The sequence below is a fragment of the Salmo salar genome, chromosome 11, assembly GCF_965601325.2.
Source record: "Salmo salar chromosome 11, fSalSal1, whole genome shotgun sequence".
Classification (NCBI taxonomy): domain Eukaryota; kingdom Metazoa; phylum Chordata; class Actinopteri; order Salmoniformes; family Salmonidae; genus Salmo; species Salmo salar.
Window position 1 is genome coordinate 105328928 of NC_138301.1, and position 69048 is coordinate 105397975.

The 69048-nt window shown below is 43.3% G+C and overlaps 5 protein-coding genes and 1 pseudogene across 8 annotated transcripts in view; 1 reads left to right on the forward strand and 5 right to left on the reverse strand.

Annotated features, from left to right (window-relative positions):
• Positions 1-475: 475 nt before the first annotated feature.
• LOC106563480 (mannose-P-dolichol utilization defect 1 protein) lies at positions 476-5804 on the reverse strand. The gene is made up of 7 exons (XM_014129097.3): positions 5573-5804; positions 5193-5258; positions 4885-5017; positions 4649-4734; positions 4267-4385; positions 1814-1924; positions 476-1362 (listed from the first exon to the last, which is right to left on the reverse strand). Exons 1-7 carry the CDS (start codon positions 5685-5687, stop codon positions 1240-1242), a joined length of 753 nt encoding a protein of 250 aa, XP_013984572.1. The 5' UTR covers positions 5688-5804; the 3' UTR covers positions 476-1239.
• A 704-nt stretch (positions 5805-6508) lies between these two features.
• On the reverse strand, positions 6509-18850 carry LOC106563479 (steroid hormone receptor ERR1). 2 transcript variants are annotated; one of them, XM_014129095.3, is made up of 8 exons: positions 18361-18850; positions 15866-15988; positions 12056-12439; positions 11732-11848; positions 11399-11512; positions 10994-11161; positions 10503-10772; positions 6509-9921 (listed from the first exon to the last, which is right to left on the reverse strand). In XM_014129095.3, exons 3-8 carry the CDS (start codon positions 12432-12434, stop codon positions 9668-9670), a joined length of 1302 nt encoding a protein of 433 aa, XP_013984570.1. In that variant the 5' UTR covers positions 12435-12439; positions 15866-15988; positions 18361-18850; the 3' UTR covers positions 6509-9667. The 2 variants fall into 2 exon arrangements, with proteins under 2 accessions (XP_013984570.1, XP_013984571.1); XM_014129096.3 differs by lacking the exons at positions 15866-15988; positions 18361-18850 and adding an exon at positions 15286-15527.
• Positions 18851-23937: 5087 nt separating this feature from the next.
• LOC106563542 (hatching enzyme 1.2-like) lies at positions 23938-25964 on the forward strand (annotated as a pseudogene).
• A 1528-nt stretch (positions 25965-27492) lies between these two features.
• LOC106563478 (potassium channel subfamily K member 4) lies at positions 27493-39717 on the reverse strand. Its single transcript, XM_014129091.3, has 8 exons — positions 39524-39717; positions 37657-37786; positions 36862-37126; positions 31342-31459; positions 31085-31245; positions 30782-30968; positions 29147-29289; positions 27493-28946 (listed from the first exon to the last, which is right to left on the reverse strand). Exons 3-8 carry the CDS (start codon positions 37048-37050, stop codon positions 28323-28325), a joined length of 1422 nt encoding a protein of 473 aa, XP_013984566.1. The 5' UTR covers positions 37051-37126; positions 37657-37786; positions 39524-39717; the 3' UTR covers positions 27493-28322.
• An 11714-nt stretch (positions 39718-51431) lies between these two features.
• stx5 (Syntaxin-5) lies at positions 51432-60608 on the reverse strand. 3 transcript variants are annotated; one of them, NM_001139770.1, is given in 11 exon segments: positions 51432-52924; positions 53123-53244; positions 53464-53564; positions 54210-54291; positions 54432-54488; positions 54602-54718; positions 54855-54925; positions 55005-55060; positions 55200-55270; positions 57087-57324; positions 60522-60574. In NM_001139770.1, coding segments are annotated over 10 exon segments (1053 nt in total). In that variant the 5' UTR covers positions 57303-57324; positions 60522-60574; the 3' UTR covers positions 51432-52764.
• Positions 60609-61306: 698 nt separating this feature from the next.
• Positions 61307-69048, reverse strand: part of LOC106563477 (adenylosuccinate synthetase isozyme 2) — a 7961-nt gene continuing 219 nt past the window's right edge. The window contains exons 1-13 of the mRNA XM_014129090.3: positions 69010-69048; positions 67892-67994; positions 67727-67795; positions 67572-67622; positions 67395-67461; positions 67031-67138; positions 66816-66897; positions 64073-64199; positions 63810-63964; positions 63523-63647; positions 63248-63345; positions 62972-63121; positions 61307-62865 (exon numbers count right to left, since the gene is read on the reverse strand). The exon at positions 69010-69048 is cut by the window's right edge and continues 219 nt beyond it. Coding sequence (XP_013984565.3) covers positions 62813-62865; positions 62972-63121; positions 63248-63345; positions 63523-63647; positions 63810-63964; positions 64073-64199; positions 66816-66897; positions 67031-67138; positions 67395-67461; positions 67572-67622; positions 67727-67795; positions 67892-67994; positions 69010-69048 — 1227 coding nt within the window. The 3' untranslated portion in view covers positions 61307-62812. The remainder of the gene's footprint in view (positions 62866-62971; positions 63122-63247; positions 63346-63522; positions 63648-63809; positions 63965-64072; positions 64200-66815; positions 66898-67030; positions 67139-67394; positions 67462-67571; positions 67623-67726; positions 67796-67891; positions 67995-69009) is intronic.

The following is a 69048-nucleotide window of genomic DNA, read 5'->3' on the forward strand; positions in this document are numbered from 1 at the left end:
CCTTTTTCTCTAAGGATGCACCAATTGTGCTTTTTGGGCAGTGTAATTTTGTAAAATATTGTTTACCTAATTTTAACATTGTTTAACTACATAAAAAAAACATGTTTTTCCCATCTCAAGAGGTGAATTAAAAAAAATACTAATGTAAAGTGCCAATGAAGTACAAGATAAAGTAAGAGTTGACTGTAACAGGGTTGATGTTTTCATCTTAAGTGATAAATCCCCCTTGTGACAGGAGGAATGAAAGCTTGTTGTGTACAACAGGGGAGGGGCAGTAGAATGCAAGTTTCACAAAAATGTTTTAATTGTTCAAACATTTCATGCCCATCTGAGTAACAGGGTTGATGTGTTGTGCTCAATTTTTTATACCATAAAACACAAAAGAATGGTCAAAGAGTAGAACCAGTTCACCTATATTTACACAGATTTCACTATTATATGTCCAATGTTACTTTTGAAACAATTTTAAAAGGAATAGTTTCAATAGTTTATTAAAACAAGATTTCAGTTCATGTTAACAGGGTTGACCTTAAAACGAGGAACAGACGTAAATGAATCACTAATCACATTAAATGAATAATAATCTTCAGACATTACTGTCAAAGCAACAAAATAACTACTGCTTTACAATGATCTTAAGAGAAATGTGGGTGTTGAGTAGGATAAAATCGTCCTTGAAGTCAGAAAAACATGCACTTTAGCAAGTCTTTATTCTTTAAACTGATTTCTTGAATTTTCTGTGGTTCATCTTCGGCACTTCATTTAATAAAAACAGGCGTATTCAAATGTAATATTGGTGCAGAATTTATACTTAAAATATCAAAGGGACTCAAAAGGCATTCTATTTGTGGAGCGACCCTGCTGTATGACAATATATTCAAAAGTTTTATTAATAACAAAATTGAACAAATTCAATAACACAATCCCTATATATGAGCCAATGGAGAAGCATAAATGTGTCTGCATAACAGACAATAAGAAGGGAAGGTATTACACTTCTGCAGCAGTTTTCCTCAAGATAGGCATGAGAATCACAGAGCAACAACGCAATTACTGGAAGTACAAACATATATACCATTTATATAGTAATATAGTTTATAGAGCATTACATTTTATTATGTGACCTGAAATTGAACTAACTTTGCCATACTACACACACAATAGAATGATTGAAATAACCTAGAAAATGTATCCCATTTACTGTAACAGCGGGTCCTTGGATTGAGTTGTGGTTGACCACTACTCTGTCTTGTCTTTAGTACGGCTATTCCTGTAACAAACCACCTGGGTCAGGAGCAGGCAGCTGAGACAGGCAGCCACTACATGGGTCACAGTAGAAACAGAGCTCCAGTCTCCAGTTTCCTACACAGAGGGATAAGGCCAGGGGAGGAGGGATGAGAGGGGGATAAGGCCAGGGGAGGAGGGATGAGAGGGGGATAAGGCCAGGGGAGGAGGGATGAGAGGGGGATAAGGCCAGGGGAGGAGAGATGACGGGGATAAGGCCAGGGGAGGAGGGATGAGAGGGGTATAAGGCCAGGGGAGGAGAGATGAGGGGGATAAGGCCAGGGGAGGAGGGGGATAAGGCCAGGGGAGGAGAGATGAGGGGGATAAGGCCAGGGGAGGAGGGGGATAAGGCCAGGGGAGGAGGGATGAGAGAGGGATAAGGGAGGAAAGGTATGAGAGGGGAATAATGTAGAAGGATGAGGAACAGAGGAGTGACAAGGGAAAAGAGATGGTAGAAGTCAAATGAGAAGGCAGGGTAGAATGCAAAGAGGCATTGAAAGGGAATGTAAAGGTACATAATTTTTTATACCTGTAGAGAGGTGAAGATAAGAGCCAGGGAGCCAGTGAAGACCAGGAACACAGACAGAGCTGACAGCTGGCCCGTGTTGCCATGGTAGTAGTTAGTCCCTCCCTGGATCACCTGGACAAACATCCAACATAAAACAATCAACATTCAGTCTGTACAAGTCAATAGAGGCAAATGTTTATTATGACCTAACATAAGCAGTTCTCTTTTCTCTCGATTGACAAAGACCTAAATGATAGCGGCAGACTAATCCAATGTTGTATTCTCCTGCTGAAGTTTAAGATAAGCATGCTTATCTCATCGGCCAGAGGGTACACAAAAAGCAAGATCAATGACTTAGCCAGCAAACTATTCTGAAATAATGTTTTTTCTGAAAGATGAGCATAAAATGGACACGGTCTAATTGACTCAACAACCAAAAACGCATATCTAAGCATTGCTTTCTTAAATGGACCAGAAAATCAAACTTTGTTTATCAAAGTTAGCTGGCTAACTCATGAATCCTGCTTTGTAGTGTACCCCTCTGCTCCTATAGACGGGTTGACTGACAGCGGCACGGAAATGAACGCCCAGGTAGCTAGCAACAATGACAAGAAGCTGCCTAGTGATCTCTGGCCGCCCAACAAGCTGCCCACTTGACCCCATCCCCTCCTCCATCTCTGAAGACCTTCTCCCGTTCCTCATCACTGACCGTGTTCCAACTGACTTCAAGATGGCCAGAGTCGCTCCTCTCCTTAAGAAACCAATACTCGACACCTCTGACGTCAAACTACAAACCTGTATCCCTTCTTTATTTTCAACTCTAAAACACTAGATCGTGCCGTCTCTGACCAACTCTCTCGTTATCTCTCTCAGAACAATCTTCTTGACTAACCAGTCAGGCTTCAAGACGAGTCACTTAACCGAGACTGCTCCTCTCTGTGTCACAGAGGCTCTGCCAAAGCTGACTCACTCTCCTCTGTTCTCATCCTCCTAGATCTATCCACTGCCTTCGACACCGTGAACCATCAGATCCTCCTCTCCACCCTCTCAGGCTCTGCCCACTCCTGGATTGCATTCCTACCTGGCAGATCACGCCTACCAGCTGTCTTGGAGAGGATCTGTGTCTGCTCTCACTACTGGTGTCCACCAGGGCTCAGTTCTAGGCCCTCCTTTACGTTTCCTTTTACACCAAGTCACTCAGCTCGGTCATATCCTCACATGGTCTCTCCTATAAATAACTGCTATGCGGATGACACTCAACTACTCTTCTCCTTCCCCCCTTCTGACACCCAGGTGGCGACACATATCTCTGTGTACCTGGCAGACATCTCAGCTTGGATGTCGGCTCACCACCTCAAGCTCGAAAAAACTGAGATGCTCTTCCTCCTGGGGAAGGCCTGCCCGCTCCAAGACCTCTCCATCACGGTTGACAACTCCACGGTGTCCCCCTCCCAGAGTGCAAAGAACCTTGGCGTGACGCTGGACAACACCCTATCGTTCTCTGCAAACATCAAAGCAGTGACTTGATCCTGCAGGTTCATGCTCTACAACATCTGTAGAGTCCAACCTTTCCTCACACAGGAAGCGCTGCAGGTCCTAATCCAGGCACTTCTTATCTCCCGTCTAGACTCCTGCAATCTGTTGGCTGGGCTTCCCACTTGTGCCATCAAACCCCTGTAACTTATCCTGAATGCTGCAGCGTGCCTGGTGTTCAACCTTCCTAAGTACTCCCATGTCACCCCGCTCCTCTGCACATTCCACCGGCTTCCAGACGAAGCCAACATTATCTTCAAGACCTGCCTACGGAGCAGCAAGGGGAACAGCATTACCTTCAAGCTATGCCAAAACCTACATCCCACCCGAGCACTCCGTTCCGCGACCTCTGGTCTCTTGGCCCTCCCACCCCTTCTGAAGGGCAGCTCCCACTCAAAGCTCTTCTCTGTCCTGGCACCCCAGTGGTGGAACAAGCTTCCCCCTAAAGTCAGGACAATGGAGTCCCTGCCCATCTTTCAAAAACATCTGAAACCCTACATCTTTGAAAAGTATCTTAAATAACTATCACGGCGCTCCCGACACTCCTTTAGATGAAATGTAAAAATAATCGTAGGTGGCTTTTTTCAGCTCTTTGTATCTTATTGAGACCATGTCTTGTTTTGAGGTGTTTTGACTGATGTCATGTCTATGCTAATATGGCTAGCTAACCAACAACTGTAACTATGTATTTGAGACCTGTGCTCATTGTGCAAATGTATTTGTTTTCAATAAACATTGAGACAAATGATAGTTTACGTGCGGTCAACAGTTTAACCAACCCAGTCTGTTTTGCTCCATAGTTTCACAAGCGTCGGTTTTGTTGCTAAACAACCAACCCGTCTACATCTGCTGACTGTACCTTAACTGCTATAAGCCTTGCAGTTGATTTCATTTCCATGCAAATTGAAAATTGAAAATAAAAGTATTGTATGGTATCATACCCGGCTAGCAACAACAGCCAGCATGCTGGAGGCCTGCATCGCAGGGATGACTTGTTCTGGGACCAGAGGAGAGGTCAGGAGCATCATAACACCACCGTAGGCAAAGAGGAATACTATACCTGCAGGAAACAAGGACAGTTATGACACAGCCCTGGTACAGAACATACACTCATATTCCTGTGAACTGTTGAACTACTTTGTCATAACATTGCCCAATTTGCTCCTTTTCCCAATGGGATGGTGACTTACCAAACAGCAGCTAATCAACGTGTTAAAAACATTTAATCTCGCCACTATTGTGAGTATTGATGTAAAAGGAATCTATAGGCAGGGACTCAGGCACATTGGAAGCACAAGTATACACAGAGAGGAGTGGTCAAACCTTTGAGGGTGTTACCACTGTAGTGTTGGATGAGGAAGCCCATGGCCAAACCCTGCATAAACATGAACAGTCTCTCTGACCAAGCTCTGTGCAAACAGACAGACACAAATGTTGTCAATAACAGATTGTGTCCAATTCACTGGTTTGCGCTCATCAGCGTCACACTGTTGGCTGGATTAGTGTAAATCACTTTTGTTAAAAAGGAGTGTGTAATAAAAAATATGAATTGATCATACTCAAGGGGGAAGTTGTTGGTGATGCAATAGACCACAGAACCTGTGATGGCATAGACCTGCAGTAGGACAGACCACCAGCTGATCCCTGATGCACTCCTGGCCCTCAGTACCTTCCACAGCTGAGGGAGCTGCGCTGTTTGGCAGACCGACAGGTGGAGGGACGGGCATATGAGAGAGAGGGAAAAGCAAAAAGGCATAGCAACAGACAGAGAGATATTTAGATATAGAACCTCTGAGTAACAGAGGTTTCCCGATTATTAATCCTTGCATAATGTGTGACAGCAGTCAAAGACAGAGGTTTTTCTCACCCATCACAGTCCCAAGAATGATCCACACTCCCACAGTTTTGCTCAGAACTATATTCCAGCATGGCACTATTATTACAAAAAAAAGTATTGTCAGACCACCTAAACCAGTATGAAGCTGTGACCCAAATTTCCATATGAAAATCTGGGGTGGAGGACTTGTTAAAATACTAGAAACTATCTACTGTAGGCTTTACAAGACCTTCGGCAAGGCTTATAAAAACAGTGTACAAAAGGTGCTGAAACATCGTAAAACTTTAACAATCATGCATGCAACAATTTCCTCAGCTTTGCTCTACGTAAGCATCTCTCAATAACAAATCTGAAATGAATATCACGTCAGCAGCACATCTTTTCCGGACCAACAGGACAGCGAACCTCACCGTGGAGAAAGTTTAAGTCGACAAAAAAGTAGTTGTAACATTTCTCTGGCAAAATATATGTGAGTAGAAACTCTTTAGTTGGAGACAGCAATTCCTCCACCTCCGACGTGTCCATCGTTCTACAACTGTGTGCCCTTGGAAAGTTTTCCCACTGATTTTAGGGAAACAGCGGCAAACATACAGTTCCCCAAAGCGCCTTCCCAAACATCCTTGCCAACTATAATGCGGAACTAAATGTCATTAAAGCGCTGCAAACGGGAAGCAAAAGCTGTTGCACTTTTTCCAGTGTCCAATGAGAGTACAGTTTTAGCAAGATCATCTCAGATCCAACCAATCAAAACCGAGAGACCAGAGCACATCTTTAGGTTCCATTGGTGTCAATGACAGAGGCAGAGTTTGGCAGATAATGTGCTGTTTTTATTTAATTTAAAAAATGCCTAGGTTTTTAGCTGAAGAGGGCTAATATAATCTTCCACAGATGACCCAGGTTCAAGTCCATTGACCATATAGATAATGTGCCTCCTGCTGTAAATGGTGATGGACTGAGCTATAGCCCTAGTTCATAGAGATCGCTGTGCATGAGGTTATGCAGGATACATGTCTAAAGTGTTGATGGTAAACTGTTGGTATGGGAGATAGTTCTAAATACAAAAAGTTCACAAACTGACTGTCTTTCAAATTGGGGTTCCTAATGAAATCTGATAATGTACCTCTGCAGAGGGTACATGTTTGCTGAGAATCTGCATTATGCAGTTATGTCCATAGACTTACATATTATAACTAATGTAATAGGATATCTTTGGTTATATCTGACCGATGACCTTTGGTGAGCAGAACAGGAAATATTGTTTAACATGATTGGGAAACAGGACAGCAGCAGACAGACAAACATTCTAACAAACAGATCATGACAGAAGACGTACGAGACCAATGATATGTGATGGTGTCTGCTAATTTATTACAAAACACAAAGCACCTACAATATTTAAATCGACCCCTTGTTTCCTGCAGTGTAGCATTTGTCTTCACAGTGATTTAATTATGAACATTTTGTTTAGACAGTCACATCAAATGAACCATTGTAGCTTACTGAAAAACAGTACAAACACAGACATCCACAGCCATTAGACTTAAACCCACACAAAAAAATTAAACGAGTATCAACAAACATCAGCAAATTGAGTGAAAAATAGAATTTAATATTTTAAATACAGTATTTTTTAAAATACAAATATTGATTAGAATTTTTCCATATTATACGCTTTAGTACTACTATTAATTATTTTTATTACTGTTGATGTTTAATTTACATTATGTGACTATACAAGGAAATGTGAAACTGAGTTTTGGTAATTTCTTGTATTGCTCATTTACGTCAATGTACACAAACATACTAACAACTAGCAATGACTTTACATCCTCTACATTGTGATAGTCTAAATCCCCCCCACCAACCGTAGCTATATATGACAGACAAAGTGGCATTACATATTGCGTATCCCTATGAAAACACTACCTTTGTATTATTATATTAGAGTTAATATTGACACAAACATTAACTTTATTAAACTGTACACATTTTTTTTTAAATTCAGTCTTTGAGAAACAAAATACAAAAATGATAGAACACATAACAAATCAGACAGCAAGATATAGTACAGAGTTGAAACAATTGTCGCCTGGTGTTACTTTTTAATTTAAAAACCTGAATTACAATAATGGAGCCACAAATGGTCATCAAACGCAAACATCCACTGCCACGAAGAACATAACTAAATCTCGAACATTTGTTTGGGAGTTTCCAGACTGCAAAATCTCCTCTCACAGCTAGGTGGGGTAATTGAGAACAGAGTATGTTAATTCAACACGGTTGAATTAATATACTAAAGAACATGGGTTTTCTTCAATGCATTATCAGAAGAAAAAATCTATTTCTGTAATAAATTTGAAACACATAACATTCACAACATTCACAATGGATTGCCTTATTCAGGTATTTCAGTACCAAACTTTCAGAGTTTAACAGTCTTATTTCAGTACCAAACTTCCCAAGTTTAACAATCTAAACTCAAGATTAAAATCCTGTAGAAAAAAAAACAGATACTCAAGTATGAATTTCAATTAACAGTGGCAATTAGATGAATCTATCCCATCATTCATGTCAGGGACTACCACATTTACTGGATTCAGCTCTCATGGGCTTTTTTGCCACACTCTAAAGTTTTCAACAGTGAAAATACACAGTCATAACTTATTTATAGTAATACAGCACCCAACATGTATGATTTAGAGTCTACATCATACATGTTGGGTGCTGTGCTGTATTACTAGAAATGTTATGACATTGTAGACTGAATTAGCATTTTGCTGCTCTGATTGATTTACAATCAAATTCTTCCTCAGCAAGTGGCCAAAGGACCAACAGTTCAGGCCCTTTACATTTTGCAATTTCTGGTAGCTTACAGACACTGTAAGAGCTCTGAATAGATACATGTATATCACCAATCAAGCCCATAAAACAGAGTAAACAGACAAATAGAAACTATGAGAAGGATTAAAAGGAGGGTCTCAGTCAGAGTGGCTGTAGATTCCCATATGAGGCTGAATGTGTTGCATTTCATGTTGCTCTAAACCCCATTTGGGCACTATTAGGCTTGCAGTTCAAAGGTCATACACAGTACGAAGACCTCCAGGTCAAAACAACAGAAGTCCCTTTCTTCAGTCTTTCAGCAGCTGCAAGAGGAGAAGCAAACTGTTCCGCTGAAACGACACCTCATTTTATATATATATATATATAAAAAAAAGTTTAAATTCCTAATTTTAGCCCCAAATCGATTTGATCACTAATAACGGCAGTCAGTTAATCAAACTAATGGTTTTAATCAGCACATTCCATCTGAATCGGAGGGGTTGGAGAGGACCAGTGGAGAGATCTGGAGAATCAAGAATCTAATGAAAACATGCTCAGGAGCCATTGTAGTTCCCCTCTGACCCAATCTTCTTTATTCACTCTGTTATGGCCAGGCTGACCAAGAAAGTAGAACAGTTGCTTTTTCCCCTGATCTTGCCGCTTCAGTGTGGTGTCAACACTGCAAAACGACAGCGAACCTTCTCTCTCTCACATACACTCACACAAAGGCTTGCACATAATTCATTTTTTGTATGCCTATTGGGACTACTTACAGTATAAATAAAATCAAACAACTTCCAAGTACAGCGACACTTCAACACTTTGTTGACAATCATCATATTCCCTTTTCTTGTACTAATAACCATTTGCACAGCCTTTAATAAGCTGTTTTTCCACACCCACCCTGCCACCTAGGCCTATATGTATAGCCAGTTGTTACCTAACCAGTTACCACTATTATTTTCTTTTGTATGTAAAGTATTGTATTGCTTTAAAAATATTGCAAGTAATTCCTATGAGTAAATTGTAAGACTGTGCGTCTGTGTATGTAGACTAACCTACTACTCTTATGGGTGCATGCTGGTCTGACCCTATACTGCAGTCTTTGTAAATGGTTGTTTCTTTGCCTGGTATTTTAGTATGGCTTTTGTGTGGAGGGAGATATTGCATTATTCACAATCAAGACTCAGCCACAAGGTTACAGTCTGGTCTTAGATATCTAACTGCAGTCCTTCATTAGTTTCTGATGTGAAGCTTACCCACTGGGCACACACACTGGTTGAAATTACGTTGAACCAACATGGAATAGACATTGAATTGACGTCTGTGCCCAGTGCTACAAATGAAAATCCTTAGGGATACTGGAAATCTAATATGATTCTGACATTCAAACTGACTATGTCTTGGACTCTTTCAATGAAGTTTGGCAGTCAGGTTTTAAGGAGTTAAACTCCACCATCATCCTCCACTGAGGGCATCTACAACATGTATACATGTTTTCTCTGTTTTTTTAACACCATTTTGAATCTCTGAAGAGGCCAGAGATTATCTCCACATTCTTCATGGTCAAAATCTAAGACAAACCTCTCCGTTCACAGCAGCCAGCCATTCACTCTGCAGATTGCCCGTCTCTCATCGTGCCCTTGCATTCGCTCTCCTTGGCTTCTCCTCATCCTCCCTTCTCTCTAGGGCGAGTCCATCATGGCTTCCAGCATCTCTAGGAAGAGTTTGTGCATGGGCACGCCGCCTCGGGTCTTGATGCTGTAGAAGGTGGTGAGGGCGCGGCCAGCTGTCTGGCGGAGGAGGGGGAGGGTGAGGAGGAGGCGCCCCACCCGCTGGGGGTCCTCGGGATGTCGCTGGCACTCCATCTCCAACAGGGTCTGGTGGAGGAGGTCCCTCAGCTTCTGCACCGCCTCCATGTCCTCTATGTACACAGAGTCTGGCAGAGGAGAGGAGGAGCATGGTCAGACTGTATATCAGTGGGGGAAGAGGGTGATTTTTTCTAAATGATTTATTTTATCTTTTGGAGAGATGGTTTTGTAAGATTGTGTTTGGCAGCAAATGTGGGTGATTAAGGAACAGGACACACCAGTCCAGACTAATGACCATCTTTGTATTTGCATAACAAATAGTGCCTTTGTGGGTTAAGCAGACAATGGGGGTGAATCTTCTGTTTACAGTAATTGTCTGTCAGTCCCTCAGGGCTGGAGTTATTTTCATCAACAATCTCTTCAGAAATTGAGACTATGACACAGATCTTTACTAATCTGTCTTCGCTGATTTCTTGAGTTGTATTTTCTTTTAAATAAACCATTGGACATAAACTGTTGCTTAATGAAACTGAAAGTGGAATAGTGCTTCAAATAAAGCATGTCGTCATATTAGCAACTAATTGTACATATGGAGGGTTCGGTATTTCAGTCTCACCTACTGCTTTCATCACATTTTCATGTTGTGACACTCCACATAATGCTGGTTGTAAAGCTATTCTAGGATTATACTTTTGTATAGCTAGTTTACCGGAGTTGGTGAGTGCGATGGCTTTGAGCATGACAAACTCCTCCCGGTCCAGCTGCAGGGAGCGGAAGCGTCGGGCCAGCTGGCTGATGGCTGCGTTGAGCTCTGTCAGTCCAGCCACGCGGGACATCTCCTCGTCAAGGACAAAGTCCTCAGCGAACACTACCTCATCCTCACAGCTCAGGGAGCGGAAGGCCACACCCAGCACCAGCACCTCCAACCACACGGACTGCAGCACCGACATCTGGTCTGCCAGAGACAGCGACAGGAAGCCTACAGGGGGGGACAGGGTAGACTGACTGATCAATCACTAGGCAAAAAGCTGATACAACGAGACAGCATTCTAGTCCCTGATCAAGGCACAGTGAACCACTGCAGGGCTACTGATGAGAGTTGAGGGCTAGTTCCCACTAACTTATTTCACCTTACTTTCCGCCATTCTCTTCCCATGCTGATCTCCCTCCCCACCAATCCCTCTTCACTGCCCCCCTTACCGGGGATGTGTTTGGCCCAGCCGATGATGACGACCAGTTCGCGGTCGGCGAGGTCACAGAGGGTGGTGAGTGTGCGCTGAGCCGTATCAGGCTGCAGGGGGTCAGGCATGGCAAACAGTTTCTCTGGCTCTGCCACCAGGAGGTGGGACACAATGATGTTGGAGGAGCCTGGGTCACGCACACAAACAGAAAGCAAAGGTCATGGCACAACTGATGTTACATTTACCATAAAACAAAGAACAAAGGCACTATGTTAATCTAAACTCATCCTTATGTGGAAATAGTTCCATGATGTTACTTGATGCTTCTGTTCAGAAATGAAGGGTTTCTGGAAAAACAGACTGCACAGTTAAGAGTGTTTTTTAACTGACAAACTCTGAAAATGTCTCCTGAACAATCTCCTACCCTTCTCCCCTTCCTTCCTAAGCGGTAGAGGGGCACTCTGGTAGGTCGCATTCTCCACCTCTGGACGCCTTTTATACTTCTGTCTCCCTCCTCTGACCCGGTCCAGACGGACTCCTGCAACACGCAACACCGCGTCAATGAATAGAAAGTGATAAGGAGAGTAGGAGATTGAGAGAGAAAAAGAGACAAACAATCTCCCTTTGTTTGGAGAAGTATGGAGATAAAAAAAAGTCAGATCTTAATCAAATAACTACTTTCCACACTGCATCAAACAGTGTCTCCAGACCAGACCAGTCCAGACCACTAGTTAAGGGCTCTGGGTCATACACTCACCCTCTTTCAGCATGCCTACTTTAAGGCACTTGGTGAAGCGGCACGCCTGGCAAGCCTTTCTGCGCCTCTTGGTGATCTCACATTCGTTTGACGCCGGACAGCTATATTCAATGTTACCTTTAGGTAAGGCAAGGAGGTGGAAAGAAGGACGGAGAGAAGGAGAATAAACAAACAATAGCGATATGAGACTTCTGTCAAAGCAATCAAGGTCTATCCCATTTCATTCATTATACTGGATTGCAGAAACGCACAAGACACACACTCAACTTCACCCACCCACACACACACACACACACACACACACACACACACACACACCCTTACCCTGGATGGTTCTCTTGAAGAAGGCCTTGCAGGCTTCACACGAGGCTACACCGTAGTGGTAGCCAGATCCTACGTCGCCACACACTAAACACAGTCTCTTGGGTAGTGTGCTCAGGGCATACTTGCACCGCCCTCCTCCACTACCTGTGGATCCCTCCTCCGCCCCATCACCACCCTCCTCCTTGAAGTGGCACCGCAGGGCCGGTGTGTACAGAGGGGGTGAGTAGCGCCCAACCCCGTCTCCTCTTGTCCCGCCTCCACCACTCTGGGAGGAGTCTGAGGAGGCTCCCCCTGGGCTGGCCCGGCCTCCTCCACCTCCCTCTGGACTGCTGGGCTCTGCCTTGATGTACAGGTCGGACCGACGCTCCCTGGAAGACATGATCACTGCAGACAGAGGGGAGAAAGATAGGGGGGGGTGAGACAGAGGTATCAGACTGTCACACATCCATTTCTGCATCACCTTTTCATTACATGTTAGTATCAATACACCCCCCCAGACAACCAGGACCATCATCAATCCTAAGGAGACAACATTAAAATAATCAAAGATGTTGCCTCAATGCTGAATTATATCATTCGCTTGACATCTGACAAGTCACGGCGAAGACACCTTTGGCTTGACTGTCAAGCATCAACAGAGATCTGCAAAGACTGAACATAATACACACTGCAATATGCCTCCTTTTCCCTTATTAAAAGCAAAAACAAACTGTAGGCTTTCACAGTGTTGGATTCGAGGTTAAACTTGGAACACTGTTATACTCAGAAGTATAGGAACATTAGTTACAGAAGAGACATAAAGCTTGGGAGGGGCTGAGCACAGGGAAAACAATCACGTGGCAGTACTGATAAGGGGAGAAAACGTTGAAGGCTCATATCACTTAGTTCCCTGCTTAGCAAGAATGATGCAATGTTTAGCGATAAGGAGACTCCACCCAAAGTGGGGTATGAATAACACCACGGGGGAAGCCATGTCTTTGTCTGAATTACAGCTGATCTGGACTCTTTGGTTTGATTAAAAATCCTGGTGAATCCTGCCGACAACGCCAACTGTTAGGTTCTAATTTTCAGAGTAAATATCTCACGGACACAAGAAAAGCTTAACCAAGTTGAATTCTTCCCAAAGGGTCGATTCAGCTGTAATTCAGACAAAGACATGGCTTCCCCCGTGGTGTTATTCATACCCCACTTTGGGTGGAGTCTCCTTATCGCTAAACATTGCATCATTCTTGCTAGGTGATGGGAGGAAAAACAACGACAGTTACATATCGGAATATTATTTTGGACAATATTACATTGGAGTCAAAATACGTTAGTTAGAGCTGGTCGGCTGCATCTGCGCCAAAACTCTGGTATTTTTCCTAATTTAACTTCTTCTCCATCTTCTTTTTAAATAGTGATCCAACATGTTTTCAGCACTTTTATTTCAATGACTGATCAAAACTAATTTTCTCTTGCTCTCATCTCTCAGCAGTAGACATATTTGGAACATGAAATCGCAATATTGAATCGCAATAAATATAGAATCATGGAAATCGCAAAACATATCGTATCGGCACCTAAGTATCGTGATATCGTGGGGTTCCTGGCGATTCCCAGCCCTACTGCAGTGTGGGTACCTATTGCCTCATAAATATGCAACAACCAGCAGAGAATAATTTGACAAAACAATAATGGGATATTTTGAATTACGAGAGAGAGAAATAGGCGAGCGAGATGCAGACAGAGAAGGGGGAGGGAGAGCGTGTGAGAGTACCGTATGTACCGTATTTGAGTGCTAAATTGCTAAGGGATGTGAGAGAGACCATAATCCCAGCTCCAACCTACTCTGACCTCTCCAGATTAGGGTCATTAATCCAGAGCAGAGTAGCAGCAATCCCTTAACCCCATAAGGAATCCCAGTAAGGAGATGGACGACACTCCCAACACTCTCCATTATGACGCACTGAACCTACAAACAGCATTAGAGACAGTTGTGCATGGCCGATTATCACTTAATCATCTGAACAATTGAAGAAAGAGAACACTTTCAAAATGCAATGCAAAAATGTTACTTAAAGAGATTCTGGGATTATGACAGCACACAGACAGGGATTGTGTAAAACGGGGATCCTGTCTCTGAACTCTACACTGTAGGCCACTGGGCCTACCCTCCTCCTTTCCACAGATCAGCAGGAGGTGTTGCAATGTGGGCCAATGTACTTTGGTTGGTCCAGTGGCCAAATGCTTCTCACTCGCCGTTCACTATGGCCTGTAATCTTTACGCCTTTACGTAACACGTCAGCTATGACATTACTACCCTGGCCCCAACCCCACCTCTCTACTATTTGTAACAGGAATTACAGTCCAACTGCAAAGGAGGGAGAGAAACACAGGCACAGATGCTTTCTAGTAAAATATATCCATGCCAAGAATTTCACACCCTGTTCTAGCTCCCATCTTTGGCATAGGTGACATTTATTATTTGTGAAGCTATTCAATAATTACAATGTTCTGATAATGATGATCCCAACAGGTAAATAATACTCTCCTGACTTTTAAGAAATTAACATATTCAAGAGTGATAAAATTAAGTGCTAAAACAGAGATTTCAATTATCTGACAATGATCTGACAAATGCTGAGGTCTTCACGCATATTTGTCAGAATGAGCCTTAATATAATCTGTCACCCTCGCTGAACTCAAACTCGAGAAACAACCGGAAGAAGCCCCCGCAAGATTCAATAAAATGTGCAGTGCATGTGAATTAGCTAGCTAGCTGTGTTAGCAGCTATGCATTTACTAGCTATCTTTTCGTGTACTTTAATTCGGGCAAAGCCATTCGTGGGACGGTGAGAGGCAGGTTGGTCAGGTAAAGGAAAAAGTGTAGATAATAAGAAAATGAATGCCACGTCCCTATTATTTTTCCTGACTTTATGAGGAATTTAGCTAGCTAGCTAGCTAACGTTAGACAGTATCACAGTTAGCCGTTATAGCAAGTGAAGTTCCATGTGTGGCGTTTGCACATTCTCAGATATAACGAGCTAGCCTTCCAGCTAATATCCCCTATCTAGATCTGTGTTGGATGATCAGTTATCTAGCTGAATGGAAAACGTACATTTAGATAACTAGCTAGGTAATCCCAAATTGCAGTTCTAAAGAAAATATACTAGTAACGTTACTATAGCTAGCTAACGTTAGCTAGCAATCAATGTATCGTTGGTTTTCCTCATCAGGTGACATCAACTTACCTCTAGCCAGCTAGCTATCTCCCTCAATGTAGCTTGAGTTCCCCAAGTGTGTGCTTTCCCTCGGCGATATTATCACGCAGGTTTGTGTTGTTGAGAGGCTACACACAACGTGGCTAACATGTTATAACGCGTCTAAAACGTGTTACGATCCTCAAACGTGTCGAAATCGAATGTTGGTTTTCAGACAGGAGGAGATGGGAAGTCTGATGCATAATAGGAAGTAGTCAACGTAATAGTCATTCAATGAAAGACTGAGACAAGGGTGACTGTCTATCCAAGCCTACTACAGTATGCCTTAGTTGCATAGCTAAAAGTCTTTATAAAAAGCAAACATCATAAATAACAACTTTAATTTGACAAATAATGGCAACTTTTTGATCTGTGAAATCATTAAACTCCTCAAACTTTTATCAAGCATATCCTCCAAGGCTGTCAGTGCTTCAAGACAATCAGTTTGACCATATCTTAAAATAGTTTCAGCAAACTTCACAACCGCATTAATAGATCAGATCACTATTGAACGTCCATAATTACTGGTGGTTCAGATTTGATTGAAAGATGTAGAAGACAAAGCAATTACCTGTGTTGCTGTGCTGCAGTAAAGCCGTATTCGTCTCCTCTCCTGGTAAACCCCTCACTTTTTATTTTGTTGGTTTAGAATTGTGGCTATGGTCTGGGTAGAACAGTCTGATTATGAGGAAACCTAAGAGGGAAGACAAAACATTTCTGATTTCTTCTCAGGTCATGTATTTTTATGTGCATGTTCAAGATTATGTCATAGGACAGGGACAAAACACATTTCATCTTGGTCTCCCAATTGTTACTTTATCTAAATCTTACCCCCCCCCCACACACACACACACACACACGTGTACATACTGTATGTACTGTACACTAAACATAATGGTTGCTTTAACAAACATAAGCCCAAAGATGTTGATATATTTTCTTGTTATAAGGCTCAATCATATTTTAAGCACTCTGTCTAGGGTTTTCAAGCTTATTAGGGTATGGAAATGTATAGCCAACAAAACACGTGTGTGTGTGTGTGTGTGTGTGTGTGTGTGTGTGTGTGAGTGAGAGAGAGAGAGAGATTTACAGAGATTGGTCAAAGCTTTGTAACACTACTAAACTACTCCCTATCTCTAAACCAAATTGTATCAAATGACTGAGTGACTGTCTATCATACACTGTGTCCTGTTATCTTCATCAACACCATTTGGTAGAAATTGCTGACAGAGGGAGAAACCATTTCTTTGTCTTTCTCACAGGCACAATTTAGATCATTGCAGTCACTTTTCTCATTCCCACACAAGCACACATACACAGGTTTCTGCACACTACACCCAACCACCCCTCCCCCCAACTCTCTCCCTCTGTGACACATTCCAAAGGTCAAAGTCACAGGAAAGCTTGAAGGACAGATAGAGTAACTGCAATTCGGCCTCCCTCAGACACAAGCACACAGAAAATGTTTAAGTTGGATGAATGTTTTAAGACCGGGGGACAAAAGAATATTGGAAGAAATGTTAGGGGACAAGATTACTAAATTGGTATGTTATAGGGGAAAAGTGAAAAGAATCTGATTTACATGCCTATGTATAAAATAGTGCATAATTATTCATATACATTTTCCTATTTTAGGTTGAAAATACAGCACCATAACTATTGTTCACATGCATCACAAATAGTTTAACCTGAAGTGAACCTCAAAAACTGACATACAAATGAGAGTCTAAAACTATTTCTAGATAGCGTCATCTTTTTACTAACACAAGTTCTGCACGATGATATGCACCATCTTCTACAACATCTAGCACATTATAAAAAAAGGCTTTGAATGACCATCATGATGAGCTCTGAGCCAAGAAAATCTATTATGACAATTGACACTTCAAACTCAACAGTAACAGCATCAACAAAAGACCCAATTCTGTCTCCTTCCTTTGTCTGATACCGGTATTTGTTTTTAGTTAACTATCTCTGTAAATGTTCCTTATCTCAGATTAAGAACTGTTAGAGCACAATTTGGTGTTTCTGTGTAAAGGACATCTAAAGTTCAATTTGAAAGCTTTGCATGCAGCACTGTGGAGAGACAGCGAGAGCAGCAGAGGTGACCTTGCCAACTGATCTCAGACCGGTGAAAGGTTAATTGCAAAACTGGATTATGGCTTCTTAAGATCAGGAATCTCAATCCTGGTCCTGGAGAGTCATAGTTTGCACAGGTTATTCCCTTGGGAGACTATTCACCTGCATTCTGATGATGAAATGTACGAACTGAACAGCAGTTGAGAAACTGGACTGTGTGAGTGTTTAAACTGAGTTCATAAAGCATAAAAGTCTCTTTAAATTATGGTTGTCACTCAGTATGCCATCAAATACTATTTATTGGTCAGGCCTTTACCTGGAGAGATAAGGGTGGCAGGTAGCCTAGCGGTTAAACACTTTGGGCTAGTAACCAGAAGGTTGCTAGTTTGAATCTCTGAGCTGACTACTCAAAAATCTGTCAATGTGCCCTTGAGCAATACACTTAACCCTAATTGCTCCTGTAAATCACTCTGGATAAGTGTATGTCTGCTAAATGGTACAATGTATGACTTAACTGTGGTAGCCAAACTCCAGAAACAAGAACTAGTCCACTGCAGACCAAATGCTACAGTAAGGATCATTTATTTGGTTCTACTTCATACCAATCTGTTTGGATTAATAAATGCCTGCAATCTGTTTGGGTTAATAAAAGCCTACATGAAAATGTGTAGGTAACCACATTGCGCTGATGGTTGAGGGTAAAGCTATAGCTTGATGTAGGTTAGAGGGGATTGACCTAACTCTTTGGGTCAGTCATGATGTCCCAGTGACACAACACACATGCCAAAGCATTCGGTATCTTATTATTACAGCAACTCACAATTACAATTATCGTTCGCGCGTCCCCCTTCAATAACGTGGTCATGCAAAGTTAATCAGCTGCAGAATAGAGAGGAACCGCGCGTGCAAATGATTCAGCCGGAATACAGACTACAGTAGGCCTATATTTTGACAGATTTACAACGTTGACCATTATCAAGCACTTACTTGTATTTGTGTGAACATCGCAGGAAAGAGGTCTCAAACCAGGCAGTACCGTAGCTACGGAAGCCACAGTGAACTCCACTACAAGCCACGGTTATACTCACCGGGTTTTCGACATTGCCACAAGAGTGGATGCAGCTCGTGGCCAAAATAATAGCCTATAACGTTTATTTATGTTTAAATTGTAGGATCTGAGCTGCGATCAGTCGTCGTAGCGCAAAATGTTTCTAAAATGATTGCTTGAAAATAGAAACTGCTGCGACAATGTATCAAGGGACACAGCGTCGAAAGACTGGTTGCAGCTGATAAAAAATAGTCAACCAAATGTGGTATTTAATCCAAAGGCTATTCTATTATCAGGCCTGGTCCTGCATATTGATGTTACTGGAGGTTGTAGATTATCCTCGCTGCTACAACTGAGGTTTTAGTTACGTATAGCCTATCCCTTGTCCATTCTCCTCCCTCTCTCAATTTGCGTCTGCGGTGTCTCCGTTACGTCCGTGCGCGCCCTCCAATCCAGCCTCCTTCCATCAGCGTCATCTGCATTTGCAACAATGAAAAAATGCCCTACTGTAGTCTAGCGTCTGCCTGTAGCCTCACTGTTTTAGGTTTTATACATCGCATATTGAAAAAAACCTGTCGTGATCATTACCTATGGTATTTAGATCGTGCTCACTACCAACATACAGAAAGCGCAGTAAGAGTGCCTGGTTTATTATTGCATCTAACAGGCTATGTGCTGCCTCTAAACTGCAAAGCCAACCAGTAATATGCCATAATTCGTTTTACAGGTTCATGGATTTCAATCATTTGCAGTAAGCCCAGTTTATTATAAATAGTTGGACCAATAATAGGTTATCTTTATTACATTTTTTTTACCAGGCCTACTAACTTCCATAAAGGCTGCTTTTTGGATTGCTTATGCAATTTGATAATTTGTAGGTCTAGGCCTTGCCTACTTCATTTCAGAAACAGCTATATGATTATGCAATCCAAATTTGATTATGCAATCCAAATAGCTTCACAATATAAATTCTGCACCATTTCCTAGTCCTGTCATACATGAGTTCCTAATTAACAATAACCAGTTAATTATTGGCCAATTTGCAAAATACATTCTATTCGTACATGTCTGTAATGCAGTGGAATTCATGTCCCCCAATGGATCAAACGACACCATAGTAAACATAGCTTTAGATGGCATGGAAAATGTTTGCAACCGAGCTCAGTCGACTCGGTCTTGTGACTCTGACCCGGCTCACTGCGCTACGTAGGCAACACTCGTCAGCTGGTACGCGGAGTTTTGGATCGATGCCAAGGAAGTGGGGGTCAGTGGACGACTGCAACGAGATGAGAAGAGGAAAAACCGAAGTCTAGAATCCGCTTGTTAACTTGACTATAACAGCTGGCATCGATAGAGGAAGGGAGAGGGGTGCGCATGCAGTGCTATGGAGAGGAGCTCGTGCAATGCTATCGCAGTCATGGAAAAGAGCCGACAACCCATTTCCCCTGTCCGCGGAAAATCCATTTTAAAACACAGAACAGTTGACAACTGGAATTATCTAAGTAGTATATTTGTTAAAATAGCTTAGCATGAGGAAGACCACATGCGGTCGTCTCCTATAATACAAATATGCTCCAGTAAATATTCTTTAATCAAACCCATCAATCATAAAATAATTAGCTTATAATAATGTATTGTATGTTCATGTGTTAGACCTATCATGTCTGAGAATATTTTCAGAGACACTGCAGAGAGATTGGAGACTGATGGCAGTGTTCCCGGTGTCATTGAGAAAAACATCGACCTTGAAATGAAGGTCATACACGGATTCCGCATGCGCTGCATTTCAAACGGTTTGCATGTTGCTGCAGTCAGCCTCCACACCAGCTCCACACGCATTATCCCCTATTGCAAAAACTGCGTTTCACATACACTATATTCTGGGCTTTTGGTAGGTTTAGGAGCTTGAAGTGAGTGTTTTTATGTATTATTGTTAATTAAGTTGTTAGAGCGTAAGATGCCTTGTCTAGTCCTTTAAACACTCCTCTTTAGAGTAGTCACGTGAAGCATTGTACGACTTTAGAATAGGTATGGACGAATGTGCTGTATGTGAAGGAGGCCATGGCCTGGGATGGTGGCATGCTGACAGGTCATATGACCAGAGACGGGTGTGAACAACAGACACACAGGCACTAAAACAAGCAACCACACAGATAATGCTTTGTATAGTGAAAAGTGTATGCCGACTATAGCTTCCACAAAGCTAGGCTACTCTCTTTGTGATCCAGTTGTTGTGCATAGGGCTATCTTACTACTGTAGCCCACTCATCTAATTGTTTTGCATACTTTTAATGAGATGGCTGCAGAGGCAGATATAAAGGGAGTTAATTATTTAGGGTGTCCTCAGCCTGTTCTTGTCCATCTAAGGTTAAGTAACCAAGAGTGAACTGAACAAATGGGGAAACGGGGCATGGTCGAAATGGGAGAAGGGGTGAAAGAGAGACCCTCAGTGATATAAAAAATAAAAAGTAAGCCTTGTCATGTCAGGAAATGTTCCACCAGACAGCCGAACATTACATTCTAGGACTCCCATTCTTCCGTGGCATTGCATCTCTGAAGACCGACACCCTCTATATATTAGACAACCCTATCCTGTCTGAATGGAGAAAGCATACTGGTATCTTCATTTTACTCATCCAATAGCCACACACACATAACTGTTAGGCCGCATGGCATGTCACATGACGTGTTAGTTATTGTGTTCGTTATTACTGGGTCGTTGTGGAATAGGACACCTGTCACCTGTCAGCATTGGTTTTGAGTGCCAATATTTTAGCATACATAAATGGTGTAGATTTAGAAAGAGGACAAACATATTTGATCAATATACATTTATTTTTAATTTTTTCAATGTCATGGGGAATCTGAATTGTCGCATTTTATTAGTTGTTGTATTGTAGCGCTCTCTAGTGGTGTCTTTATTACATTGCCAATTACAGTATGTGCCTGCCTGTCTGTGGTGACGTCTGCGTTCGTGTCCTCAAGCACAAGGTCACAGAATCAACTGCGCATGCAGGCTTGATGGTTTATCAGAGCCATAGGTGCAGGCGACAGCCGACTGACTGATCTATAAATCACCTTGCATCATAAATAACCACTCATTATTATTTGTAGATGAGTCAGTCAGTCACAATTTACCTATACAGTGCTTGACTTGGACTGAAATAGCTGCCCGTACTTATTTTGGGTGCCGGTAGGCCTACTGTTTATATTTAGGTGCAGGAGCACCACAATTCTTTTGAGCTAATATTCTATAAGAGGAACAGGAGCTCAAGCAGAAGAACATTTGAGGTGCCGGTACTCAGCTCTGGTGAGCTCCTGCCCAAGTCAAGCACTGGATATATCACAGTTTGATGCTCTCAAACTCGCCTGGACTGCAATGTAGAATAAGCTCATTGAAATCCTATTGAATTACTAGAAAGACTATGTCATGACCCTTCAAAGTTCCAGAAGGGTATGAAAATAGCAACCATCGACGCGGTAAAGGAGTGTAGACCGTTCCATTGACCAGACTGGAGCACATTCCACACATCTGATCTAAAAATATTGGATATTCATCAAATCTGTCATGATTGATGTATTGTAACAGGCCCACAATGTGGTTACTAAAGTCTGATTTGGATAGATTTGGCTGTACAAGTTGTCCCTTTTAAGGTTTAGAAGTGACTGCTAAATGTAAAGTCCTGTTCCTGTGAGATGGTTAGTATACAGAACTCAGTGGTGATAGTCAGTCGCTTTTTACTGTAATGCAGTTGATTGAGAAAGGTGATAGTCAGTTGGACAACTTAATGCATTCAACCTAAATGCTTCTTCCGCATTTAAGCTCTGAATCAGAGAGGTGTGGGGGGCTGCCTTAATCAACATCATTGGCACAGTTGTTGTTAACTGCCTTGCTCAAGGTCACAACGGCCAATTTTTCCACCTAGCCGGCTCAGGGATTCGAACGAGCAACCTTTCGGTTACTGGCCCAACGCTCTAACCACTAGGCTACCTGCCACCCCAGATGACAATGAACATGTGTTGGGGTTGACATCCATACAAGCATTATACTCAGCTTTTTACCGCAACATGTGAAATACACATTTGAACAATAGCCTAAATGTAGGCACATTTTTCTGGAGGGCAACGAGGAGACTCAGGAACTTTCCCCCACGGCCCTTTCTCCCACACGATTCCATGGCAATTCTGTTGTCTTGGTCGAGTTTGATTAACCTCTACCTTATCTAAATGGCTGACCTATGATACCGTCATCCGGTGCATAGGAACAGGTCTGTGAGACTGTCAGAGACCCACATAAGGAGGGGCTACCAGTCAGGCTTATGCTTTTTATCATCACTTTGGGTTAACATGCCTTTTAGATTACTGCAGCAACCTCACCCAGTATGTCAGATTACATGGTTATGGGATCAAAACTATTTTCTATATATGTTAAACAATGTAATACAATAAACTATAATTTAACTATAGTAAACTAACTATTATCTGTAGTTTATTATTTACTATTTATAAACAACTGTATACTCTTTATAAATGGTACCTTTGAGGAATCTACTTTGAAGAATCTAAAATATATTTTGATTTGTTTCACACTTTTTTGGTCACTACATGATTCCATATGTGTTATTTAATAGTTGTGATGTATTCATTATTAATCTTCAATGTAGAAAATAAAGAAAACCCTTGAATGAGTAGGTGTGTCCAAACTTTTGACGGGTACTGTATATATTTTTTGTACTTTTACCCCTTTTTTCTCCCCAATTTGGTGTTACAGCCTCGTCCCATTGCTGCAACTCCCGTATGGACTCGGGAGAGGCAAAGGGGTTGCCTCCAACGAAACACAACCCTGCCAAGCCGCACTGCTTCTTGCCACACTGCTCGCTTAACCAGCTGCACCAATGTGTCGGAGGAAACACCATACCATTGGCAATCGGCGTCAGCTTGCAGGCACCCCGCCCACCATAAGGAGTGGGTAGAGCATGATGGGACAAGGACATCCCGACCGGTCAAACCCTCCCCTAACCACGCTGTGCGCTGCCTCAAGGGTCTCCCAGTCATGGCTGGCTGTGACACAGCTTGGGATCAAACCTGGGTCTGTAGTGATGCCTGAAGCACTGCGATGCAGTGCCTTAGACCGCTGCGCCACTCGGGAGGCCCTAAATGGTACCTTAATGTAAAGTGTTAGCCTACTGTTAAAAGTAGGGGTTTATTTAGTGACAGAACATCCACAATGAACTCCCTCGCTTAAAACTGAAGCATTTGGACCATTAGGGCTCTTTTCAATCTGTATCGCTGAAGTGTTACAGAGAGCACAATAAAAATGTAAAGGTAATTTCCTATTGAGCCGACATCTGCAGCGTTTACCATGAATGCAGTCTCTACTAACACAGGAACATTGCCTTTAAATTTCAAACCTGCTTTAATGCTGAATTTTAGCAGTACGGAATGAATAGAGCCCTTAATCGGTCTGCTTTACAATACAGATTTATGTTAATATGTTAAATTCAAAGAATCCTTGTAATATATACAGCACTTAATTAATGTTCTAATGGATTCTATAAATTCACTCTTTGAGGGATATTTTAATGTCTTAGTATGGGAGCTTTGCCAACTCCGTACTCCCATATGTCCAGCTTGACTTATACATTGTAGATGCCTAGGCCTACTATCTGTAATCAGATGAAGATTAATTAGAGCTAAGATTATTCATGAAAACAGCTATCACAACTCTACCTGCCCTTGTCGATGTATCCTGAGTCAGTGACTGAATGGATGAGCGAGGTTACTGTACTAATCCCTCTTCTAAAATACTTGTTTTAGGCCCCTCGTGTTGACATATGGCCTAAACCCACTGGTGGTCCCGCACTGTATAAAAACTTTGCTCTGTCTCACTCACACACCTGCTTCCACCTTGAGCATCTCCACCCGCTAAAGGAACATGGACCAGAGTCTCAACTTCGCCATCTTGGCCTTGCTCCTGCTTGGCCTCTCCCAGGCCCACTCTCCCCTTGTAAAAGCTGGAGCCCTCGCCACGGCTGAGCTCCTATCTAAACTCTCACCTTACTGTAGTGTTCAGAATCACTCACGCAGTGATTGTGTCCTCTGCAAGAATGGCCCATTGAGGATGGCAAGTCTTCACTTTAAATGCACAATATTGTGCAGTGCTATATAATAGTCAAGTCTACTGAATATTGAAAAGGTACATATTATTTGTGCAATTTACAACACTAGCTAGAAACACAATGCTGAGCTAGCAAGAAATATTGAAATACTGCAGTATGGCAGCTGCCATGTAACTGTACACTCCTGTTCAGATGTCATTACCAAATCATCTAATACTTTAGACATCACTACAAGAATCCTTGAGGCAAACAAAGGTGCATATGATTTACTCATAAGCTCACAAGTCAGTATCTGATTAACATAACATCTACAATCCATATCTTCGTTATGTGATCCACTCGACTCTTTGCACTAAGGGATGAGCCATCCACTTGACTCTTTGCACTAGGGAATGAGCCATCCACTTGACTCTTTGCACTAGGGAATGAGCCATCCACTCGACTCTTTGCACTAGGGAATGAGCCATCCACTTGACTCTTTGCACTAAGGGATGAGCCATCCACTTGACTCTTTGCACTAAGGGATGAGCCAGATGCTGATGGAGGGAGATGTAGCTGTACTCAGGACCAGAAACGCCTTGAAGTGTTGGGGCAACAGCAACTACTGCAGATGGACCAAATCCTCCTCTGGACTGGTGGAGGTGTTATATCATAAGATGATTACTTCTGTAAGTGAAAATAATTATTTCATTTTATTTATAAATTGACATAGCACATTCCTTATTTATTCTTAAGCCATGAACACATATGACCTGATGTTATGATGTGATAACGCAAGTGAGACGGAAGTCTTATTGGTCTTCATCACAGATGACTCCGAAAAAGCTATGATTGAGACGTCCATGAAATCGTTTCACACAAGAACCTGCATTCGATTTGGTCGCTGGAGTGGCCAGTCAGACTACATTGATATTCAGAGTAAAACTGGATGAGTTTTACTCACATGTCCACACACTGGGCATCTACCATGAGCACAACAGGAGTGACAGAGACCAGTATGTCAAGATCTATTGGTCAATTGGGGAAAACTATCCTCTCACTCTCATGGTCAAGTGCCCATATATCAAATCAAATTCATCCACACCTTTTAAGAACTGCACTATCTTACCTCAACAACATCAATAAGTATCAGAAGCACTTTCACATATACTCATATCCATCTATACTTCCAGAAACAGGACACCAACAATCCAAATACGCCATATGACAATTCATCTGTTATGCATTACCCAATTTGGCTTTCAAGCTTTGTAAGACATGATGGCACACTTTTTAAGAGTCAATTGCCACGGCCTACTGTTTTGATACTGTTCTTTTCTCATAAAATGTGTCCCTCTTCCATTTTAGGACCTGCCTTCTCAATTGAGAATGGGAAGGACACCATCACTCCTATTCCTAACCCGTCTGTGAAAATAGGATGTTGATGTTCAGAGGATCAAATCACATTTAATTCATCACATGCTTCTTATACAACAGGTGTAGACTAACAGTAAAATGCTTACTTATAGGCCCTTCCCAACAATGCAGAGAGGAAGAAAATAGAGAAATAATAGAAAGTAAAACATGTAATAAAAGTAATAATAAATACACAATGAGTAATGATAACTTGGCTATATACACGGGGTATCAGTAACGAGTCGATGTGCAGGGATACGAGGTAATTGAGGTACATATGTACATATAACTAGGAATAAAGTGACAGATAAACAGTAGCGGCAGCCTATGTAATGAGTCAAAAAAAGTTAGTGCAAAAAGGGTCAGTGCAGATAGTCCGCGTAGCTATTTGGTTAACTATTTAATTAACTATTTAGCAGTCTTATGGCTTGGGGGTAGAAAGCTGTTCAGGGTCCTGTTGGTTACAGACTTGGTGCATCGGTGCCGCTTGCCGTGCGCTAGCAGAGAGAATAGTCTATGACTTGAGTGGCTGGAGTCTTTGAAAATGTTTAGGGCTTTTCTCTGACACCGATTGGAATCAAGGTCCTGGATGGCAAGGAGTTATGATGTACTGGGCTGTACGCACTACCCTCTGTAGCGCCAAGCGGTCTTATGCCGAGCAGTTGCCAAACAAAGCGGTGATGCAGCCAGTCAAGATGCTGTCAGTGGTGCAGCTGTAGAACTTTTTGAGGATCTGAGGGCCCATGCCAAATCCTTTCAGCATCCTGAGGGGGAAGAGGCATTGTAGTGCCCTCTTCATGACTGTTGGTGTGTGTGGACCAAGATAGATCCTTAGTGATGTGGACACCGAGGAACTGGAAGCTCTCGACCTGCTCCACTATAGCCCTGTCGATGTGAATGTGAGCGTGCTCAGCTTTTAGCTCAGTGAGGATGTTGCCTGTAATCCATGGCTTCTGGTTGTGATTTGTAAGTACGGTCACTGTGGGGATGATGTCATCGATGCACTTATTAATGAAACCATGACTGATGTGGTAAACTGTATGCAATCGGATGAATCCCGAAACATATTCCAGTCTGCGCTTGCGAAACAGTCTTGTAGCTTAGTATCTGCTTCATCTGACCACTTCCATATTGAGCGTGTCACTGGTACTTCCTGTTTGAGCTTTTGCTTGTAAGCAAGAATCATGAGTATAGAGCTATGGTCAGATTTGCCAAATGATCAACAACCTGTGTCAGTGCAGTGAGTATGAACTTTTGTTTACAATTTATTTCCCAATTTAAATTTCCTTAAGTGTTCTTAAGTGCAAATGGTTGCAAAATGTGTTGATAAGACATATGTTGTTTTTCTCATTTCAGGTATGTAGTTTGTTAATTGAAGAACTGAGAAAAGATGGTTGTATGCAATATAATTCTAAATGACTGTGTTATTCATTCTCAGTGTGCCACTGTATCTTCATTGTCCTTCATTTACTGAGAGTCATCTTTTCGTTCCGCAGGAAAACAATATAAATGCTGGAAAATCTCTCACACGCATGCACACACAAAATAGTATTCTGATTATTTAAAAAATGTGTTGTTTATTTTACAGGACAGTTGTGTGTAATACATTCAAAGAATAATACTCAAAAATATATACAATGCCATACGCTGTACACAGTGCACACAGTAATAATGTCACTAGTGTAATATGTAGGCTAAGGTCATGCAAGACCAGATATGGTTATTGGCAGAGACAGAATTTACTCATGCCTTGAATTAGAACTTTCCTATTATATACCAAAGCTTTGTTCTCTAAAGTTTGGGCTCCAGACATTCAGGGACAAATTCATTATGGGAGAGTTATTGTCATAAGGCTTTTTTCCCTAAAGGCAAAAAATATAAATTGATTCAGAGTAAAAAAAATGTTGGTGTGCTTCACTGCTTATTTTATCCAGAGAAAACAGGGCTGTGCAGTTTCATGATTGCCCAGTAGGGAGCGCTCACTCCGTAAGCGAACATGGATAAGTGGGGCACATAAGATTGTGTTCCTTATTAAAACGCTACCAAGGCAACATCAGGTTAAAGAAGTGACATGGTTAAGTTTTGTTAGGATTATTTGAATAAGTCACTCTATTATTACATCAAGGCTCACTCCATATTTGAATCAGGCATACACAACATACACACACTCAAACTATGTTTATGAAACATGAACAGTGTAGTGAATAAAACAATAAATCAGGTTCAGTTCATCCCACAACTTCTTCTTCCCTTCACCCCTAAAAAGAGCAGAGTCAGGGGTTTTCTAGCTTGACAGTTTCATCATTTGTATTTTTTTTTTCTTCATATGTTTATCCATTTTCAACATGCTCTGAAAAAACATACAAACTCACCCTTGAGCATTTGGTTCATCTATCCTTTGGTGGCGGTGGATTTTCTGGGGGTTTTATGTCTCCATTGGGCTCTTTCTTCTCAGGCTTGATAGGGCTAATTTTAGAGCTCTTCTCTGGGAGTGGCCTTCTGGGCCTTCTCCTCTTGGGCTTTTGTGAGCGTGTAGATACAGGCTGTGTTTGATCCAACAGGGGATCCAAATGTAATTTTCCACTAACTGCATCTGAGGACTCATCAATGTATGCCAGGTTCTCTCCAAAGTAGTCCAGAGGCTGGGAATACAGGGATTCTGGGAAGGCGTTCTCCTTATCGACATCCTTCTCTTTTCCCTGTACTACCTGCTCATGCTGTGTGACCTCTGACCCTGTCGCAGATCCAGACTCTGACTCGTTGGATGAGTAAGAGTATGAGGACGATCCAGTCTCTGATTGGCTGTTCAGCTGACCATTCTCCATCACTCTGCCCCCCTCCCCAGGGGCCCCAGTCCCAGACACATGGCCTGCCCCATTGCCTCGGCTGCGAGGGCCATGTCGACGCTTTCGTCGTTGTCGTTTGAAGGGGTCGTCTGGCATGCGGAAGTCCACGGACATGTTCTGAATGTTCTGACCCCAGTCAGTGGTACGGGCTCTGAGCTCCTCCATCTGGGAAGAGAGAGGAAAGAGATCAAATCACTATTTAAAGAGAATTTAATAAAGTCACAACACACTTGAGAGTTGATAAGAGAGGAAGGGAGGATCATTGAGAAATAGAACAGGTGGCTATAGGTGACAAAGTGTACAGTGCAGCCCATTTGCTTGTAGGTTGTACTCTCCCATTTTGGGCCCGATCAGTTTTTACACACCTCAGCCCTGGTCTTCTTGGACAGGACCCGAAGCCAGTTTGCAACCATGGACAGGATGGAAGCAAAGTAGGCCAGGCCCAGCAGGATCCAGAACCACACCAGGGGCTTGTACCAGTGGTCTTTACCACCATCTCCGCTATCACCTGACAGAGATAAGCAAGAGGATAGGGATAGATAGGGGTTTACAGGTGTAGACAATGGAGAATCAGCAACTTTACAGGTCTAAAGGTTAGTTTACACATGACAGACCTGCTGTTAAAACCCCCTAGAATCTAAGCCTGGGGGGAACCAAATAGGGGTTTTCAAAGGGTTCTCCTATGGGGACAGCCGAAGAACCATGTAAGGTTCTAGACAGCATCTTTTCTAAGAGTGTACTGTATACAGTCTAATAAGCATGAAGCAATCATGTCTCACTGGAGCAGACGAGCCTAGTGTTGTTTTTCAGTGGCATCATGTTTTAAAATGATCATACCAAGGATAATTTAGCTATTTGATTTTGAATTTTAGGACCCCTTTATGTATAAAAAACATATTTGATGAAACTTTGAATTTGGCCTTACTGTTGTTAGCCCATAGAAACACATTGAATAATAGATTTATACATGGAAAACTGTCTCATCTTTCCATAGCGGGGTCATAATAGTTTGTAGGCCAAAACCGCTACAGACTTTTTCGCTAGAAGACCGATTTTCGGGATGTCTCATGGTCTGACAAGCAGCGCTGTAGCTCTGCCACCTTTCACCACAGATGCGGAAGGCCTACATCGGCGGATGAGGTGAATTAAGACGTAGCCCATGCAAAGAGATATCTCTAGATTTAACAGTCCTCCCGAGTGGCGCAGCGGTCTAAGGCACTTCATTGCAGTGCTAGTTTGTTCCCAGGCTGTGTCACAACCAGCCGTGATCAGGAGTTCCATAGGACGGTGCACAATTGGCCCAGCGTTGTCTGGAGAATGGTTTGGCCGGGGGGTTAGCCGTCATTGTAAATAAGAATGTGTTATTAACTGACTTACCTGGTTAAATATCATTTTAAAAACAGACAGATTTTTATGGGGAGTTTTTTTATTACGCTAATTAGATTTCAGCGGGGGCGCGGACATCGACTCTAGGGGTTTATTACATTAATCTCACATTAGTGAACATTACAGACTGAGCTGCCGGAAAACTCTATGGGGTTAATAATTCAACTTTCATTCAAAGATTAAATTATTCACAAAGAGTAAATGAAATGTCCAGTTTAATGAGTGACTGTATTTTATCACTCAGGCCTCCTAAACTACATTAATCTGGAGTAGCAGGTGTTTGTGTCTGTTAATGTGTCACAACACTTAAAGAGAGAGTTTCAACACTGAAAGAGAGTTTCAACAGGGAGAGTTTCAACAGGGAAAAGAGAGTTTCAACTGGGAAAAGAGTTTAAACTGGGAAAAACTGGGAAAAGAGAGTTTCAACTGGGAAAAGAGAGTTTCAACTGGGAAAAGAGAGTTTCAACTGGGAAAAGAGAGTTTCAACTGGGAAAAGAGAGTTTCAACAATGTAAAGATTTTCAACAATGAAAGAGAGTTTCAACAATGAAATGTGTGTTTTGACCTTTTGAGACAGATTCCTTGACCCAATCCTAAATGCAGTGGCGGAAGTACCTGCAACATAGTCTCCAAAACCCACTGTAGTCAGGGTGATGACAACAAAGTAGGACGCCTCCAGGAGAGTCCACTTCTCCACCTCCTGAAACACCAGCGTTGGCACGGCAACGAAGAGTGCTACCCCCAACAGGATGGAGAGTATGGCTGAGATGACTCGAACAATAGTAGGACTCACCTTCCATTTCTGAGAGGGAGACAGCAAAACATGAAAAAGAGGAACGAAGGAAATGGAGGGACTGAAATACTGACAGGCCGAGAAAGACAGAGGAAACACATTAAACCAAATATTTAGCATCTCACCGCTAAGAGAAACTCTATTTTGAGGATCGCCTTCCTCAGCCCGGTCCCCAGATGGTCTCCAACTCCAGCCAGCAGGATACCAAACAGAGGAATCCCCACCAGGGCATAAAAGATACAGAACAGCTGCCCCCCTTCTGTCTTCGGGGAGATGTTCCCAAAACCTTAGGATGATGGTTTGTAGAGCTTTAGGATTGGGATAGGTAGTGTCAGTGTGTAACAATGGATTAAACATAGGGGAGATCAGCCTGCTGATTTACCGATGGTGGTGACAATGGTCCCAGAGAAGAAAAAGGCGCTGGCCAGGTCCCATTGGCTGGTGAAGGTGGAGGAATTGCTGCTAGGATCCACACCCGCACCCACAGCATCTGCCACCTCCTGGGATGGGACAGTCAGGAAGTTAAAGTGATAAGAGAGAGAAGTGGTAGTGTTTGTACCTGAATATTTCTGTATATGCATTGTACAACTTGTAGACTTGTTACGTGCTGCTGTGCGGTTTGTTGCCAACCTTACTTGCTACCTGCCAACTTTACGGTTTTTATTTTTTAAATACCGTTTATATTTTTTTTCCCCCCGTCGCTCGACTTTTTTCATTCCATTTTTGTCACCCTGGACGCTTTTCCTGGACGTGGTTCGTCAGGACCTCCACCAGCCGAAACTAAGTAGTAACATTAACATGACGCCTTCTAACTGCAGTAGCTGTACTCATAATATACAGGAGAACGATCGCCTTACCACGAGGATAGCTGTGCTGCAAGGCCAGCTTCAGACGCAATCGTTTGGCAAGAGTAATTTAAGTGTAGGAAGGATGAAACAGCGTCTGTGCCACCAGTAAGTACAGATACTAGTATACATCCCCTCGCACAGTCCCCGCAGCCGGACAATTTTCTCATGGCTTCTGGAAGGAAATGCTGTAGGAATGCTCAACCGGTGTCGCTCAACCAGCCGACGGAAACGTTCAACCGGTTCTCCCCATTAAGCAGCGAGTCAGAGTCAGAGGCCGAGCCTTCTCTGGTCTCTACACCTCCCGTTACGGGGTCTGAGACGCCGAAGCCTCCCACCATTAGCTCTGACAAATTGAAAGCCCTAGTCATTGGCAACTCCATGACCCGCAGTATTAGACTTAAAACGAATCATCCAGTGATCATACACTGTTTACCAGGGGGCAGGGCTACCGACGTTAAGGCTAATCTAAAGACGGTGCTGGCTAAAGCTAAAACTGGCGAGTGTAGAGAGTACAGAGATATTGTTATCCACGTCGGCACCAACGATGTTAGGATGAAACAGTCAGAGGTCACCAAGCCCAACATAGCTTCAGGGTGTAAATCAGCTAGAAAGACGTGTCGGCATCGAGTAATTGTCTCTGGTCCCCTCCCAGTTAGGGGGAGTGATGAGCTCTACAGCAGTCTCACAACTCAATCGCTGGTTGAAAACTGTTTTCTGCCCCTCCCAAAATATATAATTTGTAGATAATTGGCCCTCTTTCTGGGACTCACACACCAACAGGACCAAGACTGGCCTGTTGAGGAGTGATGGACTCCATCCTTGCTGGAGGGGTGCTCTCATTTTATCTACGAACATAGACAGGGCTCTAACTCCCCTAGCTCTACAATGAGATAGGGTGCAGGCCAGGCAGCATGCTGTTAGCCAGCCTGCCATTATCACAGTCAGTGTAGTCAGCTCAGCTATCTCCATTGAGACAGTGTCTGTGCCTCGACCTAGGTTGGGCAAAACTAAACATGGCGGTGTTCGCTTTAGCAATCTCACTGGAATAAAGACCTCCATTCCTGCCATTATTGAAAGAGATTGTGATATCTCACATCTCAAAATAGGGCTACTTAATGTTAGATCCCTCACTTCCAAGGCAGTTATAGTCAATCAACTAATCACTGATCATAATCTTGATATGATTGGCCTGACTGAAACATGGCTTAAGCCTGATGAATTTACTGTGTTAAATGAGGCCTCACCTCCTGGTTACACTAGTGACCATATCCCTCGCGCATCCCGCAAAGGTGGAGGTGTTGCTAACATTTACGATAGAACATTTCAATTTACAAAAATTAAAATGCGTTTTCGTCTTTTGAGCTTCTAGTCATGAAATCTATGCAGCCTACTCAATCACTTTTTATAACTACTGTTTACAGGCCAGCTGGGCCATATGCAGCGTTACTCACTGAGTTCCCTGAATTCCTATCGGACCTTGTAGTCATTGCAGATAATATTCACATTTTTGTTGACTTTAATATTCACATGGAAAAGTCCACAAATCCACTCAAAAAGGTTTTCGGAGCCATCATCGACTCAGTGGGTTTTGGACAACATGTCTCCGGACCTACTCACTGCCACAGTCAAACACTGGACCTAGTTTTTCCCCGTGGAATAAATGTTGTGGATCTACATGTTTTTCCTCATAATGCTGGACTAGCGGACCACCATTTTATTACGTTTGCTATCGCAACAAATAATCTGCTCAGACCCCAACCAAGGATCATCAAAAGTCGTGCTATAAATTCTCGGACAACCAAAAGATTCCTAGATGCCCTTCCAGACTCCCTCCACCTACCCAAGGACGTCAGAGTAAAAAAAATCAGTTAACCACCTAACTGAGGAACTCAATTTAACCTTGCGCAATACCCTAGATGCAGTCGCACCCCCAAAAAAATTTGTCTTAAGTAACTAGCTCCCTGGTATACAGAAAATATCCGAGCTCTGAAGCAAGCTTCCAGAAAATTGGAACGGAAATGGCGCTACACCAAAATGGAAGTCTTCTGACTAGCTTGGAAAGACAGTACCGTGCAGTATCGAAGAGCCCTCATTGCTGCTCGATCGTCCTATTTTTCCAACTTAATTGAGGAAAATAAGAACAATCCAAAATGTATTTTTGATAGTGTGGCAAAGCTAACTAAAAAGCAGCATTCCCCAAGAGAGGATGGATTTCACTTCAGCAGTGATAAATTCATTAACTTTTTTGAGGAAAAAAAAAGATCATTAGATAGAAAATTATGGACTCCTCTTTATATCTGCGCGTTCCTCCAAAGCTCAGTTGTCCTGAGTCTGCACAACTCTGCCAGGACATAGAATCAAGGGATACACTCAAGTTTTTTAGTACAATATCTCTTGACACATTGATGAAAATAATCATGACCTCTAAACCTTCAAGCTGCATACTGGACAATATTCCAACTAAACTACTGAAAGAGCTGCTTCTATGATGAACATAATAAACGGCTCTCTATCCACCGGATGTGTACCAAACTCACTAAAAGTGGCAGTAATAAAGCCTCTTTTGAAAAAGCCAAACCTTGACCCAGAAAATATAAAAAACTATCGGCCTATATCGAATCTCCCATTCCTCTCAAAAATGTTAGAAAAAACTGTTGCGCAGCAACTCACTACCTTCCTGAAGACAAACAATGTATACGAAACACTTCAGTCTGGTTTTAGACCCCATCATAGCACTGAGACTGCACTTGTGAAGGTGGTAAATGACCTTTTAATGACGTCAGACCGAGGTTCTGCGTCTGTCCTCGTGCTCCTAGACCTTCGTGCTGCTTTTGATACCATCGATTACCACATTCTTTGGAAAGATTGGAAACCCAAATTGGTCTACACGGACAAGTTCTGGCCTGGTTTAGATCTTATGTGTCGGAAAGATATCAGTTTCTCTCTGTGGATGGTTTGTCCTCTGACAAATCAACTGTACATTTTAGTGTTCCTCAAGGCTCTGTTTAGGACCCCTATTGTTTTCCCTATATATTTTACCTCTTGGTGATGACATTCGGAAACATAATGTTAACTTTCACTGCTATGCGGATGACACACAAGCTGTACATTTCGATCTTATGTTGAATCTGACAATTATTCTTGATGGTTGTACAGTCGTCTCAAATAAAACTGTGAAGGACCTCGGCGTTACTCTGGACCCTGATCTCTCTTTTGACGAATATATCAAGACTGTTTCAAGGACAGATTTTTTCCATCTACGTAACATTGCAAAAATCAGAAACTTTCTGTCCAAAAATGATGCAGAAAAATTCATCCATGCTTTTGTCACTTCTAGGTTAGACAACTGCAATGCTCTACTTTCCGTCTACCCGGATAAAGCACTAAATAAACTTCAGTTAGTGCTAAACACGGCTGCTAGAATCTTGATTAGAACCAAAAAAAATTATCATATTACTCCAGTGCTAGCCTCTCTACACTGGCTTCCTGTTAAGGCAAGGGCTGATTTCAAGGTTTTACTGCTAACCTACAAAGCATTACATGGGCTTGCTCCTACCCATCTTTCCGATTTGGTCCTGCTGTACATACCTACACGTACGCTACGGTCCCAAGATGCAGGCCTCCTTAAGGGAGCTGGAGGCAGGGCTTTCTCCTATAGAGCTCCATTTTTATGGAATGGTCTGCCTATCCATGTGAGAGACGCGGACTCGGTCTCAACCTTTAAGTGTTTTATTTAAGACTCATCTCTTCAGTAGGTCCTTTGATTGAGTGTAGTCTGGCCCAGGAGTGTGGTGAACGGAAAGGCACTGGAGTAACGAACCACCCTTGCTGTCTCTGCCTGGCCGGTTCCCCTCTCTCCACTGGGATTCTCTGCCTCTAACCCTATTACGGGAGATGAGTTACTGGCTTACTGGTGCTCTTCCATGCCGTCCCTAGGAGGTGTGCGTCACTTGAGTGGGTTGAGTCACTGACGTGATCTTCCTGTCTGGGTTGGCGCCCCCCCTTGCGTTGTGCCGTGGTGGAAATCTTTGTGGGCTATACTCGGCCTTGTCTCAGGATGGTAAGTTGGTGGTTGAAGATATCCCTCTAGTGGTGTGGGGGCTGTGCTTTGGCAAATTGGGTGGGGTTATATCCTGCCTGTTTGACCCTGTCCGGTCGGGGCCACAGTGTCTCCCGACCCCTCCTGTCTCAGCCTCCAGTGTTTATGCTGCAGTAGTTTATGTGTCGGGGGGCTAGGCTCAGTCTGTTATATCTGGAGTATTTCTCCTGTCTTACCCGGTGTCCTGTGTGAATTTAAGTGTGCTCTCTCTAATTCTCTCTCTTTCTTTCTCTCTTTCTCACCTTTCTTTCTTTCTCTCTCTCGGAGGACCTGAGCCCTAGGACCATGCCTACCTGGCCTGATGACTTCTTGCTGTCCCCAGTCCACCTGTCCGTGCTGCTGCTCCAGTTTCAACTGTTCTGCCTGGGGCTATGGAACTCTGACCTGTTCACCGGACGTGCTACCTGTCCCAGACCTGCTGTTTTCAACTCTCTAGAGACAGCAGGAGTGGTAGAGATACTCTGAATGATCGGCTATGAAAAGCCAACTGACATTTACTCCTGAGGTGCTGACCTGTTGCACCCTCGACAACCACTGTGATTATTATTTTGACCCTGCTGGTCATCTATGAACATTTGAACATGTTGGCCATGTTCTGTTATAATCGCCACCCGGCACATCCAGAAGAGGACTGGCCACCCCTCAGAGCCTGGTTCCTCTCTAGGTTTCTTCCTAGGTTCTGGCCTTTCTAGGGAGTTTTTCCTAGCCACTGTGCTTCTACACCTGCATTGTTTGGGGTTTTAGGCTGGGTTTCTGTACAGCACTTTGTGACATCAGCTGATGTAAGAAGGGCTTTATAAATACATTTGATTGATTGATTGTACTGCAACCCAACTATAGAGGTCTCATTGGATTACATGACCGATGCCTTGAACACCCCGAAAGTCTAATATCCCAGTCATTCAGTCATATTAACCTGTTTGTTCTGTAGGTGTGTGTAGCCTATGTAGTGTACCTCTATGAGGGCCTGCAGGATGTCTGGGCTAACGCAGGTGTAGTTCTCCAGGAATGCTCTGCGTGTGTCCTGCAGCTGTATGTGCTGGCCCTCCTCATGGGGAGCCTCCAGGGCCTGGAACACCACGGCCCCCAGCACTAGGTAGAGCAGCACCCCCGTGAGGATACACAGGAGGGTGGAGCAGCGCATGCTTGCACCTTCGTTAAGCCCCAAAGAAGCACGCTTCTTCCCCCCGCTGCCAGTGCTGGAGCGCTCTGGGGCCCAGCTGCAGAACAAACAGACCAAACACAGACAGCAAGCCCATGGAAACAGATGTCACCCACATTAGCTAAACTGCAAGGTAATCATTAACAGTCTGTATTAAACATAATACAGACTGTACCCCCACCATATTACTGACCGGAAACCTATAAACATGTTGCTTATTGTTACACTATATGTGTAGGCTGCACTCTTTAAAAAAAAGGGTTTCAAAGGGGTTCTTCAGCTGTCTCGATAGGAGAACCCTTTTTGCTACCTGGAACCAAAAAGGGGTTTTCAAAGGGTTCTCCTATGGGCACAGCCGAAGAACCATGTAAGGTTCTAGACAGCATATTTTCTAAGAGTGTACTGTATACAGTCTAATAAGCATGAAGCAATCATGTCTCACTGGAGCAGACGAGCCTAGTGTTGTTTTTCAGTGGCATCATGGATGCGGTATGAGTTGAAACCAGGAATGGACTTGAATTCTACCAGAGATATGTCTAAGTAAAGGATCATTACTATCTACCACACTACTCTTCATCACTTGGTTACCTCTCTCTCTTCTTCTCTTCCTCCCTCTTCCTCCTCTTCCAGCTGCTCTTCCCTCTGCGGCTGAGGATGGAGATTCTGGACCCGTAGCTGCGGGGGTGGCCGTCCTCCTCACAGCCCGAAGGTGGGGACACTGGGTGGGTTATACCAAGACGTTGTTGTTGAACAAAATAAACATTGTTATTGGACCACTAGTTACTGAAGAGATTACTCATTCATGTTTGACAATGTTACACAGATCATATTAAAGGTTAGTTATTATGTATGAGATCAATAAACTTTGAATTGTTTGTTGTTTGTTTTCCATTGATGAGAGGTTCCCTGTTTGACAATGAAACATGGGGTTCAGCACTGCTACATGATGCTTTTGATTGTAAGCATAACGTCACCAAAACGACAGAAAATGAGCTGTCAACCAAAACCCTGTGTGAGAGAGAGAACATACAACAGATGCATATCTCTAATGGATCTCATTGGGGAGAGAAAAAAATCATCAAGCTGATATAATGGTGGATGGAGCAAGATACACAAACATACAGAATGCAGAGTCAATAAACATAAAAAAATGCTGTGTTCAAGACAACTCGCAAACTCTGAATCGCTGAGGTTAAAGTTAGATATGTTTTTTTTGGCGTAGAGCTTCCTATTGGTTGATTCAAATACTTTCCAAGTGGGAAATTATGACCTTATCTTTCTACAATGAATTTCCAAGTTCCGAGTCGTCTTGAACGCGGCAATAGACAAATAGAGGTGTGGTTCAGCCAGCAGAGTGGGTTAGAGCCCGAAAAAGGTATGTGTGTGCACGTGCCTCCGGCCATGTCTGTCCATTACAGGGGAGAAACATTATTCTATACCAGACATGCCACACTAGCAGGCTCGGCTGTGTGAAGAATTTATACCCCATGATTCTCAGGTCCCGGATGTGATGTGACTGAGCTGAATTACACATTCAGTGTAATGTCCTTTCCAAGCTGCTGAGTGATTGGGTAATTTAGTCCTTGATACAGCTATAGATTTTTAGTCAGCCCAGGTTCAAGACCCCAGGGACACACTAATTCTGTATATTTACATGTAGGTGTAATATTGTCTTCTGTCTGATTTTCTGTATTGACGTTGTGCAGTAGGCCTACGCTGTATGTACTGTGAGTGTGTGACAGGTTTCATCTGTGCTTTCTCTCTCTCATCTAAGATATAACATTGCTTTTGCAGTCAGCAACTCCTCTGGGCCTGATTTAACCTGAGACCAATAACCTGTCACCCACACAGTGAAATTTACACTACCCAGCCAAACAACTTCAGCAGCTGCTCGGGATACACACAAAAAATGCATAGACAGACAAGCCTTTCATCCTAACGTGCAGCTATTTTGCACATGCTCTCAGATTAAAATAACTGCCCTTCAACCTCCCTTTTAGTCATGTGCATTAGCTGACGTCAATCACTAGTGACAGACAAGTTATGTTTTATAAAAATTCAAAAGCTGTCGAAAAGGCCTTTTCAGTGCCACCAAACAATAATTTGAAACCTTAACAAGGTTTTATTTGAATTGTTCTTAATTAAAATCTCTCCATTTTAACATAACTACACAATTATAGAAAAGCATGAACAGGTTTAATGCCTAACTGTCATATAAAGACATCATCCTTGAGATACCTATCACGCTCAAGTCATAGCCCTTCTAAGGTACAGATACTTCACACAACACAGTCAAAATGCCTGAGAATACATCCTTAGATTACACAGAATGAAGTTAATATGGGGTACTTTATCTGTAACAATGAAACAATTGCAATGTTCATTATCTCATCCAATGGAAGCAGGATTTGTGGTCTCTAACACACAGGGGGTGAAGCCTGTGGTCATCTCTTACCTCAAAATGAACGATCTTAAAAATCCAGGATATCAGCAGCTATAGGAAGGATCCCTTTCACACACTCACACTAGACGCTAGGAGAGTAAACGTGCACAAGCGTGCATGTGCATGAGCGCGTGGGAGAGGCTGTTGCTGAGTGTCCAAGAAATGAAAAGCTACTCCATCAAATTGACTCCAAGAAGAGAGAGAGCTAGGGAGAGAGGTGGAATCAGAGGGAGAGGTGGAATGAGTGAGAGAAAGGGAGTGGGAGAGATGGAGGGAGGGGTCAATGCAGATACACTGAGATAGAATAAGCTTATTGCTTTTTTTTTGTTTCCTCTACCCTGATTTGGATCACTCAGTTTCTCCAAGGCAATAAGTGGAGAGGAGGGTAGGGACTAACAGTGTCTCTTGTGGAAATCGGACACAGGCTGTTGGTGGCACCTTATTTGGGGAGGACGGGCACCTGGAATAGGTGGAAAGGTATCAACAACATAAAACACATGGTTTCCAGGTGTTTGATGCCATTCCATTTGCTCTGTTCCAGCCATTATTATGAGCCGTCCTCCCCTCAGCAGCCTCCACTGATATCGACATTGTGGTGTAGGCTACTACATCATGTATGTGTGGTAGTGAGCAATTCCACTATTCAGACATACAGTGTAACACTTTTTCATACTCCTACAATATACTGTAGTTGTGTAGCTTTCTCCATGGGTATGAGTAGCAGAGTATCAGTGTCTCAGTCTGACAGTGCCAGGATCAATTCCTCTAGTGGAGTTTACGAGGTCTGCTGGCGTTACACTGCCGACTCCGCAATGGGCAACAGGCTCCCCCTCCCTCTGCTACCCTCAGCAGCGTCCGTCAAAGAACCCAGCCGCACCCTGGAACTGCTGCTGCTGTGTGTGGTGTGTGTGCATTTGTGTGTGTTTGTGTGTGTGCAGCAGTAAGGTTGTGGTTATGCTTTCCAGGGCTATGCAGTTGATAGAAGTGAGCTCCCAGAATACCCCGATCAATGATCGGTTGTGGTGTGATGTGATGATGTGATGTGATGGGTGTGATGTGATGTGATGGGGTGGCAGGTATCCTAGTGGTTAGAGAGGTGAGCCTGTAACCCGGAAGATTGCCAGTTCAAATCCCAGGTCTGATGGTAAAAATCTGTCGAGAAGTGAGCTGGCAACTGAAGGGTTGCAAGGCACTTAACCCCACACAACAGCTCCCAATGTGGCAGCCCCCTGCACCTCTCCCAAAACCTGGATGTGTTTGGGTTAAAAGTGGAAGTTCAATTTCGGTTGGACCTTGTGTGCAATTGACCAATAAAGTGATCTTAATTCTTACCACGCTCCTATCTTTCCTGTGTATATATCTTCTTCCATACTTCCATCTTCTTCCATTTTCCTTCCTGTCTCTCTTCCTCTCCAAACCAACTTGAGAAGTGCCAGTTTATTTCTGCATCCACACAGCTAATGAAACATTTGAAATGTATGAGGTATGTATTTTGTACTACAGTTGGACTCTACACATACAGCTGCCAGGTAGCATATTCGGTATCTAGAATACCTTTAACTATTTTTCAGAACTGTGCTGTATCAAAGAGATGTTATTACCATCACAGTACCAAACAGAATGGGTGAAATTGTTTGGAATTTCACAACCACAAGGAGAGGGCATCAGGAATGGGACTGACACAATTTACCAAACCTACAGTGGCCTCATCAACTTTAAACACCAAATATGGACTACTACGCATGATCAATGCTGTTTTATTATTCATGATAATACCAGACTGTTTTGGTGTGACAGCAACAACAAGTTCACCATTGACATGCACTTTAATCACCATTAGCACTCTCTCTCTTTCTGTCTCTGTCTCACTGATGGGTCAAGTCAATGTCAATTAACTGATGATTGAATAAACTAAATGTATTTGGCTAATGGTGTGTTTAAGCTTTGAATTGGAATAAATGTTACTATATTTTGAGGGAATGAAAATTCTGTACTGTGTTCTCATACACTCTTCGAAAAAAAAGGTTTTATCTAGAACCTACATAGGTTATTCGGCTGTCCCCATAGGAGAACCCTTTGAAGAACCCTTTTTTGTTCCAGGTAGAACCCCTTTGGGGTCCATGTAGAACCCTTTTCACAGAGGGTTCTACATGGAACCAAAAATGGTTCTACCTGGAACCGAAAAGGGTTGTCTTATGGGGACAGCTAGATAACTCTTTTGGAATCCTTTTCTAAGAGTGTAGGATTCAAATCCTAAATTCCCTAATGGACTCTTAGCTCGGTATCACTAACCAAAAAGACCCCTCTGAGGAAATCTGGATGAAGCATGAGACACCTTCAGAGACTGTGTTCCTCAGAGTGACCCTGTTTGTCAGAGAAGGAGTCTCTAAGATTAAAAAGCCCAGTTTGCAATTAACTGATGTACCTATATGCTGTTAATTCTGGGCCTATTGCCATCATTGTCAGTGAGTATGAAATATATTAGTCACCTACTCAGTTTAACAAGGCTTTGACAGGAAAACATAAACTTTCTCCCTCTCTCACTGGCCAGATCAGCTTCCCGGGGCGGTCTCTTCCCTTGTCACTGCATATACTGGAGTCATTTAATCATTGTACACTATGTTAAATGAAACATAAAAATAAGCAAAATAAGCATAAATATAATACTTGCATGCAAATGGTAAGACGGTCTATCAAGAAAATTCTTGGAAGTTATACCAGTCTTTCTTCTATACTGTACTACTGGTGCACTGGCAGACAAGGATCATTTGATTAGCTATATACACCCACCAAAGGAACTTTGAGACACATTTAGCTTCGTCAATTCAATCTGTGAGAGAGCCTACAGATCCCCTTTGCTCACAAAAAAACTGAACGGAGTCCAACTGCTATGAAACAGGAGTCTTATTACTCAGAGAGCTGCGAGTCGGTAAATCAAGGCCAAGCACAGACAGAGGCATACAGGAGATATACTGCATATACTGACAATATTGAAGTAAACATAAAAGAGGAACTGATTACTCAGAGAAGGAAACAGACAGGAATATACAATAATGAATATAGTGCTGACAAGAATCAGAATATCTGGTCTGAGTGGAAACTGGACATTTGACGATGAAAGTACAGAAGAGGGAAGGGGTGAAACTAAAGTGTTAGAATTGTTACAATTGCCTTGAGCCAACCGGTGGCCAGAAGACCATCAACCAATATAGACTCCCTTCAATAAACTCTAGAGACTCAATGGTGTAGAAATAGTGACGTATTGCTGACAGAAGATTAAGAATCAAAGATTTTTGTTCAATCTGTTGGATTTGTCACAGCCCCTGATTAATTTCAAGAGATCAACATGGAAATAATAACTGAATTGGAAGAGAAAAACATTTTCAATTAATAAGAAATTATTCTCAAAATGTCAATACTGTCAAACACCATTGTTGTTGTCATCAACACCATTGCAACTTAGCTTGTAATTTCTAAGAGGAAAAGAGAAGAAAATGTAAGAGTCCTTACTTATGTTCCCTCAGAGATGACTGCAGGACTCAGATTCCCATTTGTTCTTCTCCTCCTTGGTTTCTTAGTATTCTCTGTCTTGGCAAGATGTTTACCTAAACAAAGACAAGTGAGAGAAAGCAGAAAGAATACAGAGAGAGCGATGAAGAGAGAGAGATGAAGAGAGAGGTGATCAGGGAGATAAGGGGCAGATTTACAAGGGATGGGCAACGGAGTGAAAAACAAGCTTCATTGGGATGAAATGTCTACATTGATTTAACTGATGGCAAATTGACCGGCAATTACATGCGAAAAGGAGAGAGTGGGTGGTGGTGAGGGGAGAAACAAGGAAAGGAGGGATATGAGAAGTAAAGAAGAGGTAGATGATGACTTGACTTCCATCATGAGCACTTTTTTCAATTAGGGCCTTTTTACATCTAAGCCCCCTTTCTGCCATTTTTGATGATGCATGGACTTCTGGGTCTGGAAATGGATTTGTTTGCAAGCGTCTGCAATTTTGTCCCATTTAGTGGAAGATGGGCTTGCCACAATGCACTGATAACAAGAAGTAAAATATTGTTACAAGGCGGCAGTAACGGCTGTCGTCGGATATAGACCAAAATGCAGCGGGGAAATGTGCACTCATCTTCTTTATTATATTTGGACAAGAAGGAGAACCAAAATAAACACGTACACAAAGAAAACACAACGACTATTCACAGGCTGGTAAGGCACAAGGCTATACACAGAACATAGAAATACACTAACATAGAACAGTGCCCAAAAACCCCCGGAATATATAAATCAAATACCCTACTAAACAAACCACCACCCCGAACCACATAAAACAAATACCCTCTGCCACGTCCTGACCAAACAACAATAACAAATAACCCCTATTACTGGTCAGGACGTGACAGTACCCCCCCACCCCAAAGGTGCAGACCCCGGATGCACCTCACACAAAAAAACAAAATACCCCAAAACAAACATAAATCCCCTAAACTAAAGGGAGGGAAGGGAGGGTGGCTGCCGTCAACGACGGCACCTGTGCTACACCACCCCTCCCCAACCCACCTATACTGGAGGTGGCTCAGGTTCTGGTCTACAGCCACTCAGACTGTAGGCAGACTCACTCGGTTCCGGGCCGTAGGCAGACTCACTCGGTTCCGAGTTGTAGGCAGACTCACACAGTTCGGAGTTATAGTCAGACTCGCTCGGTTCCGGACCGCAGGCAAACTCACTCGGTTCCATTCACCCCTCTCCGAACTGTGGGCCGTCTCACTCGGTTCTGCACAGTGGGCCGTCTCCCTTGGTTCCGAACTGTAGGCCGTCTCACTCGGTTCTGCACAGTGGGCCGTCTCCCTTGGTTCCGAACTGTAGGCCGTCTCACTCGGTTCCGGGCTTAACACTCTTACCGGATACTCATGACGGGGTACTGTCGTCGGATACTCTGGACGGGGTACTGTCGTCAGATACTCTGGACGGGGTACTGTCGTCAGATACTCTGGACGGGGTACTGTCGTCGGATACTCTGGACGGGGCACTGTCGTCGGATACTCTGGACGGGGCACTGTCGTCGGATACTCTGGACGGGGTACTGTCGTCGGATACTCTGGACGGGGCACTGTCGTCGGATACTCTGGACGGGGCACTGTCGTCGGATACTCTGGACGGGGTACTGTCGTCGGATACTCTGGACGGGGTACTGTCGTCGGATACTCTGGACGGGGCACTGTCGTCGGATACTCTGGACGGGGTACTGTCGTCGGATACTCTGGACGGGGTACTGTCGTCGGATACTCTGGACGGGGCACTGTCGTCGGATACTCTGGACGGGGTACTGTCGTCGGATACTCTGGACGGGGTACTGTCGTCGGATACTCTGGACGGGACACTGTCGTCGGATACTTTGGACGGGGTACTGTCGTCGGATACTCTGGACGGGGTACTGTCGTCGGATACTCTGGACGGGGTACTGTCGTCGGATACTCTGGACGGGGCACTGTCGTCGGATACTCTGGACGGGGCACTGTCGTCGGATACTCTGGACGGGGTACTGTCGTCGGATACTCTGGACGGGGCACTGTCGTCGGATACTCTGGACGGGGTACTGTCGTCGGATACTCTGGACGGGGTACTGTCGTCGGATACTCTGGACGGGGCACTGTCGTCGGATACTCTGGACGGGGTACTGTCGTCGGATACTCTGGACGGGGTACTGTCGTCGGATACTCTGGACGGGGAACTGTCGTCGGATACTTTGGACGGGGTACTGTCGTCGGATACTCTGGACGGGGTACTGTCGTCGGATACTCTGGACGGGGCACTGTCGTCGGATACTCTGGACGGGGCACTGTCGTCAGATACTCTGGACGGGGTACTGTCGTCGGATACTCTGGACGGGGTACTGTCGTCGGATACTCTGGACGGGGCACTGTCGTCGGATACTCTGGACGGGGTACTGTCGTCGGATACTCTGGACGGGGTACTGTCGTCGGATACTCTGGACGGGGCACTGTCGTCGGATACTCTGGACGGGGTACTGTCGTCGGATACTCTGGACGGGGTACTGTCGTCGGATACTCTGGACGGGGCACTGTCGTCGGATACTTTGGACGGGGTACTGTCGTCGGATACTCTGGACGGGGTACTGTCGTCGGATACTCTGGACGGGGTAATGTCGTCGGATACTCTGGACGGGGTACTGTCGTCGGATACTCTGGACGGGGTACTGTCGTCGGATACTCTGGATGGGGCACTGTCGTCGGATACTCTGGACGGGGCACTGTCGTCGGATACTCTGGACGGGGCACTGTTTCCGAATACTCGAGGCTGGGCTGACGCACCGGAAGCCTGATGCGTGGGACTGGTAGTGGAGGTACCAGCCTGGGGACACGCACCTCAGGGCTAGTGCGGGAAGCAGGAACCGGCCGAGTGGAACTGGTATTACGCACTGGAAGCCTGATGCGTGGTGCTGGTACTGGAAGTGCCAGTTTGGGAACACGCACCTCATGGCTAGTGCGGGGAGCAGGAACGGGCTGAGTTGGACTGGGCTGACGTATTGGAGGCCTGGTGCGTGGTACTGGTACTGGATATACCGGGCCGTGGAGAAGCACTGGCGGTCTCGATCGCACCTCCTGCACAACCCGTCCTGGCTGGATGGAACTAGTAGCCCTGTACGAGCGGAGTGCTGAGACAGGGCGAACTGGGCTGTGCAGGGGCCTGATGGTTGCCGTGCGTAGAGCGGGCGTAGGGTAGCCTGGACCTAGGAGGCGCACCGGTGACCAGATATGCTGCGCAGGCATCCTCCTACCAGGCTGGATGCCCACTCTAGCACGGCACTTGCGAGGGGCTGGGATCACTCGGACCGGACTGTGCGTGCGTATGGGCGAGATCGTGCGCACTTCCGCATACCTCGGCGCTCTCCACTCCAAACACTTCCCATAAAAAGCACGGGGAGCTGGCTTAGGTCTACTGCCTGGCCCAGCGTGTTCCCCTGTAGCGTTCCCGGTCTTCGCTCCACTTTCTCCATGGACCTTCTCCGGCCATAATCTCCTCCCACGTCCACTTTTCCCGATAGTCCATATTATTCTCCCGTTGCTCCTTACCCCGCTGCTTGGTCCTTGGTTGGTGGGAGATTCTGTAACGGCTGTCGTCGGATATAGACCAAAATGCAGCGGGGAAATGTGCACTCATCTTCTTTATTATATTTGGACAAGAAGGAGAACCAAAATAAACACGTACACAAAGAAAACACAACGACTATTCACAGGCTGGTAAGGCACAAGGCTATACACAGAACATAGAAATACACTAACATAGAACAGTGCCCAAAAACCCCCGGAATACTTAAATCAAATACCCTACTAAACAAACCACCACCCCGAACCACATAAAACAAATACCCTCTGCCACGTCCTGACCAAACTACAATAACAAATAACCCCTATTACTGGTCAGGACGTGACAGCGGCTTAGCAAAAAAGTACAACAACGTAGTAACTGCCGTGTGGGTTGGTCGTCTCATGTAGCTTGTGGTAATGTTCTCACACATATACACTCAGAGACTTCATTTCACCATTTCTATAAAATTGAAGCTTGCCAGTGACAATTGATTTAAAAACATTACAGTCAGTATCCAATAAATACATTTTACTATGGTTTTCTCATATTCCTCCAGTCTATACAGTGTTCAGTGCATGACATTACAGAATTGTGGCCATGTATGGTAGCTGACTGAGGCTGAAAGACGTTTCCCCATAGGTCCAACACACCACCTGCAAACCACCAGCACACTCTTACACAGTAATCGATATGCCTAGGAACTTTACACTTTAATCTAATCGCATATTGTCCAGAAAGGCTTTTAAACAAGGATGAGAGAGAGAGAGAGAGAATGAGAGAGAGAGAGAGAGAGAGAGAGAGAGAGAGAGAGTGAGAGAGCGAGAGAAAGAGAGAGAGAGAGAGAGGAGAGAGAGAGAGAGAGAGAGAGAGAGAGAGAGAGAGAGAGAGAGAGAGAGAGAGAGAGAGAGAGAGAGAGAGAGAGAGAGAGCGAGAGAGAGAGAGAGAGAGAGAGAGAGAGAGAGAGAGAGAGAGAGCAAACAAGCCGCTGTTGAATCAATTTACAGCAGCTAAGGCAAAAACCATCTGTTTGCCACCATGTGTGAGAGGCTGGGTATGCACAAGATCGGCATGACGCCACTTCACCCTCAAAGCGATGGTTTCGTGGAGGGTTTTAATAATCTCTGCCAAACACAGCGTGACTAGGACAAACATCTGCCTATGGTTCTCATGGCGTGCTGCTCCGCTGTCCAGTACTCCACCTTCGCAAGCCTGTCCTACTCATGCACTACTCATGCTGCTTGGTCGGCCCCGTGACAGCCTTGCCGTCCCCCCGACGCCCGGGGTACGCCAGGAGACAGCCAACATCATCAGCAGAGAGAACAGCTGTTGAACGCACGTGTGAGGCAGAAAATTACCCATGATGTGCACACCCAGGGAAGGCACTTTGAGGCTGGGGAGCTGATCTGGGTCTACAGCCCCCTGAGAAAGAAAGGACAATGCCCCAAGCTGGACAGTCACTGGTGGGGCCCTGCAGGTTCCTGGCGAGGATGGGAGAGGTGGTATACTGAGTCCAGCTGTCTCCCAGGGGGAGAAAATTGGTACTGCACCTGGACAGGTTAGCCCCATACAGACGAGCCTCTAACCCCAGGAACCCCCACAGCCGCTCCCTCCACACACACGTCCAGGCTCCGCAGACAGGGCTCGACATGGCCCACTCACACAGTCTCTCCTGTGCCACTGCATGGTTCCCCAGAGCCACAGACTGTATCCCCCTTGCCCACATCGTTTCCCTCCATTTCCCTGCCTTCATCTCGTGCATCAGAGGGACAGCCCCCTACCACAGACTGAGCCCCCTGAGTCCACGAGTGGACACTCTGCCCCCATCACGCCTGCACAGACAAAGGAGACCTCTGGTTCGCTTCCGAGACTTTGTGTGTTCTGTTGTTTTTGATGTAGTCATGATTTGGCCTTAACCCTGTATATGTGGGGGTTTGGCTAGTAAAATGTTATTTATTTCTATTGTAAAATCCCCCTAATAAATAAACTGGAGATGGCGACTGTGCTTCTGCTCAGACGGTGGCAGTTATTTCCAAACTAAATCAAGGCACGTTAAGCTGCCAGTGGCAGGGGAAATGTTGATCACATCAATAAGGGGCTCACACAGACTTCTATTAACAGCGGGTTAGAGTTTAGACACACGCTTCTGTACTCACTTAACTTCACTAGGGTAGGGGGCAGCATTCGGAATTTTGGATGAAAAGCGTGCCCAAAGTAAACTGCCTGCTACTCAGACCCAGAAGCTAGGATATGCATATAATTGGTAGATTTGGATAGAAAACACTCTAAAGTTTCCAAAACGGTTAAAATAATGTCTGTGAGTATAACAGAACTGATATGGCAGGAAAATATCTGAAGAAAATCCATCCAAGAAGTGCTATTATTTTGAAATGGCTGTTTTTCCATTGAAAGCCTATCCACCATACAAAGACTTATGACCCAATTCACGATCCCTATGGCTTCCACTACATGTGGCCAGTCTTTAGGCATTGTTTCAGGTTTTTACTCTGAAAAATTAGGGAGAAACACCACTTTCAATGAGAGCACAGTGGAAATTTCCAGACATGAGTCCTGCGCGTGAACGGGAGCGTGCCTTTCTTGATTTTCCTTTTCTATTGACGAAGCTATTGTCCGGTTGAAATATGATCGATTAGTCATGACAAAAACAACCTGAGGATTGATTATAAACATCGTTTAACATGTTTCTACGAAGTTTTATGGTACTTTTTTGTTTTTTCATCTGTCTGTTGTGACCGCGCTTTGTTCCAATGGATTACTGAACAAAACGCACCAACAAAACTGAGGTTTTTGAATATAAAGAGGGACTTTATCGAACAAAACGAACATTTGTTGTGTAACATGGAGTCTTGGGAGTGCAACCATATGAAGATCATCAAAGGTAAGTGATCAATTTTATCGGTATTTCTGACTTTTGTTACACCTCTACTTGGCTGGTTACGGTTTGTAATGATTTGTCTGCTGGACGCTGTTCTCACATAATTGCATGGTTTTCTTTCGCCGTAAAGACTTTTTGAAATCTGACACCGTGGTTGGATTAACAAGAAGTTAATCTTTAAACCGATGTATAACACTTGTATGTTTTATGAATTTTTATAATGAGTATTTCTGTTTTTGAATTTGGCACTCTGCAATTTCACTGGATGTTGGCCAGGTGGGACGGTAGCATCCCACACCCCCTAGAGAGGTTTAACAGAGGCTATCACAGGATAAAGTATACTGTCATACATTGCCTCCCATTGGATCAGTCACTTATTCTTAGTTACTCCTGATTATTTATATTAATTGGACATTTTTAATTGAACACACTTTAATTGGATCAACAAAATATAATGACTTGTTCCATCAACATAATTATCATTCTACTTATTTGTTTATGAATGTATTTCAAGATAGAACCATATGTTGATCTGTGGCTTTGTTTGTAAAATACATGTAACTTGTGTAAAACTGGTCGGAACTTTTACATGCTTTGTTCTCCTGGCAAACATACCCTATCTACTCTGAACTATCAACACACTGTGTTCACTTAACACTCTCCTCTAGTTTGCAACCTTTCCCTTTCTCCTCAGATGTTCTGCTGGACATGTGTTCTCCTCCACAGAGCCCACCACAGTCCCAGCCCAGCACTCCCCAGAGGAGCTGGTCGCCCACACCCTGGTGCTGGAGTTTGGAGCCCTGCTGAAACACACTGACCGTCTCCACCAAGAGAGGCTGACAGAAATATGCAGACGTTTACTACAGCTGACTAGGACCATCCCCGAGGCAGACATACACTGTTACCCCTGGGAAACTAATGGAGCTCAAGGACCTTTGTCTGTAATGCAGTTATAAACAGTAATTAATGCAGAATGCAAAGCGCTATGTCTGCAGAAAACCAGGCACAGCTCATCACCCATATAACACCATCCCTACCGTGAAGCTTTGTGGCAGCATCATGCTATGGGGATGCTTTTCAGCGGCAGGGACTGGGAGACTGGTAAGGATAGAGGGAACAAGGAATGGAGTCAAATAAGAGGTAAATCCTTGATGAGAACCTGCTTCAGAGTGCAAACGACCTTAGACTGGGGCGAAGATTTACATTCCAACAGGACAATGACCCCAAGCATACAGCCAATGCAACGCTGGAATGGCGTCAGAACAAGAATGTGAAGTCCTTGAGTGGCCCAGCCAGAGACCAGACTTAAATTCCATTGAAAATCTGTGGAAAGACTTGAAGATTGCTGTTCACCGCCGCTTCCCAACTAACTTAAGAGAGCTTGAGAAAATCTGTAAGGAAGAATGGGAGAAAATCCCCAAATCCAGATGTGCAAAGCCGATACAGACATACCCAAGACGACTCAAAGCTGTAATCGCCGCCAAAGGTGCTTCTACAAAGTATTGACTCAAGGGTGTGAATACTTAAATAAATTAGTTATTTCTGTATTTCATAAAATCTCTGAAAACATGTTTTCACTTTGTCATTATGAGGTATTGTGTGTGTGTGGATTGCTGAGGGGGGAAAAAAACTGTTGAATTCAGGTTGTAACATATCAAAATGTGTAATAAGTCAAGGGGAATGAATACTTCCTGAAGGCACTGTATATGTTCTGTTTCTTAATGGAAGATTTCATTATTCTGAAAAACAAGGCTATGTAAATAAACTGTTCAGCTTCCAAAGAATACAAACAAACTGTTTGACTAATTTAGAATGAACCCTAAACTTGATAACAATAAACCTATATGTCAGTGTTATGGTGGTGACTAGACTAAAACAAACACATTCCTGTTGACAATGAAAAAACAAAACTTTTAAAATTATTTTTAATTTTTGCTTACACATTTGCAGTTTCTACAACAAAAGCTTATGATAAAATACAGAAATTAGGGGTATCAATAAAATTAGCAGTGACCTACAATACTTCCTCCAAGATATCCAGAGACAGAGGAGAGCAAATGTGTGAAACCGTTTTTTTTTTTTTAAATGTCCATTCCAACATTTCTGGGTTCCAGAATATGAGCTAAGCAGATGAGTTTGTATATATGAATATTTTTTGTGTCTCCAAGTCATTCTCTTGAACAAAAAGGAGAGACATAACAAATCTGAAGTACAATTCATTTACCTTTACAGATACCTCAGAGACATAGATAAAACAGAGATTTAGTCCCCAAAAAATGTGTGAACACTGAACATTTATGAAGTGTGTGTGTATGTGGATGGGTATTAGGGGGAGGAAGGGGGTGAAAATGTAGAACATACGTGTGTAAAACATCACTCATCTGGTGTTATGCGCAGACTCTGATTCAACATCATTTAAATAACCGGTTTATGGAAAATAATGCATCTTAATTCAAAGATATTCTATGGTAGCTGTAAAAGGCAAAGCAGTTATGCACATACAGTTCAGTATCTGACTAGAGAAAATAAAAGCATCAGAAGTACTGGCAATGCTTCACTTACACAGTACATTCATTTATCTCAGGTCAACCAGGGCAAGTTGACTGTCATGATGGATGTCCTTTCATATGCATGATATCATTGTGGAACACAATGCATGTACAGTTTAGGTTAAGAGTGGCCAAACATTTCCTATCAGCTTTTCTAACCATCAAAGAAGAGATTGAAGGTCAGAGGGCATTCACATGGCCTTGTCAATCAGCCCTAACCTCCTAAAGGAGGTATTACTGCTGGCAGTGAGGTGCATTGTGAGGAGTAACGTCTCAGAGATTCAGCATACAGGTCTTTTAAGGCCAAATAAATCTACCAGTTTCCTATTCCGACTCAATTTCTCTTTGGATTGACCCTGTCCTTCAAGAAGTAGGAATGTTTTCTACAAATTACAGAAATAACGCATGAAGACAACAAAGAGAGTTTCAATCCAACTGCAATAGCCTTCTATCCTGCATCATAGATTTTATCCTAATTTATTCACTCCATTTAATGGATGGTAATAATAATAATCATATTTTTCATCTTCTTTCTACCATACAGCTATTCATTATCAACATAACCACATCTTAGCATATGCAGAATTGTGTGTTAGTAGTGGTATTTTCTTTAAACCACAAGGAGAGAAAGTATGAAACATAAAAGAGAAACTGCTCTCCTCCAGCACAATTCCTCCCTCTCTCATCCCTGCTCCTCAAGCAAAGAAGACCACAAAGATGATGAAGAAGACTATGAGGACGAGGAAGATTTTGACCATGAGCCAGCGGTTGGATGAGACAGACTGAAAGTACTTGAGGATCTCTGAGTGTGCCATGTCCACGTTGAGCTGAGTGTCCTCCACATTGGCATCAATTCTGCAGGAAAGAGGATGGGAAAGGGGAGGTGAATGAGGGTCAGAGGTTTCATTAACCTGCTTACCACTGCATGCCCTGTCTGATCATTGCTGGATATGCGAGCTCAACAAAACATCAGAACAACAATGTTATATCAGGGGGAAAGCATCTTAACTAGTGGCTTGATAATCTCTGGCTCTCTCTTCATGTCTCCCTCACCTCTGCACTGTCTCCTCCTGCTCCTTCACCATGTGGGCCAGCTGCTGGAAGATGGAGCCCAGCTCTACGATGGTGGTCTCTATGTTCTGCATGGTGTCTGAACGGCTCTGGATGTACGAGTCCTATACAAACACACCATAAGAGTGACACCACTTAGAATGTATGCAAATTATTAAGCAACAAACAGTATTATTGATTGACACATGAATCCAGAAACAAGTCTCAGTCAATAAAAGGATTTGTATCGAAAGAGGAAACTGAGTCAAGTGTGTTTTAACTGTCACTGTTATTGTCACCATCATTATAATGCTTCTCATCATCAAGAGGATTGGAGGTAATACCTGTTCATTCATAAGCTGCAGCTGTTGGCTGGCACGGAAGTCCATGTCTATAGAGACTTCAGCTGTCCTTTTAGAGTCGTCCTGCATTAACAATGAGGTCCCTGCAACAACAAAAAGAGAGAGAGAGAGAGAGAGAGAGAGAGAGATAGAGAGAGAGGAGTGTAGGGGGGAAAGAGAGAGAGACAGAGAGAGAGAGAGAGAGAGAGAGAGAGAGAGTTGGGGGAGAGAGACAGAGAGAGAGAGTAGGGGGGAGAGAGAGAGAGACGAGAGAGAGAGAGAGAGAGAGAGAGAGAGAGAGAGAGAGAGAGTATGGGGGAGAGAGAGAGAGAAACAGAGAGAGAGTAGGGGGGAGAGAGAGAGACAGAGAGAGTAGGGGGAGAGAGAGACAGAGAGAGAGAGAGAGTAGGGGGGAGAGAGAGAGACAGAGAGAGAGTAGGGGGAGAGAGAGAGAGACAGAGAGAGAGAGAGAGAGTAGGGGGAGAGAAAGAGAGACAGAGAGAGAGAGAGTAGGGGGAGAGAGAGAGACAGAGAGAGTAGGGGGAGAGAGAGAGAGACAGAGAGAGAGTAGGGGGGACAGAGAGAGAGACAGAGAGAGAGAGTAGGGGGAGAGAGAGAGAGACAGAGAGAGTAGGGGGGACAGAGAGAGAGACAGAGAGAGAGAGAGAGTAGGGGGGAGAGAGAGAGAGGTCAGGTTGTACTGTTTAGTGTTTGTTTTGTAGTGTGGAGCTGATAATAGTTTATCTTACCGAAGTTGCTGGCATGTAGATGGGAGGAGGATGCTGGGGCTTGAGAAAATTGATCTCTTCGGCTCTTCTGCTCTTTGAGGTTCTGCAGAGGGAAAAGAGTGTGGGGGAGTTGAGAAGAAAATCTGTTTAAAACGGTTTATAAATCAACAAATATACACGGAACATCCAATGAAAACTAGTCTGGTCAAAATATTTACAGTGAAAGATGTGTGTCTGCCTTACCTCTGTCCTGACCTCCAGCACTGACTTGAAGTCGTTTGACATTGATGCCAGTTTGGACTAGAACAGAAAAGGGCTGTTATAAAATGAACGCTACATGGAAAAGTTACATGTACTATTCTTCATTGGATAAAACCAACGGACATATCAGCATGTCAGAGCATGGAAGTTACCTGGAGGGAGACAACGATGGTGTTGGAATGTGTCTGTAGGTGTTTGCCATTCTGACTCTGTCTGGAGCGCACAAGCCCCTGCAGCTGTGCTATCTGTTTATTCAGACTGTTTATGTCCTGGACAAAGAAAAGAAAAAAACAGACATCCAAACAGGCATCTAATAAAGTATTCCTGAACAGCATCCTGTACATATAAACTCTGTAGAGTAACAACAAAGTATAGCAGCTGAATCTACTATATACATCTCCTCACCTGTTTAACGATGTAGGTTAACTCCTCAATCTCCACAGCTTTGTCATCAAAAAGGGATTTCCTTTTGGCAACTAGACAAGATAATAGTCAGTGAGTTCCATATGCACCACCACATTGTGGACGCAAAAACTAAAATAGTTGCTTCCTTACGTATTGTGAGTTTTTCCAGTTTGGCGAAAGTGTTACTCAAGTCCTTCCCAATCCTCCTGTTAAATAGAAAAACCCATAACAAACAGTTGAGTATATGGACACTAATAGAGGGCTATACATAAAATGGATCTGTTCTCATATCATCTACTATTCTCATTCAATAACATGTTAATAACACAGTGTAATGCTCCTAACTTTGCCATGAGTGTAAAGTCACTGCGCTGTCTGACTGCACTGAGGGCTGGCTTGCTGGACTGGACCCCATTCTGAAGAAAACAGAAAGAATAAGGAACATCAATCAACATTGATCAGTGTGCAAATGTCAAGCACAACTATTTTGGTGTGCCTGAATGTTATGGTTCGACAGTTGGTGCTCGTTCAAAACATACAGTACCAGTCAAAAGTTTGGACACACTTACCTATCTAAGGGTATTTCTTTATTTTTACTATTTTATACATTGTAGAATAATAGTGAAGACATCAAAACTATGAAATAACACATATGGAATCATGTTGTAAACAAAAAAGTGTTTAAAAAATATTTTAAATTCTTCAAAGTAGCCACCCTTTGCCTTGATGATAGCGTTGCACACGCTTGGCATTCTCTCAACCAGCTTCACCTGGGATGCTTTTCCAACAGTCTTGAAGGAGTTCCCACATATGCTGAACACTTGTTGGCTGCTTTTCCTTCATTCTGCGGTGAAGGAAAACTCATCACAAACCATCTCAATTTGTTTGAGGTTGGATGAACATGTAGGCCAGGTCATCACTCAGCTTCTTGGTAAAATAGCCCTTACACAGCCTGGAGGTGTGTTGGGTCATTGTCCTGTTGAAAAACAAATGATAGTCCCACTAAGCACAAACCAGATGGGATAGCGTATCGCTGCAGAATGCTGTGGTAGCCATGCTGGTTAAGTGTGCCTTGAATTCTAAATAGATCACAGACAGTGTCACCAGCAAAGCACACCCACACCATCACACCTCCTCCTCCATGCTTCACAGTAGGAACCACACATGCGGAGAGCATCCGTTCACCTACTCTGCGTCTCACAAAGACGCGGCGGTTGGAACCAAAAATCTCAAATTTGGACTCATCGGACCAAAGGACAGATTTCCACCGGTCTAACGTCCATTGCTCGTGTTTCTTGGCCCGAGCAAGACTCTTCTTATTATTGGTGTGCTTTAGTAGTGGTTTCTTTGCAGCAATTCAACCATGAAGGCCTGATTCACACAGTCTCCTCTGAACAGTTGATGTTGAGATGTGTCTGTTACTTGAACTCTGTGAAGCATTTATTTGGGCTGCAATTTTTGAGGCTGGTAACTCTAATGAATTTATTCTCTGCAGCAGAGGTAACTCTGGGTCTTCCTTTCCTGTGGCGGTCCTCATGAGAGCCAGCTTCATCATAGCGCTTGATAGTTTTTGCGACTGCACTTTAAGAAACTTTCAAAATTCTTGACATTTTCCAGATTAACTGACCTTCATGTCTTAAAGTAATGATGGACTGTTGTTTCTCTTTGCTTATTTGAGCTGTTCTTGCCATAATATGGACTTGGTCTTTTACCAACTAGGGCTATTTTCTGTATACCAACCCTACCTTGTCACAACACAACTGATTGGCTCAAACACATTAAGAAGGAAAGAAATTCCACAAATTTACTTTTAACAAGGCACACCTGTTAACTGAAATGCATTACAGGGCACACCTCATGAAGCTGGTTGGGAGAATACCGAGAGTGTACAATGCTGTCATCAAGGCAAAGGCTGGCTACTTTGACAAATCTCAAATATAAAATATAGTTTGATTTGTTTAACACTTTTTTGGTTACTACAAGATTCCATATGTGTTATTTCGTAGTTTTGATGTCTTCACTATTATTCTACAATGCAGAAAATTGTAAAAATAAAGAAAAACCCTGGAATGAGTAGTTTTGTCCAAACTTTTGCTTGGTACTGTACATAACAATAATAAATAAACATCTCTCTATGGTGCTAATCTGTCACATCTATTTTGGTAAAGCTAGTTAACACTAATTCAGAACATATTATTATTAAAAGACATAGGGTCTCTCCATGTTGCTCACCTGTCTCCCCTGTAGTGACCTGCAGACTGACTGGAACTCATTGGTGCGGTCCCTGCCTGACATGTTGCTTATGTCCACCAGTGGGGGAGGTGGCGGTGGACTGGGGGCTGTGAGTTGTGGGTCCTGTGGCTGGATCAGCGGTGACTGGGTCTGGGCAGGCCCCAGGTACACCCCTTCCTGGCTGTTCCTAGGACCGTGGCGACGACGCGTGTTCATGGATGCTCAGGCACATCACCTGCTGGAGGAAAAACTGAGTCAGATTTCAGAATGAATAATGTTAAAGATCCATCAAAAACACTTGTGTACTCAAGAGGACAAGCTCCTCAAAAACTGCCCCAGAAAGCCCTGGGTCTGAAATGAGACAGTAGCTACTAGGCAGTCAACAAGGAGATTGTTTCACTTGAGTTCTTGAGGATAGAATAAAGCCCACAGACCAACTGGTGTGAATGTATACAGACACTCTACAAACACAGCAAAAGAGACACATCCTCTTTAAGAACTTTCTGGGTTTGAAAGTTGCACTCAATACACTGATAGACTAGTCTACTAGACCTTTCTCAAAGAGTATTCGTGTTCTCTTGTTTACTAAAAGATAAAATAACAGACTGGTCAATGAAAAATGCGATAACCAATGTGTGAGGTAAATAACTGTTAGGTAAAACCGTTTTTTCTTAGCCACCACCAAATCCTGATTCCCAGAAAAAGCATCATGTACTGTTACATAATGTGCCCGATTGTAAACATGCTAATAGCTTGAATGACCCATAGCTCAATTCAATCAAGGGGTTTACTCACAACTCAACCAAGAATCTTCTGGTCAAAAAAGTGTGCTTGCTTAAAAAATCTACAAAACCCAGGATTGCAAAATAGAACAATCCAACAAATCCAGATTACAATGTGTTCATCGACCTATACTGGTTGAGGTACTAGCTGTTTATCCACTGAATGCCTTGCACATGTTTGATTGTTAGTTCATTTGTTATTAATTTATTTCACCTTTATTTAACCAGGTAGGCTAGTTGAGAACAAGTTCTCATTTACAACTGCAACCTGGCCAGGATAAAGCAAAGCAGTGCGACACAAACAACAACACAGAGTTACACATGGAATAAACAAACATACAGTCAATGACACAATAGAAAAAGTCTATATACAGTATGTGCAAATGGGGTAAGATAAGGGAGGTAAGGCAATAAATAGGCCATAGTGGCGAAATAATTACAATTTAGCAATTAAACACTGGAGTGATAGATGTGCAGAAGAATGTACAAGTAGAGATACTGGGGTGCAAAGGAGCTAAAAAATAAATAATAAATAACAGGATGGGGATGTTGGATGGGCTATTTACAGACGGGCTATGCTCAGGTGCAGTGACCTGTGAGCTGCTCTGACAGCTGGTGCTTAAAGTTAGTGAGGGAGATATGAGTCTCCAGCTTCAGAGATTTTTGCAATTTGTTCCAGTCATTGGCAGCAGAGAACTGGAAGGAAAGGCGGCCAAAGGAGGAATTGGCTTTGGGGATGACCAGTGAGATATACCTGCTGGAGCGCGTGCTACGGGTGGGTGTTGTTATCGTGACCAGTGAGCTGAGATAAGGCGGGGCTTTACCTAGCAAAGACTTATAGATGACCTGGAGCCAGTGGGTCTGGTGACGAATATGTAGCGAGGGCCAGCTGACTAGAGCATACAGGTCGCAGTGGTGGGCGGTATAAGGGGCTTTGGTAACAAAACAGATGGCACTGTGATAGACTGCATCCAATTTGCTGAGTAGAGTGTTGGAGGCTATTTTGTAAATGACATCGCCGAAGTCAAGGATCGGTAGTATAGTCAGTTTTACGAGGGTATGTGTGGCAGCATGAGTGAAAGATGCTTTGTTGCGAAATAGGAAGCCGATTCTAGATTTCATTTTGGATTGGATATGCTTTATGTGAGTCTGGAAGGAGAGTTTACAGTCTAACCAGACACCTAGGTATTTGTAGTTGTCCACATATTCTAAGTCAGAACCGTCCAGAGTAGTGATGCTAGTAAGGCAGGCGGGTGCGGGCAGCGATCGGTTGAAGAGCATGCATTTTGTTTTACTTGCATTTAAGAGCAGTTGGAGGCCACGGAAGGAGAGTTGTATGGCATTGAAGCTCGTCTGGAAGTTAGTTAACAGTGTCCAAAGAAGGGCCAGAAATATACAGAATGGTGTCGTCTGTGTAGAGGTGGATCAGAGAATCACCAGCACCAAGAGCGTCATCATTGATGTATACAGAGAAAAGAGTCGGCCCGAGAATTGAACCCTGTGGCACCCCCATAGAGACTGCCAGAGGTCCGGACAACATGCCCTCCGATTTGACACACTGACCTGATCTGCCTTTTTTTTTACCTTTATTTAACCAGGTGGGCTAGTTAAGAACAAGTTGTCATTTACAACTGCAACCTGGCCAAGATAAAGCAAAGCAGTGCGACACACAAACAACAACACAGAGTTACACATGGAATAAACAAACATACAGTCAATAACACAATAGAGAACATCTATATACAGTGTGTGCAAATGAGTTAGGATAAGGGGGGTGAGGCAATAAATAGGCCATAGTGGCGAAATTATAACAGTATGGCAAGTATGATAGATGTGCAGAAGATGAGTGTGCAAGTAGCGGTACTGGGGTGCAAAGGAGCAAAATAAATCAAATAAATTACAATATGCTGATGAGGTAGTTGGATAGGCTATTTACAGATTGGCTATGTAACAGTTACAGGTGCAGTGATCTGCTCTGACAGCTGGTGCTTAAAGCTAGTGAGGGAGATATGAGTCTCCAGCTTCAGTGATTGGCCAAACAGTCCAAAATAGCTCAGGCTACTCTCAGAATTCAGTAAAGTATTGTAATGAAGCAAGCAGGGAGCTCGAACCCTCGACCTTCTAGCCCGAAGTCCAGCGCGCTATCGACTGTGCCCCAAAAGCATGCTCGACTGGTAGAGTCGATACCCGCGCTTATAAACCCATGGTCGTTACAGTATATTATATAGGACAAACGGCATCAATATTGATAAATAATGTTAGACATATGTAGGAGAATATAGGTAACAAGCTAGCACTAACAGAAAAGGGAAAGGTTGTGTGGATGGTGAGTGAATGGCAAATGGGCTACTTCATTTCACATGACCCGGTGCCCCGGGTGGGTGGAGATTTCACTTAAGGACCAATGGAATGGTTTAAAATGTTCCAACCCGCACACCCGAGGCAATCGGGCCATGCAAAACTAACACGCCCAATAGTCATAACAAGCCTGCTGCTATTAGTAGCTAGCGTTCTGGCTTCCAAAGCTGAATAAGCCTAACGTTAGCTATAAAATATTGGCACGACAAAAACAGAGTAGATACATGACTAAGCAAGTGTTATCAGGATATCTTTTCGAGCCATAATCAAGTTTCAAATACCAACAATATCTTACCGGTAAATAAATAATATTTATTTGATCACTCCACTGCCTACGAAGGAACTGGTCCTTCCGCTAAACGCTGACGTCAGCGCCACGTATACGTCTAGTTTAGCACATTACGTTGTAAGGGTGCCCAGTTGGACAAATTCTTACCAGTCCATTCATCATGCATGTCTTTGCTGTAGATCCCAAATACATTGGCAGAGAATAGCCCTTACGAGACTTGAACCTAAAATCATACATGTGATCAAATAATTATGTACTAGTTTGGATATTTTTTCACATTATGAAATGGATGTAACCAGGACCTTTGCAGCTTGAATGGCTCATTTGTGTGAAATGTCAGTGTGATGTTGTGTGTATAGACTGGTCACAGGTCGTAAAGGTGATTAACACAAGAGAAAAAGGGGGTGAAATAGGGCTTGTTCGACATTGCAGGCAACAGCCTATTGACTGGTCTACAAATCACATTGCATCATAAATAACTACTTATTGTAGTCACATGTTATTGGTCACATACACATTTAGCAGATGTTATTGCGGGTGTAGCGAAATGCTTGTGTTTCTAGCTCCAACAGATTTGTCACTCAGTCAGTCACCATTTACCCACAATGCATCATGGATTTGATGGTCTCGAAAATGACTTGTTCCACATTGCAGACAACTGCCGACTGACCTACAAAGAACCTTGAATCATAAATAACTACTCATAATTTGATCAGTAAGTCAGTCAATTTATGAACTATACATTACGGTTTTGATCCTCTTGAACAGGGCCATTGACAAAGAAAGAGGGATGGGAAATTACCGCTTTTATTGGACAGCAGACAATACTCCACAGAGAAGAATATACACATGATACTATCAACAAAACAGCAATGACACTTAGTATTTTATTGATAATTGTAGGTGAGTAGAAGCATATTGTTTACTTCATTACACTGAAAGAAATAATGGAAAACATTTGTAGTTTGTATATACATTAACATGGAGTTCCACCCAGGTTCTAAACATCAGCCAGTGTGTTTGTGTGCAATCACAAGTACTTGATCTCTTAAGAGGTTAAAACTTCTTCAGGATTGGTGGGTCCCCTGCGGGACGGTTGAGCTAACGTAGGCTAATGCGATTAGCATGAGGTTGTATGTAACGAACATTTCCCAGGACTTGGACATATCTGATATTGGCAGAAAGCTTAAATTCCTGTTAATCTAACTTCACTGTCCAATTTACAGTAGCTATTACAGTGAAAGAATACCATGCTATTGTTTGAGGCAAGTGCACAGTTTTGAACATAGTTATTAATAAACATATTAGGCACATTTGGGCAATCTTGATACAAATTTTTAACAGAAATACAATGGTTCATTGGATCAGATTAAAACTTTGCACATACACTGCTGCCATCTAAAAAAAAAAAAAAAAAATCTAGTGGCCAATATGTAAATTACACCGAGGCTGGTTACATTATTGCCTTTCTCTTGCATTTTCAAAGATGGTACAAAAAAATAATATATATATACAATTAATGTATTTTTTTTACATTATCTTTTACCATATCTAATGTGTTATTCTCCTACATTCCTTTCACATTTCCACAAACTTCAAAGTGTTTCCTTTCAAATGGTACCAAGAAAATGTATATCCTTGCTACAGGCAGTTAGATTTGGGTATGTCATTTTAGGTGAAAATAGAAGAAAAAAAAGGGGCCGATCCTTAATGATCAATATGAAATCAAGGCATTCAGACAGCATCCCTTTAGAATCTAAAATCCTGCCAATAATTCCTTCGTACAACAGGCCAGCTCATCCAAAGACCTAATTATGAGGCCTCCTTAAAAACATTAGCCTAGTATCGCAACCCTTAAGCAAAGATTGTGTAAAAAATAACTGCAAGGTGAAGTCATTAAAAAAATCTTGTTTTAAAAGAAACCAAACAACCCAAAGTTGTAAAAACATTACTAGTAAAAACATATTACTAGTTCAATGAAATGATAAAGGTTGATGAAAGCCTGGTATGGTTGCCACAGTTGTTTAAGATTGAATTACCTGTCTGTTCATTACATACGGAGGATGAACATAATGGGCAATATATTGTGTTGTCATACCAGAAGAAAAGAAAGCTATGGAATGCAGGTTATACATTTCACTAATAACGTTGCTGGTGAGGTTTTTGCTTTTCTGCAGAACAGACTTTGGGACTTTAACCCAAGGTTTATAGTAATCTAAGTATTCATCAACATAATTCTTCTCCCAAGCAGCTGTTGTAATGGCAAGAAACCCAAAAGATATCAGTTCCCAAAGTGATCAGAACAGCTTGATCATGCTTTCTCTGGATTTCCCAACTCCAACCCATTTCACTGCAATTAAAATCAAATTCACGGTGAATATATCATCAATTATCAAAACAAGGTTGGTTTTCAGTAAGGCTGCTTAATCACCATAAATACTTGTTTCTTGACTAACCTGGCACTTGCAAGAAGTCCTCGATGAAGCGGATGTAGCTCTGTGCCTGAGAGGGCAGTTCCTCAAAGCACCGCACATCCTCAGTGCTGCAGCACCATCCAGGTAGCGTCTCGTACGTCACTGACACCCGCATCAGCACGTCCATATTGGCTACAGAGGGAAAGACAGGGAATAAGATGGGAGCCAGCATGCAGTGCAAGCCAAATCAAGTGTGTAATGGTAAAGTGAAAGGAGCAACTGTATAAAATAAGTCCCCCTAGACAGGGAGAAACGAACCAGGAAAACTGGGAAGGGGCTCGTCATCAACAGTGTAGGACACACCCACTTTGATCTCTGGCAGCGTGTCGAGGATGTCAAGCTTGGTCAGAGCGATGCTGTCGGAGAGAAACAGTGGTGTCAAACATGGTTATGCAATAGATATACAGCAATGGAACATAGTGGAGGCATACACAAGTACAATAGACTGAACACAGTGATCCAATAATTACAATGCATACAGTATGGAACACATCCAGAAAGCAGGACAAGCAGGAGGAGAGACCGAGCCTTACGCAGTGAAGCCATTGACCATGTGGGCGTATCTGACAAGGACCAAGTCCAGCCAGCCACAGCGGCGCCGCCGGCCCGTCGTCACACCAAACTCCCTCCCTCTGGACTGCAACAAGTTTCCAACCTCCTGGACCACAATCAACACAGCAGTCAGATCTGGGATTCACTATAAACTGAATGTAAATATGAAGTACTAGAAGAGACGGTTCCTAGACAGTAAGTTTACATCCCTACAAATTCATACTGTATGACTTCAGACAATTCTGCAAAACAAACACTATCCACTCACATTGTCCTGCTCAGTGGGGAAAGCTCCAACACCCACCCGGGTGGTGTAGGCCTTGACCACACCATACACTCTCCCCACATAGGACGGGGGCACACCCAGGCCAGTGCACACCCCCCCAGCAGTGCAGTTAGAGGATGTCACAAACGGGTAGGTGCCTGAAAAAGACAAATTATTTGATTTCCTTCAAATTATATTCCAATGGCCATCACTAAACAGCAGAGTAGCATAATAATTTACCCCCCCTCAAACCCTTCTGTTCTCACCAAAGTCAATATCCAAGAGGGCTGCATTGGCTCCCTCCACCAGAATCTTCTTACTGGGCCCAGTGAGGGCCTTGTGCATGAAGTACACCCCATCGGTGACAAGGGGCCGCAACCTCTCAGCATACACCTGGAAAAGAGGGAAAATCAGAGACCACCTACATAGAGAAACATCTCAGTATCTTAAGCTTTCTAGCTCCCCCTGAAAGACTAACAAGAGCTGTTCTGCATGGAATCAGCTCAATTGAGACAGTAATTGCCTGTAGAGAGAACAGGATCACATTCATTGGGCACAAACAAGAGATAAGTGGACTAGCATCCCTAACCAGAAGCAGACAAGAAAATACTCATCCAGAAGCGGCGCTCCAAATGGCCGGGGACTTTATCCGCAGGCAAACTTAAATCAGTTTTACCTCATTTCTACCAGCATGTCACATGTGCCATAACTCTAGACCACCTTTACTCCACACACAGATGCATATAAAGCTCTCCCTCCATTTGGCAAATCTGACCATAATTATATCCTCCTGATTCCTGCTAACAAGCAAAGGCAGGAAGTACCAGCGACTCGCTCAATACGAAAGTGGTCAGATGACACGGACGCTACAGGACTGTTTTGCTAGCACAGACTGGAATATGTTCCGGGATTCATCCAATGGCATTGAGGGGTATACCACAGTCACTGGCTTCATCAATATGTGCATCGACGACGTTGTCCACACAGTGACCATAAGTACACATCCCAACCAGAAGCCATGGATTACAGGCAACATCCGTACCGAGCTAAAGGCTAGAGCTGCCGCTTTCAAGGAGCGGGACACTAATCCAAACGCTTAAAAGAAATCCTCCTATGCCCTCATACGAACCATCAAACAGGCAAACCGTCAATAGAGGACTAAGATTGAATCCTACTACACCGGCTCCGACGCTCGCCAGATGTGGCAGGGCTTGCAAACTATTATGGACTACAAAGGGATACCCAACCGCAAAGCTTCCCAGTGATGCGAGCCTACCACACAAGCTAAATTCCTTTTATGCATTACCAGGGTGTGTACTCACAGCAACTCTCTCTCCCTGACCAAAGCTAATACCTACATGTTTCAAGCAGACCACCATAGTCCATGTCACCAAGAATGCAAAGGTAATCTGCCGAAATGACTACCGCCCCGTAGAACTCTCGTTGGTTGCCATGAAGTGCTCTCAAAGGCTTGTCATGGCTCATCCCAGAAACCCTAGACCCACTCCAATTTGCATAACATCTAAACCGATCCACAGACAACGCAATCTCAAATCGCACTCCACACTGCCCTTTCGCACCTGGACAAGAGTAACACCTATGTGAGAATGCTATTCATTGACTACAGCTCAGCATTCAACACCATAGTGCCCACAAAGCTCATCACTAAGCTAAGGACCCTGGGACTAAACAGGAGGTCAGAGAGCTGGCAGTGTGGTGCCCGGAGAACAACCTCTCCCTCAACGTGATCAAGACAAAGGAGATGATCATGGACTACAGGAAAAGGAAGGTCAGGTCCACATCACCAACAAACTACTATGGTCCAAACACACCAAGACAGTCGTGAAGAGGGCACGACAACACCTTTTCCCCCTCAGGAGACTGAAAATATTTGGCATGGGTCCTCAGATCCTCAAAAAGTTATACAGCCGCACCATCGAGAGCATCCTGACCAGTTGCATCACCCCCTCTTATGGCAACTGCTCGGCATCTGATGGTAAGGCGCTACAGAGGGTAGTGCGTACGGCCCAATACATCACTGGGACCAAGCTTCCTGCCATCCAGGACCTATATACTAGGCGTGTCAGAGGAAGGCACAAAAACATTTGTCAAAGACTCCAGCCACCGTAGTCATAGACTGTTCTCTTTGCTACCACAAAGCAAGCGGTACCGAAGCGCCAAGTCTAGGTCCAAAAGACTGCTGAACAATTAATAAAACGGCCACCCGGACTATTTAAATTGACACCCCCACCCCATTATGTTAACACAGCTGAAAGGCCAGCATCCCGGAGTCGCATCTTCACTGTTGACGTTGAGACTGGTACTATTCAATGAAGCTGCCAGTTGAGGACTTGTGAGGCGTCTGTTTCTCAAACTAGACACTTTAATGTACTTGTCCTCTTGCTCAGTTGTGCACCGGGGCCTCCCACTCCTCTTTCTATTCTGGTTAGAGCCAGTTTGCGCTGTTCTGTGAAGAGCGTAGTACACAGAATTCTACGAGATCTTCAGTTTCTTGGCAATTTCTCGCATGGAATAGCCTTCATTTCTCAGAACAAGAATAGACTGACGAGTTTCAGAAGAAAGGGCGTTGTTTCTGGCTATTTTGAGCCTGTAGTCGAACCCACAAATGCTGATGCTCCAGATACTCAACTTGTCTAAAGAAGAACAGTTTTATTGCTTCTTTAAATCAGAACAAGTTTTGAGCTGTGCTAACATAATTGCAAAAGGGTTTCCTAATGATCAAAAACCTTTTAAAATGATAACCTTGGATTAGCCAACAACGTGCCATTGGAACACAGGAGTGATGGTTGCTGATGGGCCTCTGTACGCTTACATAGATATTCCATTAAAAAAAAAAGTCTACCCTGTAATTCAATTTGATGTTATTTTAACGGCCAACTTTTTTTTTGCTTTTCTTAAAAATTAAAAAAATAAAAAAAACATTTCTAAGTGGCCCCAAACTTTTGAATGGTAGTGTATATTAGGACATTAAAGCAGTGTTCTTTTCACCTTCAGTTGTTGCAGCTCATTGTCAATGTCAACATTTAGGTTGGGGTACATAGTCAGGAAATGCCCTGCCAACACACGGAACCTGTGGACGAAGAAAAGGCCATCAGCTATCAATCAACATCAACTTTTTTATTGATCATTAAAATCATTAAGGTTCAAAAGCTCATTTCAAGTAACTTACATGCATTCTTACAAACAATAATTTTGGTACTAACTTCTCCTCAAAGACAGTGAAATCAGACACAAGGTCACAGACTCGCAGTCCATTGCGAGCAGCTTTGGAAGAATAGGCAGGTCCAATGCCCTTTTTGGTGGTTCCCAAACTGGAAAACAATCAAAAACAGAAGAATGGATATTCAGGAATGCTGTCACAGCAATAATAAACACTGCCTTGGCAGTAGCCCTAAAAGGCTACCATGACTTGAATTTTTTGTTGTTATTGCTACAACCACTTTCACCACACAGTAAAATGAGGAACAGGGCGTCGTCTTCAAAGAGTCTCAGATAAGCACTCCTAATCGGAGACGCTTTATGAACACGGAGTCACCATCACTTCCTCATACAATAAAACCCACGCACTTCTTTCCCGCCTGTAGCTGTCTCTGTTGTTCCTGGATCCCATCAACAGCTTGGTGGAAGTTGAACACTAAGAGCAGATAATGCAAAAAATAATAATAATTTAAAAAAAAAAGCATAAATTCATAGAATTGCAAGACACTAAACTAAAGATTTGTAAAACAAACAGCCATGTCTTACCAATGTGTGCACGGTCAGATATCTTTAACCGCTTCTCCCATCCTTGCAGTCCTGGACAATGACAAAAACAAATAGCAGGTCAAGTGTTATCAGTGGAATCCACTTCCTTCATCCTTTTATCTTTCCTGCAGGCCTCTACAATTGCTAATACTCACCGTTGCCTTTCTGCAGGTTCTTTTCAGCCTCCTCGAAGAGGCCAGGCAGGTGTATCACAACCCCGTTCCCTGTGGATGAGCAGTTCAGTTATGGACGGTTTGAATAGGAAACCAAACCAATGAAAACATTGTCGATGGCTGAAGTGTAAGAGAGGGTCAACCCACCAATAAATGAGACAGCCTTCTTGTTGAGCACTCCACTGGGCAACAAGTGGAAGTCATACTCCACAGAGTCCACCACCACTGTGTGGCCTGCATTGTTACCTCCCTGAAAAAGACAACATTTACACGAGCAGAAAGTGAGTACAGCCAGCAGTGAACGAACGTGTAAGTACCAGTTAACTGGCAACATTTTTTGCACCATTGCATTTTCCTTGAGGAAAAATGCATTGAAAGTACAGAGAGCATGCATTTGTTTCACCCCCACCAGTGATAAGTTTATTCCCAAAAAAATTACAACTACATCACCAAGCACAGACATATTTGAATAAGTAACTACCCGTTAACTGGTAAAGCTTTGTTTCAACAGCTATAAAACTTCAGTTTAGTACAAAATACGGACACGTGTTTGTGTAGTTCACAGGAGATAACGGTTTATTACTCGGTCAAAACTAGTCGAATGAAACCAATGTAGGCAGTATTTTTACCAGGGAAGCCGACAAAGGAAATTTAGCGAACTGCAATTGTTAGTTACTGTAGGGTGGGTATAATTTGTGGAACTTTACAACAGGAATCTGTCAAACTTATAACAAGGATGCCAACAAACAGCACATAAAGTAGGATGATCAATTCACCTAGCTAAATAGCTGCCGAATAGGCATCAACTCACCACGTAGCTTATACTTAGTTTGTCCATAGGCTACCAGAGTGAGGACAGACATTTTTCGGAATAAAACGTGGTGAGTGAAACGTAAAATTGTCCACTTACCTTATTCTGCCCGCTATACAACTTTGTATGCGTTGTTTGTTGGCAACCTTGTTATTTACGAAGTGTTTGGAACAGATTCCGGTTGGCACCTTCCACAAACTATACCCACCCGTTACTGTAGCAAGATAACCCATGTGTTGTTGTGGGTCGTTACCCACTACCAGATAGCATTGCTAGCTAGTTAAGCATGTTAACGTTCGCATGATAACTTTAGCCATTTAGCAACTTATCTATTAAGCGCATTTCCTAAATATTATATACACTAACTAGTATTGGTTTTGCCTACCGAACGACTGGCGTACTTTTGTCAAATTATAAATGCCTTGTTTGCTTGCTAGTTAGAGTAGCTACGTACCTGACACCTGCATACTAAATCCGCGTCCAGCGCTAGCAG

Excerpts from the sequence above, each read along its gene's own strand:
- LOC106563480 (XM_014129097.3), bottom strand. The coding sequence starts at position 5,687 with ATGGACACGTCGGAGGTGGAGGAATTGCTGTCTCCAACTAAAGAGTTT. Across the intron at positions 4,735-4,884 it reads ACCAACAACTTCCCCCTTGA|AGCTTGGTCAGAGAGACTGT; the intron begins GTATGATCAATT and ends CTGTTTGCACAG. Across the intron at positions 1,363-1,813 it reads TTATCTTCACCTCTCTACAG|GAAACTGGAGACTGGAGCTC; the intron begins GTATAAAAAATT and ends CCCTCTGTGTAG.
- LOC106563479 (XM_014129095.3), bottom strand. The coding sequence starts at position 12,434 with ATGTCTTCCAGGGAGCGTCGGTCCGACCTGTACATCAAGGCAGAGCCC. Across the intron at positions 11,849-12,055 it reads CTTCAAGAGAACCATCCAGG|GTAACATTGAATATAGCTGT; the intron begins GTAAGGGTGTGT and ends CCTTACCTAAAG. Across the intron at positions 11,162-11,398 it reads TAGGAAGGAAGGGGAGAAGG|GCTCCTCCAACATCATTGTG; the intron begins GTAGGAGATTGT and ends TGCGTGACCCAG.
- LOC106563478 (XM_014129091.3), bottom strand. The coding sequence starts at position 37,050 with ATGCGCTGCTCCACCCTCCTGTGTATCCTCACGGGGGTGCTGCTCTAC. Across the intron at positions 31,246-31,341 it reads GACCATTGTCACCACCATCG|GTTTTGGGAACATCTCCCCG; the intron begins GTAAATCAGCAG and ends CATCATCCTAAG. Across the intron at positions 29,290-30,781 it reads TTTTGGAGACTATGTTGCAG|GTGATAGCGGAGATGGTGGT; the intron begins GTACTTCCGCCA and ends TATCTCTGTCAG.
- stx5 (XM_014128927.3), bottom strand. The coding sequence starts at position 57,302 with ATGAACACGCGTCGTCGCCACGGTCCTAGGAACAGCCAGGAAGGGGTG. Across the intron at positions 54,292-54,431 it reads TGCTGGAGGTCAGGACAGAG|AACCTCAAAGAGCAGAAGAG; the intron begins GTAAGGCAGACA and ends TTCCCTCTGCAG. Across the intron at positions 52,925-53,122 it reads CAGGAGGAGACAGTGCAGAG|AATTGATGCCAATGTGGAGG; the intron begins GTGAGGGAGACA and ends TCTTTCCTGCAG.